General features: G+C 35.4%; 1 protein-coding gene across 3 annotated transcripts; it reads left to right on the top strand.

Moving 5' to 3' along the window:
- The first annotated feature begins 38,446 nt into the window (after window positions 1-38,446).
- LOC149549165 (protein SKU5 SIMILAR 14-like) lies at window positions 38,447-42,459 on the top strand. 3 transcript variants are annotated; one of them, XM_089792582.1, is made up of 10 exons: window positions 38,447-38,602; window positions 38,832-38,883; window positions 39,028-39,222; window positions 39,319-39,428; window positions 39,534-39,804; window positions 39,958-40,060; window positions 40,151-40,496; window positions 41,108-41,473; window positions 41,813-41,891; window positions 41,986-42,459. In XM_089792582.1, exons 3-10 carry the CDS (start codon window positions 39,079-39,081, stop codon window positions 42,199-42,201), a joined length of 1,635 nt encoding a protein of 544 aa, XP_089648708.1. In that variant the 5' UTR covers window positions 38,447-38,602; window positions 38,832-38,883; window positions 39,028-39,078; the 3' UTR covers window positions 42,202-42,459. The 3 variants fall into 3 exon arrangements, with proteins under 3 accessions (XP_089648708.1, XP_089648707.1, XP_089648709.1); XM_089792581.1 differs by lacking the exon at window positions 38,832-38,883; XM_089792583.1 differs by lacking the exons at window positions 38,832-38,883; window positions 41,813-41,891; window positions 41,986-42,459 and having other exon boundaries at window positions 41,108-41,477.
- The last annotated feature ends 29,630 nt before the right edge of the window (window positions 42,460-72,089 follow it).

Raw genomic sequence — 72,089 nt, 5'->3', positions numbered from 1 at the left:
TCTATAGCCTAAAGAGATATCATTGGAGGATTCTTTGTAGCTATTACATATGAGGTGGTTACCATAGTTATTATTTGATAAAAAGGCCATTAAGTTTTAGACTTTAAAATAGAGGTCCTAATGGTTACTCAATATCATGACAGATGTTATCAGTCGTTAAAGTACATTCCATAATATGAATAGGATGAGCAGTTTAGAATTCACAGGTTCATTACATGGTTCCATCTTCAGACAAGATCTAAACTTGAGATGCATGAGCTGAAAATGAAGGATGTTTCCTTAAAAAGACTCTTAGGAAAGAATAGAGGTCCAAAAAATGTCCATAGTGAGTACAAAATATAAATCTAATGCTTCTCAAGGTTTCAAAATAAAATGTCAGGATGAAAAATAGAAAAATGGTAGACCTCAATAGATTTGAAATATGAGAGAGAAAGGTCAAGTCTAAGTTCGAGAAAGAACTCCAATATGAACTCTCAAAATTAGAATAAGAGAAATAACAAGAATAAAATACGAATTGAAATGGAAGGGACAACCCTGAAGGAAAATAGGATCCCTAAAATAGTTTGTTATGGTGTCAAGGTGATTGTTTCACTTCCCAATTTTGTCAGAAATCAATTTCAAGAAATGATAGAGGGCCATATGCACAACATGCATTCATGTAGTTGTTGATCATATGTATGATAATTTCTAGGATACCTCTATTCAATTGGCTTCTAAAATTTTAGGTCATAGTATTTCTATCTCAATAGATACTAGAGCCATTGAATGTTTTTTCAATCCTAAGGTTTGATCTAAAGTAATCATTATAGATGGGTAGTCTAGAATACAAAAAATGGGCCAAAGCATTAGATGGAAAAATATTTATCTTATAACAAGTTGGAAGATCCTAGTTTTCTTGCGCAAGTAAGCCTCTATGTAGCCCCTTTTGGGTTCTTACAATTTTATATTAGGCATGAATTGGTTAACTAAGAATAATACAATTATAAATCCAAAAATAAATCTATTGAATTGGTTGATGATGTAAGGAAATGTGCACTAGTAAGGGGTGTGAAAAGACTAGTCGAATTGAGGTAGATTTATATCGTGTTATTTATAAAGGCCAAAAGGAAGGGGTGTATGTTATGTGTTGCATATGTTAAAGATCTAGACAATATGCCTCCTTACCTAGATGATTATTATACATTGCAAGAATTTCAACATACTTTTCTAGAAGAGTTACATGAACTTCCTCCGAAGAGAGATTGATTTCTCCATCAATTTTATGTTTGGAACTAAGAAAAAATCCAAGGCACTCTAAATAATAAGTATCACTTCTTGATGTATGAGCTTATGGTGCAACTTCAAGAACTTTTGGATAAAGGGTTCATATGCCCCAATGTATCACTATGAGGAGCACTAGTGATATTTATAAAGGATGGTACTTGTTAGAGTGAAGGTTGTCATTACACCAAAAGATCAACCTCTTAATGCCTAATACAACTGTTGGAAATAATTGATTAATTGCTTATTATCTTTGATGTTACACAAAATGTCATATCATTGCCAGTCAGTGTATGTCAAGCTCACTTGGGTATTGAAAAAAATTTCCTAAGTTCATCGAGAATTCTAGAATTTGCCTAGTTTAGAAGACAGTGTCTATCGAGTTAGCTCGGGCGACAAACTAAAGCTTGCAAAAGTTGAGTGTTAACCGAGCTCACTCGACTAATAAAAGAAATGTTGAATGGAACTAGTGTTAACTGGGCTCACTTGGTTACCAAAGGAACTTTATGAATATATATTGTTAACCGAGTTCACTTAGTTAACATAAGAAAATAGCTTTGAGTTAATATCTATCGAGAAAGGTCGGCTAACAAAGGATTTTCTTATTTTCGCATATTGAGTTCAATTGAATTATTTTTTGGTTCTAGCCAACTAAGAAGATGAATAGTAATTATTCTAACTTGTATTCAAGCTAACTTGACAATGTGTAAGATATAATTATAAGATCAAGTTGACGATTGAATGTGTGGAACATAATTGAAGATTTGATTATTCTTAGAGGAAGTAAATTAGAAGGATAAAAAAAATATCCTTGTTGAGATGCAAATATACATTCAATCAAGAAGGTTCAAGTATACAAGCTAGAATTGAGATCTGTAATCAGCAATTTAGTTGCATCGAAAATCAAGTCATATCATTATTACTCTCTAACAATTGTAACACTGACCTAAATCTCATAAGAAAATTGGCTTAACAACTATTTGTAAATTATCTAACAAGGTAGCATTTCTATTGAATTATCTAAAGACCCCTAACAATGCCACTCCTAACAGAGTGATTAAATCCTCTAATAGGGTCACACCTAATAGTGTGTTTTGTAACCTTTAATAGGGTTAGCTCCTAACATAGCTCACTTCAAAAGAGTGAAAATCAATAACTAGTTACAATTGGGGGTTTTTTCTCAAATTGGGTTTTCATGTTAAAATCTTATGTTCATGTTATTTCTCTATGTGTTTGCAACTAAGTTAAAGTAATATCAATCATGGATAATATCTTAAGATTTTCATGTTAAGCATTTACAAAGCAATTTCAGCATTTACCAAATAACACCATTTTCCTGTGTGTTTACCAGGTAACAACATTTTTTAGTTTTAATTTTTATTGACATCTAAGAGATCTTAGATTTATTTTTTTGGTAATTGATTCACCCCTCCCATTTCATTTACTCCTCTTATATTTTCAATAATTGGTATCAAATCTTTTGGTGCTTATGGAGAAGGTTTTAAGAACCAAAGCTAAAGATCAGGATGTCTTAAAGGAGAGAGATTCCCAAGTTGAACCGAGACAACTTTGCAACATGGAAAGGACTTATGAGGTTACATTTGGAAACTATCACTAATTCAAGTTGTGAATACCTTGATAGTGAATACAAGACTCCTACTGGAACATTATCAGTTGAAGATATTGTTGAAAGGAAAAATGATAACATCATGATGATTGACATTGCTTCTAATCTTAATTATGTTGAATTTGATGAAGTCAAAAGTAGTACTAGAGCTTATGATATGTGGATTAAACTAAAAGTTTTCTATGGAGGAGATGACAATATTAGAAGAGCTAAAGCCAAAAGTCTCAGAGGACAGTTTGATCAAATGAAGATGAGAGAAGATGAAAACATTGCAAAATATGTTGAGTGAATTAAAGCAAGTGTGAGGGTAATCAAAGCATCTGGAGGAGACATTGATGATAATACAGTTGTAAGCAAGGTAGTCAAAACCCTTCTTCCTATCTATACAATTAGAGTGTCTGCTATTCAAGAAATGAGATGTGATCCAACTAGCAATATAACTTTGGATGCTCTAGTTGGAAGATTGATAGCTTTTGAGTTGGATAACTATGATAACTATGTCCCTAGTTCCAAAGGTATTGATTTTGCATTTGAAGCAAAGCTTTCACTCAAGAAAAAGGGTATGAAATCAAAGGCCAATCAATCAGAAAGTGAAGAAGAAGAAAAAAGTTCAAGCAGTGATATTGAAGTTGTTAAAGCCCTACTTGCAAGGAAATATTCCAAAGGCAAAGGAAAGTACAAAGGTAAGATTTCTCTAATCTATTTTTCTTGTGAAGAAGTTGGTTACATTGATGCAAGGTGCCCAAACAAAGAAGATAAGGATGAAAAGAAAAATAATAAGTAAAAGTGCAAGAAGGAATTCAAAAACTACACGAACTACAAGGACAAAGGTAAGAAACCTTGTTTTATGGCTAAAGATTCTGATAACACTGAAGATGAAATTGTATATATTGCTATAAAAGATGAATTTGATAATGAAGGAAATAAAATGACACTTATCTCTCATATTAGTAAAAATGATACATGGTTTATAGATAGTGGCTACTCACATCATATGACTAGAGACAAAACAAAGTTTGAGTACATGGAACATTATGATGGTGGTAATGTGAGATTTGGGAACAATGAACCTTGTTGCATAAAGAAAAAAGGATGTATCTCATTAACCAATGAACTTAGATGTGACAATACTTATTGGGTTGAAGGACTAAATAATAATCTACTAAGTGTGGCACAATTGAATAACATTGGATTCAAGATAGAATTCATGAATGGGAAGGCCAAATTGCTGGATGGAAAAGGAAATCTAGTTGGATCTGGAAAACAAACAAAAGGTAATCTATCCTATCTATAGATCTCAATTAAAGTTCATATTTTATTGCTCAATTAGAAGAAAGTTGGTTATGGAACAAAATATTATTTCATGCAAACTATGATAACTTAGTCAAGATAAACAAAAACAGAAAAGTAAGAGGTATATTTAGCTTGAGGAAACCTGATATGGGTCTATCCAAAAATTGTCAAATTGGTAACATGGGAAAAACTAGTTTCAAAAGAAAAAACTATCATTCTAAAGAAGTCTTAGAGCTTGTACATACAGACTTTTGTAGAGCTATTGGAATAGAGAGTTACAATGGATATAAATGTTTCATTCTATTTGTTGATGATTATTCTAGAATGATGATTGTAATGTATCTAAAAGAAAAATCTGAAGCTTTTTAAAAAATTAAGTGATATCTAGCAAGAGTAGAAAAAGAAACTAGAAAGAAGTTGAAATGTTTGAGATCAGACAAAGGTGGTGAATTCATTTCAAATGAGTTCAGTGAATTTTGCATTCAAAAAGGAATTAAGAGACAAGTATCAGCCCCTAGTGCACCTCGGTAGAATAGTACAGCTGAAAGAAGGAATAGATCCATCATGGATTGTGCAAGAACATTGATGATAGAAAAGAAAGTTGCAATCGAATGCTAGAAGGAAGCAATTAGTACTGTAGTGCATACCTTGAACAAAGTACAGTTGAAGAAAAACTCAACTCAAACTCCTTATGAACTATGGTATGACTATAAACCTAATGTAAGTTACTTGAAAGTATCTGATAGCAAATGTTATATCTTGAAATAATCTAAGAAAGGTAAATTTGATGTCAAAGGTGATGAATGCATATTTGTAGAATACTCTTGCAAAATTAAAGCATACAAATGTTTGAATCTGTCTACTTATAAAATCATAGAAAGTGCACATGTGAGAATTGATGAGTTTGCAGAAAAGAGTGAAGAAGAAAGCAACAAAGAACCTGAGGATTACAAAAAAATTATTTACTATGAACCTAATACTTTGTCAAATCTATCTGGAAGTTAAGAGATTTCACCTCCTGAGTCCCCAAAATCTTCAAAAGTTACCAAGTTGCAATCAATGCAACCTAAGTCACGATCTAAAGGACCTGAGTAGCAATCAGAAGCTATTGAGCTATTGTTAGAACAAACCTAGTCTGATGGACCTAAGACACAGACAGTGGGACCCAAGCTTGATACATAAGATCATAAAGAAATCAGTGAAACAAACTCTAAATCCAAAGTACCTAAGTTAGCAAGATATGTCAGAAGGCATCATGCACTTGATCAGATCATTGGAGACAAGTCAGGTAGAACAATGACAAGAAACAAATTGAAAGGTATATGTTTTCTTGCTAAATTTGAACCTAGAAATGTTAGAGATGTTTTGGATAATGAAATACAGATTGAAGCAATGAATGATGAAATAAAACAAATAGAGAAGAACAAAACTTGGACTCTTGTTCCAAGACCTAAGGATAAAAATGTAATTAGCACAAAGTGGGTATATATGCAAAAACCTAACTTGTCGGGAGCACGTGTAAACAAGAAAACATTAGTAACATGTGCATTCAAGATACAAATAAGATTGATAAACTACTAATTCTACTTGAGTTTTAAAACAAACTATGCAACCAACAAATTAGATTCCTCGCACAACCTCGGAGCAACTCAACAAGGGCACCTATAAGAGGCCTTGTTGGTGTGCTTAAGTGTGAGGGATGTAGATGTGCTCTCCCAAAACACAACTATTGAATCCCTTAGTGATGAAATAGAATAATGAACATGCAACTAAACTAAATGATGAAGAATGCTTCAATAGGTGGCTATGTACGCAACCATTCTTAAGAGTACTCAATGGATAATGGAGATGGGTGTAATAAGAAAACCTAAGAGTGCAATACTACTATGAATATGAAAAACAATACAAGAAATAAAAAAAACTACCAAAGGGTTAGTAACAATGCATAACGAAATCTCTAAAAGCTCTAGAACTATACTAGCATGATAACAATGTAAATGAGGGAGATGAAGAAATGCTTGAGAAAAGGGTTCTATTTATAGGTCTAAGAGAGAGGCCTTGGGGAAGCGGCATCTATGTGGCATCCATATAGGTGCCACAATGGCCTTTAGCCATGCAAAAGTCAAAAAGAGCCTTTAATGTTTCATAGACTCAAGGAGTGCTCACACATGTGTGAGCAACCTTGGGGGAAGGAGTGGAGGACAAATGTGTAAGAGGTGTAAGAGATATAAATGAAAGTGGAAGGTTTAATGGATCAAGAGCTTCTCACACATGTGTGAGCAAACACTTAGGAGCTAAAAGGTGTTTAAAAAGGTGTCTAAGGTAAATAAGTGGGATTAAGTAGTGGATAGGCTTAGAAGGATGAGAGCAATGGGTGTAGACTAGGTTTTAGGATATGATTAGCAATAAGTTAAATAAGATATGACTTAATCATAGGGTTAAAAATTTTAATAAAGTGGAGGGGATTAAATAAATTGAATTTATTTATAAGGGGATTTATGGAGCACTATGCATTAAATAAATTTAATACATTAGGGGGGAAGTATTTAAATTAAATTGAAATACATTAGTGAAATGAACCTATATAATTAAATGAATTTAATTAAATAAGTAGAAGAATATGAAAAATATCTTCAATTAATAATTAATTAATTATAACATTATAGGAAATATTAAATTAATTAATATAGTGTTTAAGACAATTTTAAGTGTCTACATTTTGCCCCTCTTTGATGTGATGTCGAGATGACATTATATCAAAAAAAAGAAAATATAGGTTGCCCCAGAAAGGATAGGAGTCCTAAGAGTGGTGTCGAAGCAACGATAGGGGAGGAGGGTGCCTCTCGCAAAAACAGTGCAAAAAATAAATTTTGGGCAATTTTCGCGAAAATGATTTGAGAAGAAAAGAAAGTGTAGGAAAAAGGCATAGATGGACGGTTTGCATGACTTGGGGACAAATAGGGGTCGACATGGCCCAAGAAAGGGTACAGGCTTGCAAAGGGGGCCTTGGAGGGCCTATATAAGCCTCCAAGGGGCTCAAAAGAGAGTCATTTGCACCTAGAGAGCAGAGAACCAAAGCGAAAGATGAATCTGATCAACAGATTACAGCTTGGAGAGTGTCTTCAAGAGCACCAAAGACTAGTCAAGATGGGCCCACCAGTAAGTTGACGATCTAGCTTTTTCAATTTTTCATTACACTTTTAGAGATAGCATTTATGATGCATTTATGGGGGGGGAAACTCAGTCGAGGCAGAGACAATGATCTCTGCCCTGTCGTCTGCACAGACGAGAAATCAAGGATCGGGACCTTTGCGTAGACGACAAGATGCATCCTATCATCTTCGCAAATGAAAAAAAAGGGAAAAGAGGGAGCTGAGCCAAAGCAAAGATGATGATCTCTGAGTCATCATCTCCAAAGATGAGATTCGAGCAACCACTTGCAGGAATCCAACATTTGCGTAGCCGTCGGACATGTTGGATCGAAGTCTCTGTGGTTTTTCGTCCCTATTGATCCACGTCTACATGGATTAGCATTTGCATGGATCAACATCTCCATCGATCAACATTTACACCGATCGACATCCTCGCAGATCAACGTCTACTCTGATTTGCATCTTCACCAAGGGGGGCAAATTGGTAGAAAGAGGGGGGTAGGGATGACCTGGGAGGAAATAGAGTAGGATGCTCCATTCTGAGGCAAGTATAAGATAAAAAATATAATGACCATGTGCATGTCTATGCTGTAGATGGAGACGATATTATTTCGGTCATGGGAGCATCATCCAACAACCATGGTGCTAGGGGATACATTGACAGAGGCAAAGTGGGGACACATGAGTTTGTGTGATTTAGAGCATGTCCATGAATGACCTGATTTGAGAGCACATTTAGCACAACTCTCAGCATTGATGGAGTGGTGGCATACACCGACATCTAGTTTCCATCTGTTATTGGAGAGGCGACAGTTACCTTGCTTGACGTGTGGCAGATTTTGTGAGTGTCAATCCACAGGATGTACCCCAAGTATGTGCTAGCGGGTGCCACTCCCTATCTTCGAGAGTGCTTCAGGCGTCGACGGAAAAGGTTACCTCTACAAAGATCATGGTTGACATGGAGGGAGGCACTGGAGCAGAGATTGCTACGACTTACTCTTTACTTAGCCTCACTTATATGGAGGATGGTACCGGACCACATTAGGTATGGATTTTTGATCGAGTGGACACGAGTGCTGAGCACTCCGCTACAAGATGATGGCATGGTCTTCTGTTGGGGTCAGACCATCTTAGCTGAGCTATACCATGACTTGCACATGTGTGCTTATAGGACACATCGGACTATAGGTCTAGGGTTGACACTACTTATGGTGTGGTTATGGGAGCATATAGGTGTCACACACCCCATTACCAGACAAGAGACTTGATAGCTTAGTGAGCCATCTACATGTCGTTATAGGCCGTCGATCATGTACACCTCCACCAAGTCTATTGAATTCTAGAGAAGATGCCTAGGTGAGATCATCATGTTCGAGTAGACACCATATGATGATGTGGAGTGATGGGAGAGTGTTTTACCAACTGGAGGAGATGATGACAATGAAGACCGACAATACCTCTAATATACACAAACAAACTATTGGTTGATTGGGTGAACCATGCATGTCGTGATGAGATATATGCCCTCTAGGGTGTAGTGACAATTTGGGAGGATGCAAGATGCAGTTCCAGACAAATTTGTACATCCAATGGTATCTCGAGAGTACAAAAAATTATGGGGTCATAGGACCACTCTAAGGTTGGCTAGGATAGCATGGTGAGGGATGTAGCCAGTGCCTTGGGTGCACGGACAAGACCAGGGAGATGTAGGGATGACACTTGCATACACATAGTGGTGGGCAGCTCATTAGCTAGTATGACTAATGGTACCTGGAGCACCACCACTAGTAGAGCAGGCACAAGGTGAGGGGGATGGAGCAGGGGATGATGGCGAAACATTGATGGTGCCACCGCCAGTACAGGGGGCACAGTAGGGTCTGCAAGGGCATAGAGCATGTCAGAGGAGGGTATCAGCACCAATGGGGCCACCATAGGCACAGATATAGGAGTTGTACGGGTCGTAGGTACAAGGGCCACAAGGGCTGCAAGTACATCAGAGGATACAAATATGATCAAGACCGAGTGGGATAGCCTCTGGGCAAAGGTTGCCCGTCTACAGGGTGTGGCACAGGTGGAGCGGGTGAGGGCAGATAGTGCCCAGTAGACCTTGGTAGTATTCTAGGTGGAGGTACAGGCCTAGCGAGCTAGGGTAGATAGTGCCGAGGAGGCCTTGGAAACCCTGCAGGTGAGGATAGATGTTGGAGAGTTTAGCAATTTTGGGATGCATGAGGAGATAGAAGAGATGGCCGAGATAGAGACTCTACAGCGGGAGGTGGCCACGCTACGAGAAGAGCAAGAGACGCACCAAACACAGGTGGATGAGTACAGTTGGCAGCATGACATGGCTCGACAGATGGTACAGGCTGGGGTAGCCATGGCTATGATGCAGAAAGCCATGGCAGCCTGCTGAGCGGACACACAGAATGTCTGAGCGGTGGCCTACTATAGGTCCTTATATCATGATGTCGTGCCTGTTGATCAACATCAACCAGATTTTTGCAAGGCATCCAATTCATAGACCATAGGGGGCCGCAAGAGGTCAGAGCAGTCATTTGGACAACACAGGCCTCCATGAGGAGGGGATACAGGAGGGGTAGGGCCCTCGTAGCCAGCTACATGATTCTTATAGTGAGAAGTTTTGACGTAGAGGTGCAAATGCAGTGAGTTTTTGATGATGCATTTATGCACGATGATACTACATGATTCTTTCATATACGGACTACACACAGACACTGATTATTCTTTTGATAAATATATGACATGATTTGATGGGCCTAGGTGTATATGGATGATTTCTTCTTATGCATGTGATTTCTATGATGTGGTTACTGACATTGTGATGCAGGATGTGTGTGATGTTATGTTTGCTATGATTTATATATGATGACTAATGTGTGAATGATGCAAGTTCTATGGTGATATATGGGATGTATATCTTTTGTTATACTACATGTATGGATGTACTATATGCTTTGTGAGATGTATCATGATGTATATACCACTAAATATAATGATTATAATGTATGCACCTAAAGGATTAATGCAATGAACCAATGATGAAATCTAATAATGAATGAAATTCCTAATTAATCTGACAATGAATGTATCCTAAAATGCCAGTAACAAAGAAAGACACTAATGAATGCAAAGTGAAATGATTAAACTTAAAGTGTAAATATGAAAATGTAATATGAATATTGAACCTAATGAATGGACTTGTCTTAGAACTCCTCACTCGTAGGAACCAAGTAGCATAGCATAGGAGGGAGGAAATAAACAAAACCCTTGTCTCAAGCGGGGTGCAATGAAATCCTATACTACATGAATCCTAACTATATGATGCTGAGGGATTCAGTTGTGTTTATATGGGAGAGCACACCCTAGTTTTATTTTGCAAAAGGAGTGATGCACCATATGCTATAGAAGCATAGATGACAACTTTCCTTTGCATGGACTAGACTCTCAACACAATAGATACATTAAGATGATAGATGTAGTCTACATAGCTATGATGGAACAAATGACATATATGCATTTGGAGAGGTCTAGGCACACCCAAAGCCTTTTTAGGGGTCTTTGGTGGGAAGTGTGCTAACCCATTGCCCCCAATGAGTAATGCATAATCATAACTTAAAACTGGCATATATGTACTAAAGAATCAAAAATAGATCATACTGCAAATGACACATGTAGTCATTTGAAGCCATTCAAGTGATACCAAACTATGGAAGATTAAGGCACACCATAAAAGGCTACCACTAACACACAAAATGAAATCAACCAAAAGAGACCTCATGACCAAGAAATCAATCGGTCCACAGTTCCAGCCAAGAACGTTAAGTCTTAGAATGTGAAAATTGTTATACCATGCGTAGGAAGGATGCATCCTATATGTTTGTCTAATGTAGTTGCAAAAGTTTGGCAACAATAGTGAAAGGAACAATGTCTCGAATCATTAAGTCTCAAATAGTGATTGTGTTTAGGTTATATTGCAATCATTGTCGTGGGAAAAAAAAGCTTAGTGTAATGGGTTTTAGGATCAACACTCAATGGGAAAAATGCCTTGCGAACTAGAGGTATTCTAAAAAATGGAAGTAAATGGATGCCTCGCAGACAAGAGGTCTTTTTATTAGATGCGTGAAAAGCACAAGTTAGATAGGACTTCTGCATAAAGGTGGGATGAAACGGTGGAAAGGGGTGAAGTGAGATGAGCCTTATAGATAATGGCCCAAAATACTTTTTTCAAGAACTTTTTCTTCTTTTTAGTCTTTTCTTCGGGAAGATTTTATGAATGTTTTTGGAGTTTTTTGATTTTTTGATTTTTTTGTATTTTGTGGAACTATAACAACATTGTACAAGAACTGTAAGACTCAAGCATAGAACCACTTGAGGTGTTGGATATTTATAAGATCAAGGAGCGGATCTCCCTCGGAAGTGGCAATCTAATATGCCCCAAAACCATATTTGGTTGTAATGATAAATGGACCAAGCCAATTAGGTTCAAATTTTCCTTTCTTCTCACGATTATGGAGGTTCCTCATGTTATGCTACAAAACTAAGTCACCCACCTCAAATTCCCGAGGTCTGACTTTTTTGTGAAACTAAAGTTGAATGTGATTTTGATACATGTGGAGCTGGTTTAGGGCATTGAGGCATCTCTCATCAAGGAGTTGTAGATCTTGTAAGTGGGAAACTCAATATTCTTCTTTGGACATCATATTCTTGAGAGAGATTCTGAGGGAAGGGAGCTCAATTTTGATGGGTAAGACAACTTCAAAACTATAAACAAGGGAAAATGGAGTGGCTCTTGTGGGGGTACGGACGGAGGTGTGGTAGGCCCAAAGGGCAGGAGCAATTTGGAGATTTCAATCATGGCTTGCTGCATCAATGGTTTTCTTTAGGATTTTCAAAATGGTTTTATTGGTAGATTCAGCTTGGCCATTGCCTTGGGGGTAGTATTTGGTGGAAAAATGTTGGGTGATTTCGAATTTCCTACATAGTGTGGCAACTTCCTGATTTTTGAAAAGATTTCCATTATAAATCATGATGTCTTGGGGTATACCAAAACGATAGATAATGCAGTTCAAGATGAACTTTGAAACCTATTTTCCGGTGGTGTAGGTTAATGGGATAGCCTCGACCCACTTTGTGAAGTACTTAGTGGTGGCAATAATGTACTTGTGGCCATTTGCAGAATTTGGGTATACTTTTCCAACAAGATCGAATCCCCAGCGGGAAAAGGGCCATGATGTGATGGTGGGCTAAAGGTCTTGGGCAAGAGCATGTATCAAATTGCCATATTGTTGACAAGGAACACATCTTTTCACAAAATGGTAGGCATCCACTTCCATAGTAGGGCAATAGTAACACGTTCTAAGAAGCTTTTTCGTTAATGTAAGGCCATTGGAATGGGCACCACAAATTTATTGGTGGACCTTTTTTAACATTGTTCTAGCTTCGTTTGAACTGAGACATCAGAGGAGGGTTCCATCGAAGTTTTTTCGAAAAAGTGTATCACCTAGGATAGTATATCAGGCAATGCAATGGATGAAGGTTTTGCTTTGATTCGGGGAGAGGGTGATGGGAATCATTTTGCGACGAAGATAGGCAAAAATGTCAGCGTACCTTGGAGACTTAGGACTGAAAATCTCACACACGAGCTCTAAATCGAGTTGCTCATTAGTAGGAAGGAAAAGATTCTCAACAAGAAACTCACACTTAGGACTGTAATCAGGCATGGTGATCATGGAGGCAATGGTGGCCATAGCATCTGCTGCTTTGTTATTAGTCCTTGGTATTTGCTGAAAGACTATCTTTGTGACGTGTTGTTTAAGATCTTCAACTATTCAGTGATATGGCAACAACTTTTCATCCTTTGTGTGGTATTCATCTGTGACTTGTTTAATGACCAATTGAGAATCTCCAAAGACAAGAAGGCTCTTAATATTCCATCTAAAAGCTTGACACAACCTTGTGACTAATCCTTCATACTCAGCTATATTGTTTATGCAAGGGAATGCAAATTTATAAGACTTAGGAATGAGGTCTCCTTGCAGTGTAACAAACCAAATTCCTACCCTTGATCCCTTTTGTGTGAAGGAACCATCAAAAAATAGCTTCAATTATGTACTAGGGGTAACAGTCATAATTGTGTCATCTGGAAAGTTTGCTATAATGGGATGGTCTCCTTGAAGAGGAGCTTCAACAAGCTGGTCTACAATTACTTGTCCCTTAATGGCCTTGCGATCCTTATATATAATGTCAAATTCACTTAAAATCAAGACCCATTTTGCAGCTCAACCAGTGAGGGAGGCTTTTGATAGCAAATATTTGAGTGGATCTATCTTGGCAATGAGATGTGTAGTGTGATTAAGCATATAATGGTGTAGTTTCTACATGCAAAAGACTACTACCAAACAAGCTCGCTCAATAGCAGTGTAGTTCAACTCATAGCCAACTAATGTTTGACTAAGATAGTATATAGCTTGTTTATTACCATTGTCATCTAGTTGTGCAAAAAGGGCACCTAAGGCAACTGAAGTGGTTGAAATGTATAGAATCAATGGTCATCCTGCAATTGGAGGGACTAGAATTGGAGGATTAGCCAAGTATACCTTAACTTGATTTCTAACATAGGGAATCCCATTGAAACTTAGTGTTTTTGTCAAGAAAATGTTGAAGCGGATGGACCTTATCTGCCAACTGGGACACAAACCGTAGGATGGATTGCAACTTTCCTTGAAAATTGCAGAGTTGTTTTAGTGTGGTAGGTGGAGGCATTTCCATGATGGCTTTCACTTTGGCGGGATCTACCTCAATACCTCTTCTTAACACAATGTAGGCTAACAACTTGCCTGATTTGACCCCAAAAACACACTTCTTTGGATTTAGGCGCACTTTATATTTCTCCAACCTTTCAAAAATGGTGGTGAGCACATCAATGTGGGAATCACAGGTCTTAGACTTTCCTAGAATGTCATCAACATAGTCCTCCATTATGACATGTAGAAGATCATGGAAGATTTTAGTCATTGCGCATTGATAGTTGGCACCAACATTCTTCAACCCAAAAGGCATGACTTGGTAATAAAAGGTCCCCCAAGGGATGGTAAATGTCATTTTATGTTGTTCTTCTTCTGCAATTTTTATTTGATTGTAACCGGAGAAACCATCCATTAAAGACAACATCTCATGTCTAGTAGTCAAATCCACTATGATGTCTATGTTAGGAACTGGAAAATCATCCTTAGGACATGCGAGATTTAAATCTCAAAAATCTGAACAGACGTGGATGCTCCCAGATGCTTTTCCTATAAGAAAAATGTTGGAAACCCACTCAGGATAATCAATAGGGCAGATAAACTTTGCCTCTAGCATTTTCTACAGTTCTGCTTTGACTAAAAGTGCTACATTAAGATGCATCTTGCACAACGTTTGTTTCATAGGTTTAATCTTTGGATCTACTACTAAGTGGTGCGCAACCAAATCTATGTCTAAACCAAGCATGTCTTTGTATGTCCATGCAAAATTGTTTTTTCATTTTTGTAGAAACTCAATCATCACTTTTTGTTCTTCAGGACTTAAAGTGGCAACAATGTAGGTGATTTGTGAATTTTCTACCGTGCCCAAATTAACTAGAATTGTGTCCTCATTCAGCATAGATGACTTCTCTGTTGTTAAAGATCTCAATAGCAAGTCAACCTCTCCCTCTTCTGGCACCTCTAGAAGGTTTTCACCAAAAGATGTGTCCTTTATTTTATCCTTTTCTTCATCCAAAAGTGCTCCAAAAGAGTTTTTACTAGAGGATGTTTCTTCTATTTTTTTATTTTTATTTTCACTTTTGTGACTAAGAGAGTTGACTTGGTTACCAAAGTAGGCTTCCTCATTGTATTGGATCTTAGGTTCGTAATCTTGGAGATTCTTAAGGCCAAAGAGTGTCATCACTGCTTTGTCAGAGTTACAGATATCGAGAGCTGATGGTGTATCCTGAAGGTCCTAGTCTATCATGTTAGGGTTGGTGAGAGGTAGGTCGGTGGATGAAAGGTCGGCTATGGTAATGGCACAGACATGGTTATCTAGGTCATCCTCAATGTATTGGAAGGGTACTTCAAATAATTCCTCTTCTTCAATCTCATAATCAAGTTCAACCATGTAATAGTTTTCAGCAAAGGACACCTTAGGTTTAATGGAGCCCAAACCACACCCTTTAGGATAGCTATTAGCCTCAAGGGGTTGTCTGATTCCATCCTCTTTAGGTCCAAGGCTAGTACCATGATATACCATGTTTTTAATGATGGGAGGAGCCTTAACATATTTATCTTTGGGGAATTCCACAGCTTCATCTTTTCCATCAAAATATAGCCAATCTAGGATATTAGATTCCATGTGTTCATCACTAGGTGAACACCAATGTTCAAATGTTGTCTTGCTAACATGCATAGTAGCCTTATTTCTAGAAGGTGGTATTCATGAAGGTTTTACAAAGGAACTAGGGGAAAGTGGTAGTTGTCCAACACAGAAGGCATTTTCAAACTTATACTCTCCCATTCCTAGATTAGCAAAAGTAACCTTCTTCCCTATAGTATTGACCTTAGTATCTTTGACCTTCTCTTTTCCTTTATGGGAACTAGAATCATTATCGGATAACTCTAGCGCCATTGTGGAAGGTGATTCCGTTATGGTGAGAGATTTAGGTATAACCTTAGCAAACTCATTGATTGGACAAAAAAATTTTGGTGCATCTTCCAATCTCTTACAAAAAGAAAAAGGTAAAGGGTCGCCTGGAATTGTGACCTCTCTTCCTTGGTAGGGAAATTTCAAGCATTGGTGATATGTAGATGAGACCACCTTGAGTGTGTGTATCCAAGGTCGACCAAGTAAGATATTATATGGAAAATCCAAATCTAAGACATGGCATTTAGTGTTTATGACAGCCAGCCCAACCTTTAGTGGTAGCATGATAACTCCTTTTGGTTATCTTTCTCTTTCATCATATGCTTTGAATTGTTATCCTTTTATTGATATCTAGGAGGTCTTCTAGAAGCCCCAAGAAACGAATCATCTTCAATGTACAAAGGTTCAAACCAAATCCATTATCTATAAGGACTCTTTTTATTTAATGTCACTGTATAAGGACTTCAATGTGGAGCGACAAATTGTGGTGTTGGTTAGGACCTTGGAAATCTTTGTCTGTGAAGACAAGGTGTTGTTGTGCATCAAGATTTCCAATCATAGTGGTGAATTGGGATGCATTAATGTTTTCAGGAACACGAGACTCTAAAAGAGTAGTCTCCAAAATCTCTTTGTGGATGGGTGAGGCAATGAGGAGCTCTAGAATGTATTTTTGTCCAGGAGTCTTCCCTAACTGGGATAATACATCATAGCGAGAAGTGGGTCTTTGTGAAGTGGATGGCGCAGCGGTCGCATGTGGAACTGATGGATTAGTGGGGTTGGAAGTGGCATCTTACAATGTGATTCTTCCCCATCGAGTGGTTGCATCACAATCAACTACTTGTAGGAAAAGGGTATTCACATGAGTGTCTACCTCTTCAATGTGACCACACATGGAGTCAAAACCACATATATCATTTGTTTCTATTTTACCACACAAGGAGTCAAACCCTAATATATGGTTAGTAGAATTGTCATAGTGGAGTGTGTTTGATGTGGAAGCTCAGTTTACATTGTTCATATTGTTGTTTCTATTGTTGTTATTGGCATTTTTGTGGTTAGGAAATGGCTTTTGAAATATCTTCAATTTAACATTTTTAGAGGGTGGTCCCCCTTCTACCTCAATTTCTCCATCGTCAACAAGATTTTGAATGAAGACCTTGAGTTTTATACACTTTTTTGTGTCATGTCCTTTGATGTGATGGTATTTGCAATATTCATTTTCCCTATACCATTTTGATTTGGGTTGATTTTCATCAAAGGTTTGTGTGTTGGGAAACACCATCAAATTGCGATCCACTAGTTTTTGGAATATGGCATCCAAGGGTTCATGAAAGTTAGTGAACTTCCTATTTCGATCATAGTCACAGTTGTAATTGATGTTGGTATTGTTGTTGTTGCGAGGAAAAATTGTGTTTGATTATGAGATTGCTAATTGTTTTGATTTTGATTGTCATGGTTTGAATTGTTGTTTTTTCTGTTATGATAGTTGTTGTTGTTCCCACCTTGGAGGTTTTGTACGCTTTTAACATCAGTGACACAATCATGGGTAACACCTTTGTTTTTGAACCAAAATTTGGGTTTTTTGTTGTTGTTCATTTCATTGTTCAAGGATGAAGAGCTATAATGTTTAATGGAGCCCTTGTCTAGGAGTCCATTTTCAATGTTCTTGCCTTTCTTGTCTAAGGTGGCAAAGTCTTCAAGACTAGCCATCTTCATGTGGAAAGACATCTCTAGTATCAAGTTTTTGATAAATATATCCACAACGTGGGAATCCTCAATTTTGTATGGCATGTGATTAGCAAGATGCCTCCACATTGTAGAAAGCTAGCAAATGTTTCATCGTTTTGCTATTTTGTGTTGCACAAATCACTTAATGAGCCATGATGTTCAATGTTGTAAGAGTATTGTGCTACAAACTTCTGCGTTAAATCATTGAAGTAATGGAACCCTTGGGTAAGTTCATTAGCCACTCTAGTACGAGGCCTCCAAGACTTCGTGTGAAGAGCCTCTCAAGATGGTCCTCACTATAGGCTACTTCTTGACACAAAATAGAGAATTCCTTGAGATGTGTGATAGGACATGTTTCTCTCGTATATTTGTCAAATTTAGGAATCTCAAACTTTGGTGGAAACAGGATCATGTTAATGGATCTGTCAAATGGAAAGGGGCAAATTTCCTCAAAAGAGAAATTCTTCACCCCTTTGTTGCCCATGGTATGAACCAAATTTTGAAGTTCATGCAACTGCTAGGCTAAATATTGGTTTGGTTGCATTTGTGATTGTTGGGAATTGATAAACCCACCTCCCAAGTTGTAAGGAGTCCCAAACGTATTGTGAGGTGGTGGAAGTGCTCCACTTTGGCCAATGTATTGATATGTAGTCATTGGAATTGGCACAGATGTTTTCACCATACTTGTTGGCATTTGCAAAAAAGAGGAATATATTGGTTGTGTTGGAATTGCCATTTTTTGTGTAGGCACTTGCCCAATGTTTAAGCATCCTATAGTTGGCCCTGTCAAGGTTGATTGCGAAATACTAGCATTAGTAGTGTTGGGCATAGCACTAATGATTTGTTAGATATGTGCCACACTTAATTGGAATGTTGGTTGTGTTGAAACACTTGATGTAGGTATGGAGCTAGTTCTCACCACAAGTTCCTTCTCTTTACCAGAGGTTTGGGCTATGTTTGAAGTTAGTAATACGGGAGCACAACCCTTGGTAATCTGTCTAAACAAAGTTCTCTCATCAAAACTCGTAGGGACATTAACACCATCTTTAACCAAGTTTAGGAATATTTTAGTCTTGTTTGCCCTAATAGACTTTTCCATCATTTCCAAATTGTATGGATCTACAAGAAATGTTTGGACATCACTAGGGATATTGTTGTTGTCTATAGGATCTTTATCTTTGTATACTTCTTCGTCATCATGTGAATTACTTCTCAAAGTTGTGTTGCGAAAAGTATCCTTTGGTTCTTATGTGGATGTTAAGCCAGGCATGCCAAAGTTCGTACTAGGGGGAAATGTGCTCCCCAATGAGGCTAATCGTGGAGGAAAAGGATTCTCCATCTCTTGTTGCCTTAATGATTCCAACAAATGAGACATGGGATTAAATGTAAATATGTCGAATTGTGTATGTACCATACAATAGTGACCAAACCAATGGGTGAAAGATTATGGAAGAAAGAGAAGAATGTGTAGGAGAGCAACTAAACCTTATATGATAAAAGGGCCAACAACCTAAATGTAAACAAAAGACCTTGTTGATTTAGTTAACCAAGTGTGATATAGGATAAAAGTATCTTTCTCCTACCAAAGATGGTCAAGTGATCTTTAGGCAAGATAGGACACCCAATTGATTACCCGATATTTGGAGATGGACTTGTGATCCCAAATGAGTGAGTGTAACTAATATAAATGTTTGGTTATGGATAATGTTGTAATCTCAAAAGTTTTGTAACTAAGATGCCTTTATACCCAAAAGATTAAGGTTCAAATGATCAAGATCTCTAGAGGAAATTTTGCAAATGGAAGACTAGAAATTTGGAAATGGGGTTGATGTGGAAAATGAAAGTGTTATGGTCACTATGCGGCTAACTCAATCTTCTCTCACTGGGAACAAAAATCTTGGGTTTACTGTAGGCAAAGAAGACCAATTTCGAAGTTTAACATTGTATTTGATTCTATCATAACAGTCTTGTTCAGCTTCTTCTTTCTTGATGTATTTGATAGCGTATCAGAATTTTTTATCATCATGTGCTAGGTTTTTCTGTTCCTTGTAGGCAAATGGTTTGGACAATTTCACTTTCTTAGGTTTGACTTTGTCAGTCATGGCAGGAACAAAATAAACCCAATTTCAAAAAATAAGCTTGTGACCAAAAGACCCAATGACTTTCAAATGGTAGACCAAATATAAGAACTCCTAAAAAATAACCACAGGTCAAGAGGACCTTCTTAAAACTATTTCACTCACTGAAAGTTTAGCTCACCATTTCATTTGTTTTTTAACTTGTTTGATGTTTGGCATTTGTTTTAGATGTTTAAACAATCAAGCACGCTAAACACATCAACAATCCTAATAAGGCTGCCACTAGGATGTACAAAGATTATCTAGACGATGTCCTCGATATACGCAAGGTACATGAGGCCCAAATCTGTAGATGAAAAAAAATAGTGCCACACAGTCGGGGGGAGACGGTAACCCAAATCTCTGCCTTCACTTCCCAAAGGTATAAAGTTCTTTGGAGCTTAGCTAAGAGTGACAAAATTTTACTTCCAAGAGAGATGTCTTTCAATTCACCTCTCGATTCTTATACTCTGCCAAAAAATTGGAGTTGAAGTCATCCCAAGGGGTGATGAATTCCCCAAGCAAGCCTTCTAAAAATATAAACAAGACCACTTCTTTCTTGTGCACTCAAGATTACCCAAAGGTTCGAGAGGAGAGAATACGTAAGTGGCCTTGAGGTTAAAAGACACTTGTTCTTTCCTAATGGAGCTTTAGGTTTTGTAATCTACTCTTGAAGACACTTGTGTTTAAGCATGCATTCTTCTTTCGAATTTGACAATGTCGTCAATATAATAAAAAGTGAGGATTCCTCAAAAAAAGTAAATCGATCGTGAACATATGCAAATTGTTGAAAATAAAATCAATTCCATTAAGTCATTCAAGATTGAGTGAATTCATTTTAAGCACCAAGTCCAAATGTTTCATAGCAAGCTTCATTGACCTTAGGCATTCAAGAGTGTATTTGTTATCTAAACATTCATTCCAATGAAAGCATGTCAATTTCTTTAAGACATTCAAGATTTTGTTTGACTAGTCTAAACATGCATTCCAATGAAAAATTTGTTCATTCCTTAATAACATTCAAGAGTGTGCTTGAGCATCATCCATTCGAATGAAGTGTGTGTAAATTTCCTTAAGGCACTCAAGAGTGTGTGTAAATTTTTTATTTAATGCATTCAAGAGTGTGTTTGGCCTTTACGTATTAGTTTGCAACATACATTCCAAAGACAAATGATTATCTCATAGAAGTTCATTCACCATCTAATCCTATAAGTGATCAAAATTACTATAAAAAATTTCAAGTGATTAAAATCACTATAAACCTTTAAGTAATTAAAATTACTACAAATTTTTAAGTGATCAAAATCACTAAAAGGAAGTTTTCCGAAGCTTGTTTCCTACAATAAAAACTGGTTTAAAATCTCTCTCAGTCATCCAATCAATGAGTTAAGTGTTCAAAATTGATTTAATCTATCAAAACGTGGAGACGAAAAACACCAAACGCAAATGACAGAACTACACAAACGTTGAAACTCGTAGACGACAAAATTGGGCAGACGACAAGAATCGTAGATGACAGAACACTAGGATATATGGTTAACTATTTAGTGGTAAGTTGTCGGTTGTAGATGATAGGACAAAGTTGCAAACACCAAAAGTCATAGACATTAGGATACGCAGACGACAAAAAAATGACACAAGTTCTTTCGACCCACAACACAGACGACCATATAAGGAACGGAGATGACAGAACTCAATGGAAACTGAAGATGATATTATAGTTTAAACAGCCAGTATTAATGGCCGCCCGCAACGCAGACGACAGTACTGTGAATCTATGCAAACGACAAAATAAACTTCGAAGACATTAAAACTCAGGTTTAATGCGGTAATAGATTGATTTTAAAATAGTAGTGGCGAAGACACCAATCTGCATAAACAATAGAGCATCTTCACAGATGACATTGCATCCTAGCGGAGATAATAGTGCACGGGTCTCAATAGCGAGTTAACAATTTTTTGAAGATAGAATAGGGACCTTGGTTCCCCCAGGCATGCCAAAATGTATATGCAAAAACTTAACCTGTCGAAAGCACGAGTAAACAAGAAAACATTAGTAGCATGTGCATTCAAGATACAAATAAGATTGATAAACTACTAAGTCTAGTTGAGTTTTAAAACAAACTATGCAACCAAAAAATTAGAGTCCTCACACAACCTCAAAGTAGCTCAACAAGGATGCCCATAAGATGCCTTGTTGGTGTGCTTAAGTGTGAGGAATGTAGATATGCTCTCCCAAAACACAACTATTGAATCCCTTAATGATGAAATGGAATGATGAACATGCAACTAAACTAAATGATGAAGAATGCTTCAAGAGATGGCTATGGAAGCAACCATTCTTAAGAGCACTCAATGAAAAATCGAGATGGATGTAATAAGAAAACCTAAGAGTGCAATACTACTAGGAATATGAAAAAAAATGCAAGAAATAAACAACTACCAAAGGGTTAGTAACAATGCATAAAGAAATCTCTAAAAGCTCTAGTACTATACTAGCATGATAACAATGCAAATGAGGGAGATGAAGAAATGTTTGAGAAAAGGGCTCTATTTATAGGTTTGCGAGAGACCTTAGGGAGGTGGCATCTATGTGGCATACACATAGGTGCCACAAGGGAAACACATGGGCTAAAAGACAAGCCACGCAAAAGTCAAAAAGAGTCTTTAATATTTGAGAGGCTCAAGGTGTGCTCACACATGTGTGAGCAATCTTGAGGGAAGGAGTGAGGGTCAAATGTGTAAGAGGTGTAAGAGATATAAATGAAGTGGGAGGTTTATTGGATCAAGAGTTTCTCACACGTGTGAGCAAACACTTAGGAGCTAAAAGATGTTTTAAAAGGTGTTTAAGGTAAATAAGTGAGATTAAGTAGTGGGTAGGCTTAGAAGGATGAAAGTGATGGGTGTAGACTAGGTTTTAGGATAGGATTGGGATTAAATTAAATAAGATTTGACTTAATCATAGGATTAAAGAATTTAATAAAGTAGAGGGGATTAAATAAATTAAATTTATTTAAAAGGGGATTTATGGAGCATTATGCATTAAATAAACTTAATATATTAGGGGGAAAGTATTTAAATTAAATTTAAATACATTAGTGAAATGAACCTATTTAATTAAATAAATTTAATTAAATAAGTAGAAGAATATGACAAATATAATCAATTAATAATTAATTAATTATAATGTCATAGGAAATATTAAATAAATTAATATAGTGTTTAGGACAATTTTAAGTGTCTACAGTTGGTATTCTGAAATACGTTGAATGAAGATGGAGAAGTTTTCGGAAACAAAGCAAGGTTAGTATGTAAAGGTTATTCTCAAGAAGAAGGTATTGATTATGGTAAAACTTTTGCTCCTATTGCAAGATTAGAAGGTGTTAGAACTTTACTAGTATATGCAGCTCATAGAGGATTTAAAGTTTATCAAATGGATGTGAAATCTGCATTCTTGAATGGAATTCTTGAAGAGAAGGTCTACATAAAACAACTTGAAGGTTTTGTAGATCCCAACAAAAGAGATATGGTTTGGAAATTACACAAAGCATTATATTGTCTCAAGCAAGCTCCTAGAGCTTGGTATGAAAGACTTTATAACTACTTGATAAAGATTGGTTTTCAAAGAACAAATGATAATATTAGCCTGTATATCAAAGAAGGACCAAACCAGAAGATTGTATTGGCAGAAATATTCATGGATGACACTTTATTTATAGGAAATGATGACTTGTGCAAGGTATTTTCAGAAGAAATGAGTAAATAATTTGAGATGTCTATGTTTGAAGAGATAAAATTCTTTGTTGGATTACAGATCCAGCAGAAGAAAGATGGTATCTACATTACTCAATCTAAATGTATCAAGGAGATACTAAAGAAATTTGGAATGGAAGACTCAAGAATAGTTGGAAATCATATGTCTATTGAACATAAGCTTTCCAAAAATGATGATTCCAAAGAGGTAGATCAGACCACACAAATCAGTGATTGGAAAATTGCAGTATGTTGTACGTACAAGGCCTAATATTGTATCAGCAGTTGGTATGGTGGCAAGATTCTCAGCAAATCCCAAAGAAAATCAAATGATGGAAATCAAAAGAATCATGAGATATCTAAAAGGTACTAAAGACAATGGATTATGGTATAGAAAAAGAGGCAATTTGGATTTGAAAGCATTCACAGATGCTGATTGGACGGGAAGTATTGATGACAAAAAGAGCACTAGTGAAGGAGCATTCTTTCTTGGTAAAAGACTAATGTCTTGGACAAGCAAGAAACAAAATTGTATTTCTCAGTCCATAGCAGAGGCAAAATATGTGGCAACAACAATTAATTGTTCTAATATTGTTTGGTTCAAACAACTGTTGGCAGGTATGAAGATAGAGATCAAGGATCTAGTGGTTATATATAGTGATAACACCAATGCAATTAATATATCAAAGAATCTAGTGATACATACCAAAACAAAACACATTGCTATAAAATATCATTTTTTGAGAGAATTGTTACAGGATAAAGAGGTAACGTTCGAATATGTGAATACTAAAGAACGAATTGCAGACATATTCGCTAAGTCATTACCTAAGGATGCATTTATGTATCTAAGAGGTAAGTTAGGGGTCATTTTGCTATTAAAAGCTCACTAAATGAAGTTTAGTGATGTATCAACTAGAGCATTTTAAAGATCAATCAGTTGATGCAGTATTGATAAGGGCATATTGCAAATAAATAAGTATATGAGGTATATCAATATTCGTTGAATATTGTCTTTGGCATGAGATGTCAAAGAGGGAGAAGTTAACTGTCATATCTCATAGAAATTTTATCACTTCAAGAGATGACAAAGAGGGACATATCAAAAAAAAAAAACTCGGTCTGATATCAAACGCAGAGGTTTGCTATCACAATAAGATACAAAAGAGGTTAATTTTTGCTGACAGAGGAAAAAACTGGAGGCAAAGGGAGTTCGCACTAATAAAGGGAGTTCTCATGGATGAGAATCAAAATAAAACTAAGGATATGTTCCTTACTTTATTCTTGCTCTAAAAATTTCATTGCATTATGACATGTTGTATTGCCATCAATGTCAAAGAGGGAGATTGTTGGAAACAATTGATTAATTGTGTATTGTCTTGGATGTTACACAAAATGTCATATTATTGCCAATCAGTGTATGCCAAGATCACTCGAGCATTGAAGATAGTTTCATGAGTGTGCCAAGCATTCCAGAGTTTGCCTACTTCAGAAGATAGTACTTGGGTGACAAAGTAAAGCTTGCAGAAGTTGAGTGTTAACTGAGCTTACTCGATTAATAAAGAAAATGTTGGATGGAACCAGTGTTAACCGAGCTCACTCAGTTATCAAAGGAACTTTATGAATATGCAGTGTTAACAGAGTTCACTTGGTTAACATAGGAAAATTTCTTTGAGTTAGTATCAACCGAGTAGGGTTGGCTAGCGAAGGATTTTTCTTGTTTTGACATATTGAGTTCAATTAAATTGTTTGTTGGTTCTAGCCAACTAAGAAGATGAATAGTAATTATTCTAACTTGTATTCAAGCCGACTTGATAATATGTAAGATATAAATATAAGATCAAGTTGAGGATTGATTGTGTGAAACATAATTGAAGATTTGATGATGCTTAGAGGAAGCAAATTAGAAGGATAAGTAGGATATCCTTGTTGAGATGCAACAATACATTCGATCAAGAAGGATCAAGTATACAAGCCAAATTTAAGATCTGTAATTAGCAATTCAATTGCATCAGAAATTAGGTCATATCATTGTTACTCTCTAACCATTGTAGTAGTGATCTAAATCTCTTAACAGAGTTAGCCTAATAGCTATTTGTAAATCCTCTAATAAGGTGGCATTTCTATTGAATAGTCTAAAGACATCTAAAAAGGCCACTCCTAACAGGGTGATTAAATCCTCTAATAGGGTCACACCTAACAGTGTGTTTTGTAACCTTTAACAAGGTTCGCTCCTAACACCGCTCACTTCAAAAAAGTGAAAATTAGTAACTAGTTGCAATTGGTGGTTTTTCCCAAATTGGGTTTCCACATTAAAATCTTGTGTTAATGTTATTTCTCTTATGTGTTTGCAACTAAGTTAAAGTAATATCAATCACAAATAATATCCTATGATTTTCATGTTAAGCATTTGCCGAGCTATTTTAGTGTTTACCAAGTAACAACATTTTCTTGTGTGTTTACCAAGTAACAACATTTTTTAGTTTTTATTCTTATTGACATCTACAGGATTTGAGATTTATTTTTGTAGTAATTGATTCACCCCTCCCCTCTTAGTTACTCCTCTTATATTTCCAACAACCATTATACTTATAGGAGACATAGGAGACTGTTAAACCATGTCACATATCTCAAAGGAAGACACTTGTGATTAGTCCATCAATCCCTCTCTCAATGTCGCTCGAGAGTATTTGAACCTACGACCAATCTCCAATACAACTTATTAAAATGGTGGTTGTCATTACACCAAAAGATTGACCTGTTAATACACAATGCAACGACTAGGATTATATAAGACATAGGAGGCCATTAAACTATATCAGAAATCCTGAAGAGAGACATTGATGATTTGTCCAAAAGGCACCTTGCAACTATATATTGATTATAGGATGGTCAATAAGGTAACCATAAAAATTAAGCACCCTCTCACAAGAATAGATGATACAATCAATAAGATGAAGCAAGAAAATATGTTTTTTATGAATGATTTGAGATCTGGACATCATTACTTTTTGATCAAGGAAAAAGACATATCTAAAATTAATTTCAGGACACAATATAGGTATTATGAATCCATTGTCCTACAGTTTAGGTTAACAAATGCTCATGCAACTTATATGAATTTCATGAAACATGTTTTAAGGTATTATCTAGATAAATTTGTGGAATTTTTTATTGATGACATTTTGATTTGATCTAGGAACATGAAGGAGGACAAAGAGAACTTATCTGTGGTATCACAACATCTAATAGATATAAAACTTTATGTTAAGTTATCAAAGTGTTATTTCTATCTGAAGGAGATTCATTGTCTCAATCACCTCATATCTACAAATGCAATTTCAGTCAATACTACTAATATTAAAGCTATTCTTGAATGGCTAGCTCCACAAAATGTGAGTGAAGTTAGAAGCTTCATGGAATAGTTGGTTATTATAGTAAAATTATTAAAGTATCCCCCGTAATTGCATCTCCTCTTATATCCCTCTAGAGAAATGGGAAAAGATAGGAGTGAATAGATTAAGAGACTCTTTTAATTATTGAAATAACTAATAACCCCAACCAATTATAACTTCAACAAATACCTAATTCTTTAATAATTCAATCGTTTGAAATTTTGTCAAACTCTTTGCAAGCAAGCTCTGATACCAATATAATATCCCTTGTAATTCTAATTCTAATTTTATGATTTCTTAACTTGAGAATTTTGTCAAACAATTTGCACACAAGAGATATATTGCAGATCTAAATTATGATTTCTTTCTAAATGCCAAACTTTAAGAAATATGCTTGCAAAGAAATCTAAAACATCTAACAATGAAAATGCAAACATACAACACTGGTTACAAATTAGGAAATATGTATCTACGGCAATAAGACATTAGGGCAATGCCTTTTATGATGTTCAATGATATTCTAATCCCTTCTGATAACTTTTTGATATAAGATTCTAATATAAATCATATTACAAAACTTCCACAATTGATTTCTAAATCCCTACAAATGCCCTAAGATATTCAGATCTAACCTCAATGCAATACAAAATGTAAATGGATAGGAACTTGGAAATCACTCAAGAAATATGGATTTTATTGTAGCGAGTCACTGTAGTAGTGGTGGCACTACAAAAAACCACCATATCCATATCCAGCTTATTCCTTCAATCATACTCCACAATATGGCCCTAACCCACAAATTTGGCACAATGAAAAGAGTAATTTTTCTTCTCCAATAGTTGCAACCCCTTGAAGGATCTTTCACCAATATGCTTGAATAGAACACCTATAAGATGTCCTCCCAATATGAAATTCACTGGGCATTTCACCGGCTCAAATGGAGGCACACAAAAGAACTTTGTTCTTGAGTGGAAAATGTTGAAACCCTTGGCTCCACAAAACTCATCAAATGGAAATGACAATAATCAGATGATAAGAAAAGAACCTCTCATGTTAATTTATTTTTTCCTTGTGGGAGGTCACTTACTTTGCTCCCCAATGTGTGATAAAAGATATTCTTATATCTGTACTTTATTATAATATTATAATATGAAATTATGCCCCATCATAAAGTGCTTATCCCATAATAAAACCCTCTAACCACCATATTAGCCTACAACGGTCACATAATAGGCTAATCATAATTGCTAAGAGATGTCAACTAAAAGGGGACATCACAAAATAGAAACTCACATCTACTCCTATATTAATCACACCTAATTCAAATGGGCAGTTCATCGTGATTAGATATGCTTAAGGTAAATGTATTGCAAGTGTATTGATGCAAGATGGAAGAGTTGTGGCTTATTAGTCACAAAAGATGAAACAACATGAGGTAAACTATGCACCACATGATAAAAGTTGGGTATGATTGTCCATGCATTACATATATGGAGGCATCACTTGTTAGGCAGGATATTTGAGATAAAAATACAACAAATGGATTTGAGATACATCTTCAAAAAACCCAACCTCAATTTTAGGTAGAGATGATGGTTAGAGTTTCCAAATGAGTAAGACTTTAGCATTGAAAAAATTAAATGAAAGAGAACAAAGTAACAATAAATCTTACCAAAAAGAGGCACGTTTTTTCTATGTATACCTCTAGGACACGCTTGAGAGAGAACATGTTTCAAAACCCTCCAAGATATGGCCATTATGATATGGTCAACCAACTTGCATATTGATCTATCTAAATACCACTTTGATGGGTATAGTTTTGATGATGATATTATGAGATACTAAAATAGGATCTAGATACTTGACCGAGTAGAGTTGAGGAAGTTAGTTTTGGAGGAGAGGCATTGCACTCATATCTAGTCTTCCACAGAAAGATAAAATAATTTTCAATTTGAGTTCATTGTAGTTTTGGCCAAGGTTGAAGCATGATGTGTAACCTTACATAGCCCAATGTTTAGAATGCCAATGAGTTAATGTTAAGAATGTCCACCTAGATGGACTACTATATCCTCATGATATTCCAAAATACAAATGAAAAGTCATCAACATAGATTTCATTTAGAATTTACCCATGACTGAGTAGAGGCATGATTTCATTTTGATTGTTGTTGACAAACTAAGAAAAGTGGCTCATTTTATTCCAAGGAGCTTAAGAGATGGATCCTTCACTTTGGCCAACAAGTTTGTGTAGGAGATCTTCAGATTGTATGATGTGCTAGAGACTATTATATTTGACAGAGATTCTTACATGGAATCAAGATTTGGGAAACCCTTGAATGCTTCCTTGGGTACACGACTCAGCTTTAGCACAACCTATCACTAATGGATGGAAAAACAAAGAGAGAGAACTAGGTGCTAGAGGATTTTCTCTAGATGTACTAGATAGATTAAGAGTACAAGTGGCAGGAGTACCTTCTCTTGGTAGAATTTTCATAAAACAACTCTTACCATGATTCTTTAAATATGAACCATTTGAGGCACTTTATGGGCACAAGTATCACACCCCTATCAATTGGGAAAAAATTGAGGACTAAATTGTGTTTGGTCCTTATATGTTAGGAGAGATGGAGGAACAAATGACTTTGATTCGTAGTTAGTTGAAGGAAGCAGTTAATCAAGAGAAGAGTTACAAAGACAAGAGCTGCACTTTTAGACAATTTCAAGTAGGGCACAAGGTGTCCTTGCATGTGAGATCTCACAAGAGTTCAATCATGTCTTCAAAACTTGTGTTGACATATATGGGGCCCTCTGATGTGTTGTAGGTTATCAACCCAATTGCATGTTGACTTTCTTTACCACCCACTCCAATCCAAATTCATAATGTATTTCATGTTTCTTTCTCGAAACCTTATCATCTAGATGTGTCTCACATCTTAAATTAGCACGCTTTATAGGTTTAGGATCTAGGGGTAGTGTTATAATAGCAAACATGTCTTATTAATTAGGGCATTATCCAAGCACACAACATGGATGTTTTACAATACAAGGTCCAGTGATACCAATTATTTGTTGATAATTCCAATTGGGAGGATTTGGAGGACATGAATCAAATTTTTCCTCATTTATTTACATAGACTTTTCATTTACTTCACTGCTATGTATATAATATTGTGTGATGTGATCATTTTTTTATGTGATTTCATGTGATATTAGGTCGATGTCTCTTCATAGTGGGTATTGGTGTCACTACTCAACCTATGAGACTCTTATTTTTCAGGATTTTCATGTGGCAGTTGACTCTTGTTGACCTTGTCGAATGAGTTTAGACTTGTGTCCCTATGATTTCTAGTCACTATTCTTCCCAGACTTAGATATCTTAGTTCATATTTTTATCGATGATACTTTAGACTTTTGATGAATTTATGTAGATCTCATGATTATGATGGTGGTTACTTTTGATGATGTTGAAATTGATGCTTTATCTTACATGTTGCATGCATACAAATTGAATTATAATGTAAAAATGAAATGAATTACTATGTTATTGAAATGAAATATGATATAATTTCATGGATGGTAATTTTGATAGACCCTGACCTTTTGGTATGGCTTGAGTGTGTTTGAGTGGTTGTAAGGATAAGGCGAGACTATTGTCGTTTAGGTAGGGGAGGTTAGCTCATTGACAATGGTGGGTATGGATGTTTTGGTGCATTATATACACACATTAGATGCATTACATGTTTAAGCATGGGTTATATTCCTAACCTAGCTCAATGTGGTCATATAAATTTTATTAGCATAAAGTATTTTGTTTTAACTTTAACTCCAATAATAAAATTTGATACATAATAATATGAGCTAATATGTTGCCATTACTTTGATTTCAAAGGAGTAACCATGAAAAGAAATATGTTTCAATCCTTTGTTTTGAATTGGATCTACCATTTAATATGTTATATTATTACTAAAAAGGAGAAATTATAATGAAGTTATAATGTTGCAGAAATGGTCTTATTATAGAAGAGGAAAGGTATTGAAATAAAGGAATCTAGTTTGATACTTACAACATCATTGTTTCCCTTTTGGAATGTATTACGTGATTTAATAACCTTTTCATCATAAAGAAGAAGATGCCACTAAGGAAAAATAGTTTAAAATGAGGTATTGGTCAATAAAGAGGCATTACATGTTCTTTATATTAGCATGGATGCTGATGATACTACATTGGGGGAGTATACTAAGCATTGGAGAGTATTTACACAACAGTATGTCTATGAAGACTAGCAGAGTAGCAAAGAGAGATCGTAGTTGTGCGAACAAGGTTTTGCTTGTCTAGTGATGCACGGTCAGTGGCCATGTTTAGTACATTTTCCTAATAATGTGGTTCAATGCACAACACGTAAGTTGAATATGTACGAAAGTTGTACCTGATTTAGTGAGAGCAATTCAGAGACAAGGTGCTTAGAAAGCAATTTCTGATGTTTGTATTATATCTTTCATCTGAGATGTAATAAGAAAATGTGTGGTCAGCTAGTGACGTTAGCAGATGCGCAAGCCCTAGTATCACACGTGTGAATTTTTGTATAGACTATGAGTTGACTATGCGATTGTAATTCTAATTAATTAATTATCTTATTATAATTAATTGGAAAAGCCTCAAGGTCGACTCAAGGAATTATTTTGAAGATATGGTATAAAGGAAAGATGTTTTCCTTGTTTGTAATATGGTGTGATCATTGTATGAAGTGCAAAGTGCAAAACGGAGCAAAGTGTTTATTGAATGCGAGTACGTGATCCAAGAGATTATTAGATGAGAGTTTTGTGGTATGGTTACAAGATCAGAAGGAGCAAAGTTCATGTTGACAGGACAATGGAAGGAAGTACTATTCATTTCTATTATTCTGCAAGGAATAATACATAGATCATTTTGACAGTAGGTTCATTGGTCTTAACCTTGAAGCTATTTGGGCAATGGGTCTAGCTATCTTCCACAACTCCTAACAAGGTTGGAATCTCCTAACATGGATTCAAAGTCTCCTAACAGGGACTAATATGTATTGAATGTTGTTATAGACTCCTAACAGGGTCCATCCTCTAACAAGAAACATTTATATTAGTACATCATCTTGTGGGTACCATCCCCACCGAGATTTTTCCTCTGATCAAGGGTTTCCCTAGTTAACATATCTGGTGTTATTGTGTATGAGTATCTTGTTGTGGTTTTTGATTATATTGCTCATATGGTTAAAAGTTTAGTAAGGTTGTTAATTGTGATATTAGTTGGATAATTGATTCACAACCAGCACACACCCCCCCCCCCTCAATTATATTGGTGGACTATATATTCTAACACTTTCTATGCATATACGATAAGGAAATAAAGAAGTTGGGGAAAGAAAAAGATTGAGGTCGATTTCATCTAGAACTTAGAGAAAGCAATTTTACCAAATTCCATTCGCCTTTAAACATTTCTAAATATCATTAAAGAAGTTGCAAACTTTCTTATGAATCTCAAAAACACAAACTCTTAGAGAAAGAATTTGTGTATTTTTTTCAATGATTTCCTTTACTATGCATATCCTCTGACTCTGTCAAGTATGGTAAATGACTATTATGTGTTTAATATTCTTCTCGCGTGCTTTCCAATATTATAGAAATATTTGTGGAAACCAAGATTAGTTGGGTTTTGAAATTACTCTTAAGTCAAATTGTAGGTTGCACAATATACTAATGGCCTTGCACTTTATTGTACTCATTGATATATGTTGTACTTGATGTCCAACATGTAGGTCAACATCCTCTATTCTCTATTATATAATGATTTTTAAAAAATGTATTATCATGATGTATTGTTGCTCAATGTGTAGGTCAACTTCTTGATGCGGTTGATCATACTCACTATATTTTATGTGATACTATTATGTGTGTGATAGTTTGTTCGACACCTTGCTTAATAAATGGTTTATTCTTCTTAATTTGATGTGTAGGTCAAATTCATGTACATTTTCCTATGTATGGATCAAAAAAATGGTTGCATAGACTATATGTTAAATTGACCTTGACGTTATAATTGACTATTCACATTTGATGCATTTTTCTTATGTGGCATATTGGAGATACCTTTAATCCTTACATAATACGAAATTACATTTCTATGTTTTAATGACCTCCACTCACCAATTTCAAGAATCTTGTTCCTAATTATCATCACTTACAAAATTAAAGCTACAAAAACATCCTTTTGTTTGAGAAAAAACATAGAATATAGAATGTACTTATATTATGTTTCTCAATGTTTTCTATAACTAATTTTAAGAGGCATAAAATGGTCATTAATTTATGGACGAAAAGGCAAACTCCAATGTGCTTCAAAGAAAGCTATATGGATTGAATTAAAATTGTATTTAGTGATCCATCTATGATAATTCAAAATATATATACTACTAAATAATATATTTCAAAATATTTTAATTAAATAGACTCAAAATCTTTATATTAGTATATAAAATATCTATTTTTTAAATATTACCATCATATCTATTTAAGATATACATCTATGTAAAAGACACAAAATGTCTTATAGCCATCTATTTTGTTCCACTTGTATATGGTAAATTTATTAAGAAAGAAACCTTTTGAAGGATATCTCTATTAGGATTAACAACAAATAGAAATAACAATTACATGTAAATATAACCAATATCATAAAATAATAAATCATATAGAAAATAACACAAGACACCATGATTTAATGTGGTTCACCCAATCCCTAGGCTACATCCACCAACATCAAGTCCAATATTATTATTATCCAGTGATTACATTACGCAATCCCTTACAACTCAATACTGCCACAAGAAGCTACACTCTTTTCATACATTATGAAATCCCTAACCCTAAGCCATTTTATACAAGCTTTTGTCACTTACAAAATTAGGGCTAGAGTAAGTCATCCAATAGAAAAATAATAGTCGACACCTTTTACAATAGTAGTCATTTTTGGCTTCACCAATGCTACCCATTGAAAATGGTGTTACCCCTCAACCCCACCCAATACTACAATAGGGAGCACACCAAGGACCCAAAATTGAACCTATCTTGGGGGCACTTCCCCAAAACCTCCATAGAAATAATCTAGGGGGAAACCGTGCCAAATAAATCTCTATGTCTAATTAGGCTCCACATCACAACAATCTCCAAATCTTTTACATAGATTATATACAAACTGATTGTAAATATAGACACTATAAGAAAGATATATTTGAATCTTTTGTATAGATTTATCTAAGATCTTAATGGTAGTAGCATTTCTAATTGTAATATGTAAGCATCATTTTTATTTTAGTAATAAAAGTACAATAATTATAATAAAGATAAATAAACAATAAAGTTAGTTGAAAAAATTAAATTAAAAATTATATAAATTATATAATATTATAAAATACATTTATCATAATTATCAAATTAATATCTTTTAATTAATTTCTTTTATTACCAAGTTTAAGAAATTTAAAATAGTTTTTATGAGTTAGAAAACTTTAACATGCTGCTTGCAAATATCCATCAATGAAATCTGATATCTTCTTACAAATCTGAAACGAATAATTTAAAAATGTATAAAGATCAATTCAAATAAAATATAAATTTAGAGATTTAACTATAATGATTAAGATATTTGCTTATAAATAACATCTCCCAACATATTCTAAATACATACACTATTTCAAAATTTAATTTGAAAAGTCATAACTAATGAACATGCTTTGCATTTAAAAGAACAGCTAAGTTTAAGCCACCAAAAAAGACAAAGAACACGGAATGCTCTAAATTTCTTTGAAGAGCAAGAAAAAACGAAGAACGTGTATAATCATTATATTCTTAAAGAAGTATCTGGAATTCTCTTTTTATTATGAAATAAATAAAAATTGTAATAAAATGTGGATCTATCAAAATTACTAAATTTCCTTCCTTCTTTGTTATGTAGTAAACTGCAAGTGGACCCCACACCATGTTCTGCCCCAAAAAAATGCTTTCAAATGTCTAATTTGACTTGAAAAGACAACCCCCATAAAATCAATTAAAAACACCAAACGAGAAAACAAAAACCCTCCTTTGATTCCCACCATTTGCCCTTTTAATTTTAAAAGATAGGGACACCTCAAGACGTGGTTTGCACGACAATAATACCAACTGGACTCCAAAAACCTTTGTTGCTTTTAGAACATTGGTCATTTTCTTGGAAATCATCATCCTAGAACACACGTAATTCTCAATCCCCCTCAAAAAAAATTGATGGGTAATTTGAAAAGTTTTTGTTTGGTTGGATTGAAGTAAGATCTTATCTAGGGACCCTCATTCTAACATTAATGTATGTACAATACTAACGAAATAGTTTGAAAATGTAAGCCAAATAGTGTGATAAAAATTTGAACCCTAAAATCATTAATTTGAACTACAATATTATGGTTCTTATTAGATTACAAATCTATACTAGTGTGTTCATATAGGAGGTGGTCTTCCTCCATGTGTAATCTCATTCCTAGTCTGGATGTACAACACTTATGAGAATAGTTCAAATTCATAAACTTTTGTCCATCATATATAAACCACATGAATGCATTGACCCAAGTTTTTTTCGGAGGTACTCCATGAAATATTTGAAGTTTTTCAATACGAGAGCACGAGTCTTACGACTGAACCTCTTCGGCTAAGAGCCAAGGACTAAGGGATATCCATTCTGCCAAATTTCCCTAGTGCACGATCCTGACCTCATCCCTTTTCAATGTTAGAGATAAAGAGTTAGATCCACTCAATCACAAAATTATTGATCTATGATATAAGATTGTTAGTGTGGCCAAGTGAATAAGGTCATAAATGGGAGTTGTACGAATTTGTGACTTTGATAATCCAAAATAAAGTGACCTATTCTGTATCTAAATGCACAACATTAATAAGAAAAAAAAAAATATGTGAGATCTATCATCCAACTGAGACATAGAGTTTATGAATACACTAACTCCATGAGAGTTTGATGCACAAGATCACAAACTTATTGATCTATAGTATCGAATATTTAGTTTGGTCCAAGTGAAACAAAGCCACAAATGAGGACCCTCCATACCTAGTATAAATGTACAACATGGCAAAAATAGTTCAAACCCTAGAGTTCAATAGTCCAATAAAAACATAAAGCAGCCTCATTCATAACATGCAAGTACAACATTAACAAGAATACTCTGAACCCATGAGCTAAATCATTCAACATAACATGAACTTTTTGAATATAGTGACCCAATGAGAGTTTAATACACTAGATAACAAACTTATAATCTATGGTACAAGAATTTCATTTGGTTTGAGTATGGTATGGTCACAAATAGGCCCCTCATTCCTTGTATGAATGTAAGACTAGCTACAATTGTAATTGTTCAAACTTGCAAGTTCAATAATAGATACATAAAGCATGTGAATACATCAAACCAAAGAGAATTGAATGAACTAAAATTTTAATACGGATGCTAATAACACAAACTCAAATGTCCACAAATACGCAAGCCTAGTAATGGTTTGGTGGAACACCAAGTCACTAAGTCGAATTGTGGTGTTGTGGCTCTTGCCACTAAGATTCGAACCTGTACTTATGTGTTCTTGTTGTGTGTTTATGTTTGTGATGAGCTCCCCCATCTGTGACCTCATTCCTATCATCAATATAAAACATTAATGAGAATCATCTAAATCTATAAGCGCAATTGACCAATAGACACGAAACATGCAAATGCACCAACCCAACAAGAGTTTGATGCACTGATGTGCTAACCCAACAAGTTTGATGACCTAATGCATAAACCAATGAGAGTTTGATGAGCAAGATGTCAAACTAATTAATTTATAATATAAGAGTTCTTATTTTAATTGCAATGAAATACGATTAGAAATAGAAGCCATCATTCCTAGTCTAAAGATAAACTCACAAGTTCAATAGTCTAATAGAAATGTGACGCAGAAAATACACCTAGGGGAAAAGACCCAGTAGCTGTCATGGCTAACTTCACACACCTAGAACTACTAAACCAATAGGCAGATTTTGCCTCTCTCTTTTTTGTGTACTTTGGTAGTTGAGTGAAGAGCTTAAAGCTAAGGTTTCAGCTTTTGGGTATTCACAGATCTCTTTGTAGGAATTGGGGAGAGCAAAGTGGTCAAAAAGAGCCATTTCAAAATGGTTGCCCAATACCTACTATGTTCATGCAGGAATAGTTGGCCACTTAATAAAAAAGTCAATACTTGCAGCTAAATGTCCGAGTAGTCTTTATGTTATGTCCCAATAGTGTGCACAAATTCGTCATCACAAACCTAAAACACTAAAAATTGATTGACGAGTATTAGTAAATATATTATCATTTTTTAAGACTTTTAAAAACGGTAATTAAGAGGATCTATAACAAAACTATCATGATTATTAAACCGTGTTACTACTAGATCTCCTCCCCTACCCAATAAGAATTTGACAACTGAAATTCTAAAATGAATGCTAAGAACATCAATCCCAAAGTCCATCATTCAACGTCCATCCCTTCCTGTTCAGACTGTGCCTTGTTTCAGATCTCGTGAGCCACGTGTCCCACTTGCATGGCCCAAATTTATCCTCTACGGTGGATTCTAGTCCCTACCGTGCAGCGCACTTGGTCAGTTAACATTTGTTTAAACTCCATAAGCCCGCCAGGTTAAGAGTTGTAAGAGTAAAGTAATCATTGTGAAAACAGGGGATGGAATGAGGAACGCGGAGAGATGTGGAAATTTGAAGTGTGTTGGCGACAGCTGTGGGGTTGTGATAAGTACGCGGGGTTCACAGAACACAAAACATACTCACGAGACAAAAGCTCATCAATTTCTCTTTCCTATCAATCACACGTCATCTTGCCATAATTCACTGAATCGATTTTGAGTTTTTGGTCAAATACATTTTTTCGCTTGTTTTGTATTTAATTAGAGTTGTGGGCTTTCTGACAAGAGGAATCCACGTGAGTGGAGGACTTTTTTGGGATGTACCCATTTCCTTTACACCACAATTCCCAAGCCATGTGAGGAATAGATTCATTCCATTGGATTCGGAATGCATCAACACCGTCCTTATGAAATTGGAAATTTGTATTCACATGTTAACATAGGCAGGACGTATGGTAAGTTACGCTTGAATTGGAATTTAGACCTTGTTTTTCTACGTCGTAGAGCTTGGAATTTGAATCCGTCGTGAAATAATTGATTCTGATGGGGTGTGAAAGGAAGGTAAATGGTAGAACATGGCCCCCTTCTGAAATTGGATGAGTTTTGCCGCGTTACAGATTGGCATGGGCCAGATCAGTTCACAAATTGTGAGAAAAAATTAGTGCCAAAGGAAAGGTCCACTGGGTGTCAGGCCTTTATATATAGAAGGCCAAATTGGACATCCTCATGGGCTGCGCGACTCTTTCTACTTACGGGTGAATGCAGTAGTCTGATATTTTGGCGCAGGGAGCAAAGACAAAAAAGTCCTTCCTTCTTGCAGTACTTGTGGTTGGCACAATCATATAATCCAGACAGAGCAAAGAGTGAAGGCCTGCCATAGATGTAAGTTTACAGCTAACTCTTAGCTCCGTGTGTTTTAGAGGGCATTGGGTGTTTACATCTTGTAGCTATGGTGCACCAGTAACAGAGGAAAGTGGAGGACTGTTCTCTTTACGGCTGGTCCCATCTAGAATCTTCCCTAGCTTGTTCTACAAGGATAGAATAACTTTATTCATCTGGGATCATGCATTTGCTGTTTCCTTGATCATTGATGAGAACAATGTCTGTGTAGTTTATAGAAATTGGGGTGCGAAGGACCTTGATAACAAGCCTTTTTTAGTTGGGTATTGCAAACTAGACTCTACTTGTTCAGATCCTTGCGGTTAATGTATTAGTAGTTTTGATTTTGTCATAACTTTCGTACATTGTTGTATCTGCATTGCTTGATTGCATTGTCTTCTCATAAAGTAAAGGCTTTGTACATGCAGATTACACAGAACTCGTCACAAGGGAGATCAAGGTTTGGAGAAAAGAGTGCAATGGGTTCTTTGTGGCGTTCCATTGCACATGTGTATTTCGTTATTGCACTCATCAGTTCCTCTGCTCTGGCTGAAGATCCATATAAGTTTTTTACCTGGAATATCACATATGGTACTATATGGCCCCTGGGTGTTCCTCAGCAGGTGAGTGTTTTTTTTTCCCCTGGTTCTTCCATTTCACATCTACTTAAATGCGTTCAATCTATCTGAGTACATCACTCATCTCTAATGTTGTTGCAGGGAATTCTGATCAATGGTCAGTTTCCTGGACCTGATATTGACAGTACGACAAATGACAACATTATTCTCAATGTATTTAATAACTTGGACCAGAAATTCCTGTTGTCATGGTAGGTTCTGAATCTCCACTCTTTCCACTATATGGATTTTTTTAATCTCGGCGAGATTTTAGGTCATTTGTAGTACATTGAGCCAACGTACATTTTGTGGTACAGGAATGGGATACAGCAGAGAAGAAACTCCTGGCAAGATGGAGTTTTTGGAACCAATTGTCCCATCCCACCTGGGAAAAACTTCACATACAAGTTCCAGGTGAAGGATCAGATAGGAAGCTATTTCTACTTCCCATCAATGTATTTCCATAAGGCTGCAGGCGGCTTCGGAGGCCTTAAAGTTGTTAGCAGGCCCCTCATCCCTGTGCCTTTCCCTGCCCCTGATGGTGATGTCACGGTGCTGATTGGCGACTGGTACAAGAGAAATCATACTGTAAGTGAAAAGGAAAACTTTTTGTTCATTGTAGAAACTAGTGGAAGAGGCCTAATTCTTTCGAGGAAATCTGTTAGATCCAGTTCATTTTGTTTTGGAAGCATTTTCTGGCATTACCATGTTTTGTGACCATTCAATGATACTTGTGAGCAGATCCTTCGGAGAACGCTGGACTTTGGGAAAGCTCTGGGTCCTCCTGATGGTGTTCTCATCAATGGCCGAGGACCCAATGGTTATGCATTGACAGTGGAGCAAGGTAAGATCTTCTTGCAAGTGGCGTACGCCTTCAATATATGGTAGATCTGGTTGCTTTGCAAGCATTCGACTGACATTTGTTGGTTTGCAGGGAAAACCTATCGTCTTCGCATTTCAAATGTAGGATTATCATCCTCTCTGAACTTCAGGATCGAGGGGCACAAGATGAAGCTTGTTGAAGTGGAGGGCTCTCACACTGTCCAAAATACCTATGAATCTCTTGATATCCATGTTGGTCAGAGTTACTCTGTTCTGGTGACAGCGGATCAGCCACCTCAGGACTACTACCTTGTCGCATCTACTCGTTTCACCAGTCCTATTCTCACTGGTTATGGAGTCTTCCGCTACAGCAACTCTCAGAAGGCTCTGTCTGGATCTATTCCAGGAGGTCCTACCATTCAGGTTGACTGGTCTCTAAACCAGGCAAGAACTATCAGGTCTGGTCCTGCTTCTTACTCGAGGTTTACCATTTTTATTTTTTCTCCAGTTTATAAATGCATAATGTTTGTTCGAAGTAGATTCCAATTTACCCTAAGTTATTTTGCAAACCAAATGATCTTCTGCAATTTCTATTGTAGATATATGATAGTGTTTCTTGCATGTCAATAAAATATTGTAGATGTGAACAGCTAATTTGCTCTTCTAAAGAAAAATAATAGATCTGACTGTAGTCTTACTTACAAGCCACCGACAAGGGGATAGAGGCATAACATAAAAAAATGGGAGTACTTAGGGAATAACTGTCTTACGATGGGAAAAGCACCCTAATACTTTTTGGCAATCCAGCGAGGCATAACGGTAGCAATATGTTTCAGATTAAAACTTAGGGATTTATAATGTTTCTGGTATTGATTGTGTAGAATTTTTTAATCAACATTTTAGATCACATTGTGTAAAAAGCTCAAGAAGAGTATGATCAGAAATGTTAATTAAATTCTACACAATCAATACTATAAATTATTGACTATTCTTATCGATTGTGGAAAACTGATATTCTTATTTTTATATTGTTTTAATTCCTAAAAAATTATATGGAATTGTTGTGCAGATGGAACCTGACAGCCAGTGCAGCTCGTCCTAATCCCCAGGGTTCATACCATTATGGGAACATCACCATCGCTCGAACCCTGAAGCTTGCAAGTTCTGCCGCCATTATCAGTGGGAAACAGCGTTATGCAGTGAATGGCGTTTCTTATAAGCGTTCCGACACACCATTGAAGCTTGCAGATTACTATGATATTAGTGGAGTGTTCAGCGTGGGTGGTATTCCTGACAGTCCTGATGGCAGATCTCCATATCTCCAGACTGCAGTGATCAATGGAGAATACAGGACTTTCATTGAGATAGTGTTCCAGAACTATGAAGACACCATGCAGTCATGGCATTTGGATGGATATTCCTTCTTTGTAGCAGGGTAAGTTACAATTTTCAATTACATCTATAACCCACAGCAAAACCCTAGCCCTAATACTCTCCCTGCCTGCCAGAGAACTTGCTCTTTTTTACTTAGGTCGTCTCTAAAACCATTCTTCTTCTCTTCTTGCTCAAATTCAAGTCACACTAACTGTTAATTCAAATCTATGCTATTTACTCCATTTCAATTCACATATCCCGACTTATTTAAAACCCCTCTTTTAAATTGCAGACACGGCGTGTCTTCCACCATTTTAAAGCCCTAAACGTTCATCTCTCCCTCAATCTTCCAAAATTTCACCGCACTAACACAAACAACACATTTATTTTGATGAAACAGAATGGACGGAGGAGAATGGACACAATCCAGCAGAAAGGGCTACAATCTGTTCGACGCAGTTTCTCGCTGCACAACACAGGTACAGATCCACACACTTCAAAGCTCCAAAGTATAAACATCTCATTCCATTTTACAACCAAAGATTCTAACATTTACCTAATTGAATTCTCCAGGTCTATCCAAAGTCATGGACTGCTATTCTTCTAAGCTTAGACAACGCGGGAATGTGGAATCTAAGGTCAGAAACATGGGAAAGGCAGTACCTGGGTCAGCAAACGTACCTGAGAGTTAAATCTCCGGTGAAATCACTGAGAGATGAATACGACATTCCTCATAACGCCCTTCTCTGTGGAGCAGCCAGGGGCAAACCCCGTACTCCCCAGTCATAAATCCATCATCATTCCATTACAATTCTTTTCGGTCGGCATGGACGCTTCTCTGGTACAGTCACTCTGTCGTGACTGATTAGTGATACATTCCCATTACTGTCTCTCCATTGTAGCCGCTATTTCAAATTTTCGGCCCTCGTGAATAAGCGTAAGAGTTTCCTGCTGCAATGGAAGCCTTCAATTCTCGCATGAATTTAATTATTCGAATATTTATATTTTCCGGCACCGCCGAATTCAAATTCATCTTCTTTTTGTATACATATGTTCTTTCTTAATTGCCTTTCATTACTGCTTCTCCTTGTCTGAATTTATGATGTCACGTTAAGCATTCAAGGCTAACTTCAGTCTCTTTTAAATGAAATATATCTAATAACTAATAATAATAAAGCCTGGCCAATTGTATCCTAAAAGGCCAGATCAATGTTGATAAGAGTTATATGAAATTTTATATTAAACGTTGACAATTTGTTATTACATCATATAATACTTGACACGTTATGTTTTAGAGATTACTTGATTTTTAAAATTACTTTTGCAATATATAGAAATTATGGAAAAATTATACTAGACATTGACAAATTAGCACATTATATAATATATTGTAAGTTATTTTTTAAGATTAGATTGCTTATAATTCATTCATATATTTATATTTGAAGAAAAAGGACTTTACTTCAAATCTTATTTATACTACCTTGTAAGTTAGATTCATGCTTATAGGTAAGATTGTGTGAGAAGCACTCTCATCTTGATGATGGATCAAAGTATGATCTAAAATGTTGATGCGAAAATTCTCACACAATCTTACCCAGAAGCAGGAATCTAATTATCATGGATTGTGGAAAAGCAGGAATCTAATTATCATGGATTGTGGAAATTTGTTATCTTTAATCTACCTTGTAAGCTATAAGTTAGTTGCAAATTATATAACTTGTCTAATTTACCAAGGGCATTTATTACTCATTTCTAAAGTTTAACTATTTAAAATAACTCAAATTTGTTTGAATCACAATTACATTAAAAAAAAATTAAATAATATTAAATAATAGAAGTCAAGCACTATAAAGCGCTTATTTAAATTATTAATTTTAAATTTTAGTTTAGTTTTTTACGAAATATATTAATATTTATAAATTTTAAATTTTTGACCATCTAAAATATCTCTTTACTATATACTTATTATAATATTCCTTTTGATATTAGAATAAATCAAATTAATTTAATTTGCAAATTGCCTTAAATCATACATCATTAGTCCGCAACCTTGTTTTTATTATATTTTTTGTGTATATATTTAAAAATAAAAGAAGTTTTAAATTTAAAATTTAATGTAAGTAAATGATTAATTAAGATAATTAGTTAATGTTAAATTTGATTCAAGTTTTAGAACTTGTATAGGAAAAAGAATGGTAGATATTAAAAACACTTCAAGATTATGCAATGCAGATATGATTATAATATGTGTAATATAATTTTGAATTAAATTGTATGTAATTTTTTGCTTCAAAGTTGAAGATTAAGCTATTGAACTATCATGAAGATGAAATATTACGAAAGTAGATATATATGAATAGCAAGAGAGATAGAAGATTAGATAGATAGAAGGAGAGGGTTCTAAAACCTTTAAAAGAATGGAAGTAAGAATTGACTAGAGGACATAAATAACTAAAAAATGAATAAAAATCAAAGAAAAATAATAAAATGTAAATTATTTGTAAAATTAAAATATAATTAAAAAATTTCTAGAACTCTAAAAATTAAAAGGAAAAGATGATAAAGTACAAAATACAAAAAAACAAACAACAATTGAAAAGATACCAAAGAATAATAGAAAAATAGAAAATGAACAAATGTGATGTTTTAATAGTTCAATATGTTGAAATAATGTACACATTGTATTCACATAGACACAAATTTAATTATTTTTATTTTAAAAAATTACCAACAAAAAGACAAAAATAAATGTATTGATAAGAAGTTCCATCCAATACAATTAGTTTCTTTGTACTATCTTAATCAATAGATTACAATGCATCACATGATTAGACAACCTCTTTCATCTCTCCACTACTTATGGAATACCAACAATAACTATTTGATGAACATACCATGATGTCAAGCATGTCACATTATACTACACATGACTTATCTCATTATTGATTGTTAAAGCATAATATTATTAGAGCATTTGAATAAACCTAAATAATACAAAATGATGATGATGATGATGCTATGTATTTAGGAAGGTCATTTAGAGAGATTCAAAGCCACATCCCCTCAGCCCCAAGAGACAATTGTGTACAACCCCCTTGCCCCTTCAAAAGTGAGGTCTTTGCAGGTTATCTTCTAAGAGGGATCAATCCTCTTCTAGCAATATGGTTTGAGTCATGATGAAAAGGAGGCGCTTTGTGATAAACGTATAGAAGATCTCATTAACACTTTTACTAAGGGTGTTGTTAAGGAGGGTATGGATGACCAAAAGGAAATGTCTAATCAACAAATTTTGCACCTATGAGGTGAAGGCTATGGATAATCTTAGGAATGATTTAATCTAGATGGTTGAATAACATAACGTTAGAGGTATTGAACAATCAAAGACGACTTTATCCTCCCCTAACTTGAACAAAACTTTTTTTCAAAAAGAGGAAGGAAATCCTTGATTGAGCTAAGGTCTCAAGATGTTGAGGCATAAGGGAAAACTAAATTAACTAATCTTTTTGATGTAGGGAAGGGAAGTTCCTTCCCAAGGATAAATGAAGCTCCTAACTTGGAATGTTAAGTGCCTCAACGCCCCTAACAAGCAACACTAACTAAAGTGTTGTCTTAACCATTATAAGCCAGATATTGCCATGATTCGAGAAGTTAAACTAACTCGAGAAGAATTGTCGAATTTCAAAAGAAAACTAGGGTTTAGAGAAATTATTGGTAGTCAAGCTAGGGGCTTTTAGAGGATAAGCTATTATTTGGAATCCCAAAAATGTTAAAATAATACCCTTATGTATGGAAAGGAACTGGATGGGAGTTCATGTACTTGATCTGAATCATTCCTTGGAATTCGTCCTTATCAATTTTTGTGGGCCTGCACCTAACTCTAATAAAAGATATCTTTGGATGGATATTGACTACCATCTTCAAAATTGGCATTTTTTTTGCATTATAGGAGGAGATTTCAATGATATTTCCTCAATGTCAGAAGAAGAGGTGGTCTTTCCAAATTATCTCAGGTATATTTGGAATTTAATAATTAGATCGCTCGTTCTACTTTTCTACAAGCGGTGTCCAATGATAATTCATTTACCTAGAATAATAGAAGGCAAGTCTTTAGTCAATTCCTAAAAAGCTTGACGGGTTCTTTACCTCGAGGGGCATCCCTAATCTGGTGTCCCATCTGGATGCTAAAACTCTCCCCTTCTCAGGATCTGAAAATACCCTATCCTTCTTATGATGAAGCTAGATGAGGGATCTGCTAGGGACCCTTTTGGATTCAAGTATATATGGCTCAAGGAAGAATATTACTTCCTTTATTCGAACATTAGTGGGCTACTATTGATGTATCAGGATCCAAGATGTATCCAGTAGTTCAAAAACTTTAAATGATTAAAAAACATCTGATCTGGATTGGAATAAAAATCAGTTCGGAAACATTTTTATCTTAAGTTGGAGATAATGCAAAAAGGGATGGATGAGAAACTTTATCTCTTGGGAAAAAAATATAAAACTGAAATTTGAAAATATTGTAGCAAAAGAGGAAATCTTTTGGCACCAAAAGTCAAGGGAAACTTGGCTTAAGGAAGGGGACAAAAGTGTCAATCTTTTTCACACTAGCACAAAACTGAAAAGATCAATCAATAAGGCACCTAAACTGAAAACTAGTGAAGGAAGCCTAGAGGATACCCAAGCTGATATTACCTTATAGGTAGCCTCCTTCTTTGAAAATACTCTTAATGAAAAACTGTCACTTTTAAACCATATCAAGTTCATCAAAAAATCCCCAGATTGATTTCTAAAGAACATAATAAAATGTTGTAAGTAAATTCTCTAAGGAAGAGAACAATATTGCTTTATTCCAAATGAATCCTGATAAATCTCCTAGGTTGGATGGCTTTCCAACATGCTTCTTTCAAAAGCCCTAGTTTTTTTTTGGAGATGAGGTTTTTGAAGCCTTGGAGGGACTAAGGAATTCTAGGTGTCTCCTTAAAAAGGTTAATCACACCTTACTACCTCTGATCCCCAAGCATTATTTCATTGATAGCTTCAAGGATTATTGACCAATTTCTCTTTGTAATACTATTTATAAGTTACTAACTAAAACTCTTGCCAACTAATTATGAAAACTTTTAGCACTTTTATAATTGAGGAACAAACATGCTATGTACAAGGGATATCTATATATGATGAAATGATCATTTCACAAGAAGCAATACACTCTCTTCGAGAAAGAAGGTATCAAGGAATGTTAATTAAATTGGATATAAGTAAAGCTTATGATAAGGTTTATTGGAGGTTCCTTTATAAATTCTTACAAGCCTTCGATTTTGCCAAATCTTGGATTGATTTGATATTTGAATGCATCTCTACACCAAAATTTTCAATCGTGATTAATGGTTCACGAGAGGGTTTCTTCTCTCCCTCTAGAGGCTTGAGGCAAGGGGACCCAATGTCTCCCTTTCCTTTCATGTTAATGTCAAAGGCCCTTGGTAGAGCATTTGGGGCTCACTATTCTAATAAACCATTGAAGGGTATTTAATTATCTAAGGATGGTGATCTATCCACTCACCAACAATTTTTAGATGCTATTATATTGTATTGTGAGGCCATCATCAATGAAGCAAAGACTATACATAACATCCTTTCTAGCTATATGTCATCCTTAGGGAAGGAAATTAATCTAGCCAAGTCTGAAATATTATTTTTCAATATAGAGGCAAAAATACAGGAAAAGTTAAGTAAGATCCTAAAAATCAAAACATATATGCTTCCATGTAAATATTTAGGAATCCAAATGGAGGTAGGAAAGAAACAATCTTGGTGTTGAGACAGTCTCCTTGATAGAGTCAAATGAAAGATTCAATCTTGGAAAGGCAAATGGCTTTCTTTAGTTGGTAGAATTACCCCATTGAAAACAATTCTTACTAGTAAACTCCTATCTACCAACTTTCAGTTTTGAATCTTTCGATACAAAAAAAGGGACAACTTTAACCAAATATTTAATGAGTTCTTCTGGCAAGGTACCGAGAATAAATGTGAAATTTATATGATGGCATGGGATAAAATTTGTAGATCTAAAGAACATGGTGGCTTCAGAATTAAAAATCTTAAAGACCAAGATTTGGCTCTTGGTCCAAACTTGTCTAGAGGATGATCAAACAAACCCAATTAAAATGGGTTAGACTTGTGTTTAATAATACCTCAAATCAGAGGACACAGTACATTTTCTCAAAACAAAATATCTCCCAAGACGATTCATAATGTGGAATTTCATGTTAAGCTGCAAATTTATAATCCTAGAGAAGGTCACTTAGAAAATTGGAAAAGGGGATAAGGTGAGGTTTTGGTCTAACTCATGGGAAGGTTACCAAATTATCAATAAATTTGCTAACCTTCAATCAGCTAGATATACTTTGGAAAGTATTCTGGGGCCTTACTTGAATAATTATTTAGTTCTAGATGATTCTATCTCAGAAAGTTGGAGATAAAAGTCCTTTAAGGAATTTAACATTCCTTCAAAGGATATGGATCTTGTAATTAGTATCTTGAAGAATATGAGTTGCACCCTATCAACAAGATGATAGATTGATTTGGGATGCATCTAAGAGTGGGGGCTATAACCTTAAGGATGGTTATAACTATCTTGTAAGTTTGATAAATCACCCTAGGATGGAACTTCCATAGTTTCTATGTTGGAATTCCCTATGCTTACCTAAAGTAAGAGTATTTTCCTAGTCAGCTTTATAAAACAAATTTATAATAGTAGATGGATTTAGACACATAGGTTATGAAGGGCCTACTCGATGCCCTCTATAAGAAGATGTAGAGGGAGATTCAATTCATATATTACTTAATTGTGAGTATGCAAATGCATGCTAGAATTGGTTCTTTCATAAAATGAACCTCATATTGGCTCTCCCTAATTTCATCAGGGATCTTTTTCTTTCATGGTCAAGGATGTACTCGAATAACATTTTCAAAGGTCTTTGGATCACTTCTCACTCCATTATGATATGGGATATTTGGACGGAAAGAAACAAAATAATTTTTAAAGACAAGAGCATGGACATTGATCAAATCACTCTAAAGATAAAGACTATTATTATTGAAATTATACTCAGTAAGCTAAATAAAAATAATGGAACCCCTCAACCTATGACTCAGTGGGATGACATTATGATAGATAGATGGCTAGGTTTGAATCTCCATCATTTTTTGGAATGGGCAGAGTCATCAACAAAAATAAAAGGGTAAAATATTGTTGGAAAGCCCCAGCTGCAGGCTGGGTAAAATTGAATTTTGACGTTGCTTCCTAGGGCAACCCTAGAATAGCAGGGATTGGATGTTGTATCAAAGAACACCAAGGTGGAACCTTAGTAAAATGATCTAAATCAATATGCATAGTATCCAATAATGAAGTTGAGCTAAGAGCCCTTATAGAAGGGTTATGCTTATGTTCAAAAATAAAATCATGCCAAGTGAAAGTAGAAGGGGACTCTTCTATAAGTATTAATGTAATGAGAAAACAATATATGCATATTTGGAAACTAGGCTCTCTATCGACTAGGGCCCTATAGCTATCTAAATATTTTAAAGAAATAACCTTTAATCATAGATATAGGGAAGGGAACAACCTTGTCGATATGTTGGCAAATGAAGTGGTGGATAGAATAAATATGACTATCTTTTCCTCTAGCTATTATCCTCCTTAAATTAAATTATTTTATATTTAATTTAGAGCAAAGGTGATTATTATTGCCCTTGGTTTGGTTTTTTTACTTTCAGTTGTTCTCACACTATGTGATCATTTATTACCCTATCATTATTCTTTTCCCACACTTGGGATCTAAAATATTTTTTTAGCATGTCCTTTTCCATATCTTTGTATTTAATGCATCTACTTTTGGCAATTTCCTTCAACGTCTGTGGTTTCTTATTTATATTTATAGTTGGGTCTATTTTTTCTTCAATGTTGTCATTGACACCCCCATCAAGCTTACTTTCCCAAACAAGCTCATAGCTTCCCATTATGAGGATGATTTTGAGATTGGTGATATTGAAATGAAAAGATCAAGTGGATCATAATTGTGTAAAATTAAAAGGTCAAATTAATTAAGATGTGATGAGGATAATAGGATGAAAATAAGTGATTAATTCAATAATTTTTATTATTTAATTATTGAGGAATGACACAATATGAATGAGGGATAAATATCAATTATGTAATATAGAAGACATGTTAACAAAAGGGAGACCTAGGTGTTGAATATTTTTAGTGTCTACATTCTACAATTTTTCTTATTTTATGATATCATCTTCTTAATAAGTACTTACTAACTTATTTCAAACATTATGAGTAATTTCTAAAGATACAAATTTTGGTAACTTAGTCGTATAAAGAGCACCCAAAGTAGCACACCTTTCTTTCTCATTTTACTCAAAGGAATAAATCACATCAATATTATTTAACCTATTCATTGGTTTCATATTATATTTCTCAATAATATTCTAATTTTCATAACTAAGAGAAATCAAACATCCTTGCATCTTCAACTTCTAGTAATTATTGCCAAATCCATCATACTTAAGAAGTGTCAATTTATCTGTCATTAGGATCTCCTTAAGTGGTTAAGCTCTCCTCCAAGGAACCAAAGCTCTGATGCAAAATTTTTGAATGCATATGACAACTGAGAGGGAAGGGGGATGAATCAATTTTTAAACAAACCTTTGAATCCTTTCCTTGAATCAACTCCACATTAAATATATTAGTTCTTTAACCATAGAAAGATGTAAAAATGTATAAAAAGTAAAAACCACCATACATAATGAAACACTTGATTTATGTGGAAAATGTTGCTAAGGTAAAAAACAATAAAGAAGATTAATTCTCAAATATATAAATACCTATTATTGGGTTACAATGTCAATAAAGGTGATTTTTGCAAAGAAAGTCTCACTAATAGAGGTATCACTTCTCAAAATAAGGATCACTTCTCAAAATAAGGATCACTATCAGAGGGCTCACTACCCAAATGAAGAAGATTAAAAAAGAATAGATCCAACACTTATGTACTTTGGCAACTCAATTGAATGATATGTAGATACCTTGTGCTCACTAATTTTTGTTTCTAATACATGAGAGAATGTAACTATATTGCATACTACACTATTTCATAAATGAAAGAAGATAGATCACATTTTATCCATCCTTATTCCATATGCACACATTGGCACAAGCATAAGCACATCCCATGTACATATACTTCAAAAAATTATCCTTAACTTATACGCTTCTTATACTTACAAAATCTATCTAAGGCAAGCTAAATGCTAATCAACCAAAAAAAATTGAATTAGGTTGATGCTCAACATTCTTGCAATGGAAAGGAATGATGCATGGACAAAAACATGCCTTTTTTGGGACCAAAATAATCATCATACATGTTACATTTTATTGCACATTGATTGAAACAATTAATTAAGTGTAAACACTCAAAGGTTGACCAAACCTAGAGTAAGAACACCATCAAATTTTGAAACCCTTTCTTGGAAACTCCAATTATCAATAAAATTAAATTAAATGAAGCTAAGAACATTAAAAAATCAATTCCAAAAATAAAGCTTGAGAAACTATCATATAGAAAAAATGTGGAGCATGCATGTCTAACATAAGAAACACTGTCAATCACTATCATGCTTGAAGACAGTAGCCAATTTCATTGAACTACAATATAGAGAACAAAAATTTGAATCCATCATCTATAGAAATTTCTCAACAACATGCCACAACCACATTAGTAGATTTACAATATAACTAGGAGAGAGCATCTATCTACTCAATCATTGCTTGGACAAGAATTCTATTATATATTAGAGAAAATGCTAGTTGATACATTACCTTGTGTGGGTTGTTCAATACCCCACATATTGGGGCGCATGCACACCCGAAGTCAACAACATAGTTGGATCTCATTTATATCTTTGGAATGTGCATTGATTTTTAGAGGTACAATACCCCAGATGCATGACTATAAAGTACACACTTGCCTATAGAATGGTCGGGCATCATTACCAACAATAAAATAAAGTGCCTCCACCACAGAAGAGTAGGGGCCTACCCTTGACCCTCTGACCCAAGAAAGTGTGGGCTCAATCCCAAACCTTATACTCTATAGTTCTTACCTAACTAAATAGGATCCCCTACCATCTACAAAAAATATTAGGTCATCCATAGGCAAGAACCAAGATATGAAAAACACAACTCTTAGCATTGTTGCATATAAAAAATAGTCACTAATGACAATAAAAGCATGAGGACATCAATAAAAATCTTACCAACACAACTAAAAAATAACTCATTCTTTCTCAAACCTACAACATGAGTCATATCAAGGGCATATACACCAAGATGGTGTGCAAAAAAGTGGACACCATGAAAAAAAGTTAAAAGTGCACATAACACAGTTGTGTTATGTGTACTTTTGATCAAATTTGAAAATTAGTCTTGGCTCGTTATCGAGCCAAGAAAAAAAACTTTTAACTTCAAAATAACATGACCTCATTATGCTTAACAAAATATAATCGCATTATTAAGAACTAGAAGCATTACTTCTAGTTCTCCATAACCCCGTCGAGTTATGAAGAACTAGAAGCAATGAGAGTGAGATATATAGAGAGAGGGAGGTGATGGAGATGCAAGGGAGGAATGAGAGATAAATGGGGAGAGGGAGGAGTTCACATTTCTCTATGGATAGTTCGACAACACTTGTCACTTCTCTATCAAAAATTTTCATTTTTGAGTGCATGTGCACTGAAGACCTTCTATCACTACTTGAGCTACTAGTAGACAGTGGATATTCATCATCATCATCATTTGACATGGGCTCACATGCATATCTTACTTCTTTCCTTTGTTTCTTTCTACTTTGTAACTCTTCAGGTCATTATCTATAACTTTCATCATGGGGTGATGAAGATCTTCCCACTCTTTTCCATTAACTAGGTGGGATTTTTCTCTTAATCCTGAGTAATTGGTTAATAGTTTCATTCTTAACAGAATACATAACCATATTCTCCATAGCTATTTTTCTTCTTGATCACTACAATATTTTCTTCTCAACTGAACATTTTGTAATCAGTCGGTATACAATCATAGTTTTCTCTTGGCCAATCCTTTAGGCATATGATTGAGCCTATGGATCCACAAAAGAGTTGAAATCTAGATTTGGTATAATAATTGTATTAGATCCCCCATTTTAAGTTTTCATTACCCGATAAATTTTCAAGTCTAAATGACAACATTTGGTTGTTTTTCTTGGCACCAAGAACTTCTGAAACAATAAGCATTTTAATGCAATCATCCTCCATCATCCGCGTAAGATGAAGTTCTGAACTACTTACTACTTGTTCTTTAGCCAATGATTCTAAAGGGAATAACATTCTTACTAGTTTAATCTTCAAAGAACTGGGTGAGCCTTCCTTCATGTTTTCAAATACTTTCCTAAAAATTTGCAATCTATTATCCCATCTATCCACAAAATCTGGTGAAAACCGCCATGCTGACATGATTGACCAACTAATGTCCTAAAATTATGAGGTGATGTAGCTAGCCCAATTGATTGCTTATTACTATGTGGTGCCCTCTCTTTCCCAACTCATGCCCTAGACCTTTTCCTTCCTGATATATGATGTCTTCTTGGTTGATATTACCCAAGGGGCTCTTCAATTGGTAAAAATCCTAAAATGAAACTCTCAACTTCTTAAAAAAATTAGAGGTTCTTCTGTTGGAGCATATCATTGATTGTATCAGTATCAAGTCCTATGATGCACCCAACCTTTAACATCTCACATAAACCTACAAAAAGATTTGGATGTTCTGATAATAAGCCTCTTGAAACTACCTTAGCAAAATTAGTTGCCAAGCACATCTTTTCCTTTTGGTTGCATGGGTCATATTTATGTATCAAAATCCTCTTGATGTCTTTTTCCTAACGTACATGAGAATGTATAGCCACTATAATGTTCTATGTCTTATCATCTTCAATTTTTTTTTAGAGTGTACATAACTGTAAAGGGTTTATCGACTTCATAAGCTATAGATTCCAAAAGACCTCTAACAAATGATGTCTTCTATCTGTCAATAATTTAAATAATGGATAGGCACGATATCCAAGGATAATCATATATAGGCCTTTTCTGAATAGACCTTCTCCTACTAGAAGAATGTGAAAATAGATTATAGTTGAAATAGACACATCCTTTTTCTCTACTACTTGTGATAGTTTTTGAGCTCCAAGAGTCTCATACATTGATAGGATTTGATGATTCCTAAGATTGTTGAGACTAGAAAGACCTAGTTAACATTCACCTTGGTTTCAATTAACACATGATATGCATGTGAGCCTAGATGTCAGATGATGATGATGAATACTCACCATCTACTAGTAGCTCAAGTAGTGACAAAAGGTCTTCAGTGCACATGTACTTAGAAACAATATTTTAAGGGATCCTATGATGAATCCTAAGATTGTTGAGAATGGGAAGACCTAGTTGACATTCACCTTGGCTTCACTTAATACATGATACCAGATACCTATGGCAATATATGCAATATGGATTCCAAGGATCACCCAGCTTCATGAAACAAGAAAGAAAACATCCAACCATACAAGTAGCATACAAAGATGTCTAGTGATCATATTGTATTGAACATGGCTTCTAATGTTGCTACAACAACTAAAGACCATGATGCAAAATTTATTTCATTAAACACTCTTCTTGAATACACATTTAAGCTTTGGGACACACATAGAACATAAACGTGTAGGAATTTTAGCTTAGATGCATATAAGTTCATTTCAAATCTTTTTCTTGACAAGATGACACCTTCAACTACTATACTGTCATGGAAAAATTATGATGAAAATGACACCTCAAAATAATAGTGTTTCATGGAAAATGTGTGATGAAGATAGTACGTATGGTAAGTGCACCAAGTTGTGCTGCCAAAAAGATGACACCCATTTTATTTTTTCTAACTTTGAATAGCACGTATGCACTATAGTGCACACGCGCTATGGCTTGGGTATCCCAAACCATAGCACATACATGCTATAGTGCATATGTGTTATAGCATGTACGCACTTTTTAAAACCCCAAAATATTATAAATGGGTTGCAAACCTACAGCCAATTCATTTTTTCATCATTTTGCAACTTCGTCTCCTCACAGTGCATACAAAAATTCAACAAATTGAATATTTTCGCCACCCACCTCGTCAATATGCCTCCTCATCATCGCAATTTGAGATCATGATCACACCGTATGTTGTCTAGCCTTCTTTTTGCATTGTTTTATATGTTTTTGTATTGCTTTAAATTTGTTTATTTATTTAGATTGCAATTGGTTTCTTATCAGGAAATGTGAACAATGAACCAACAAATCCCCAACAAGATCAAAACCAAAACCCTCAACAAGATCCAATCCAAAACCGTCAACAATATGAGAATCAAAACCCTCCACAACAAGAACAAGAAATTATGTAACCTGCACGGATTGGAAGACCTTCTTCTGGCATACAAGACAACATAATAAATGAAATAGAAAGAGGCAAAAATGAATTAGAAGCACTGATTGGTAGGTTGAAAGCTTGTGGACAAACCAATCCAATGAGAGCTCAATTGGCATCCTCCCTTGAGTCCATTATGACCCATGTAGCTTCTATTAGTGGTCAGTTGGATATTTGGCAGGTTAAGAGGGATGAACAAAAAAGGATATTATGCAAACAAATTATCATATCAAGATGTTAAAAAAAAGATATACCAAAAGGTAGCATTTGTGCATTGTTTAGAAAGCCTGGTGAACAAAATACTGTTAGAGAGACAACTAAATGGTTCCCCATCCATTGGTGCATACATGATGGTATTAGAAATAATTTTTGGGATAGATGGTCGATGGTTTTTGATGCCCCTCCCTGCAATAATCACGAGGTCCCAATGTATTTCTTAAGGAAATTGTATTGTGAGTTTGTCCTTGGGGAGAGCCCCAATTATTTTACTATATTAGAATCTTAGGGTAGAGGTGGGGGGTCATCATTTGAGAGGCCAGGGGCATGTCATGACCCTAATGTAGTTAGGGCACTTGTGGTCAAGCCAAAGGGTGAGCATGTGACTATTCCTTCAGTTGTGATGGAACATGTAGAGGCTAGCACTCTAGGGACTATTAATGCTTTGACACAAACCCTCATACATTGCATGAGTCCATTAGTTGAGGAGGAGCCTTCTATGCATCACGATCACATGTGCACATCATGTAGATCCTTATGCACATTTGGCAGTCATGTTGGAGATAGTGTGGATGATAGGCTAGTCACTTATCAGTTCCTAAATGAGACATTTGACATTGACACACAGGTAAATTAATATTATAATAAACCAATTTGATCACATTTCATATGTATAGTGAATGACTAATTAATTAGCATGTATTGACATTATTCAAAATTCAAGGTCAGAGTGTCGGCGGCCATAGTAGCAATCCCTCGGCCCCATTTTTCATCCCGTCGACGAGTCTAGAGGTATGTATCAATTTAATCATTTAAATTAATACATATATTTATTAAGTAATCATATGAAGGATTGACAAAAAAAATTATGCATGTGCATCAATTCTCTATAGGACCATCGACATTCACTAGGGACTCCGAGCCTAGACATGATATGAGCTTCATAGAGGTTCATTTGTTTCATGTTAATTTAATTCATTTGATTATATTTGTTTCATGTTTCATGTTTCATGTTTCATGTTAGATGTAACATGTATTGTATGAAATGCAACTCTTGACATCTAAGAATCCTCCTTATCTTTGACAGTCCATCGATCGTGGAGTGGCTACAGCTATGGTTAGTTCACAGCCATTGACTGAGGTATGAAATAATTTTCTTGGTTTTAGTTTTTTATAATAGTTAGTACCAAAATTTCTAATGTAATTTATAAGTGATTATATTTATTGAATTGTTCTAGGGTCTTGTTACACCCGATCGTCCACAAACCTTTGAGGTGGACTTGCAGAGTGACTATTTGATGGCAGTAAGAAAATAATTAATTTTGTGTTTACATATTTTTGATTTCAATGTATAATAATTCAGCTCGAGTTAGACAAGAGCCCCAACAAGAGGACGAGCAAGCATGTGAGGAAGACCCCCATCATCCCCATCATCTCCCTCCACACAATGACTGAAGACCTCTAGAGATTTGTTTCCTTCCCCTCATGGGAAGGAGAAGATATAGTTGATAGACACACATGTATAGGCATCATCAGACATATATGTTGGATTTTATGTCAGTGGATATATTTGATATACATTTGATGTATATATGACATTTTATATTTTATGTATGACATTTATTTGATGCATGACATTATTAGACTTATGACATTATTGGTTAATATATGATATGTTTTTTCATGTACAAAATTATTGGTTATCATAATATATTATGTGTTTGTTAATGTATGATATTATTGGTTATCATTTTATATTATATGTTTGTTCATGTATGACATTATTGGTTATCATAATATATTATATGTTCCTTCATGTATGACATTATTGGTTAAAATAATATATTATATGTTCGTTCATGTATGACATTATTGGTTATCATAATATATTATATGTTCGTTCATGTATGATATTATTGGTTATCATAATATATTATGAGGTTGCATGTGTACCTATACCCACAACCCTGGTACTCGTACCCATGTACCCAAGTATCGAGTACACATATTCCAAGTACTAGGTACTTGATGGAGAGCATCATAGCTAAGGACCTTGATTGAGATTTTGAATTTTTTTTTTAGTTTTTTGTTTGTGTATCAGCTCGTTGTTTATCAAGCTTGATTCAATACCTAATCAGTTTGAAACTTTGATAGAATATTGATTAACAATAAACTTTATCACTGTTCAAGCATAAGTTTATCATTTCCAATATGTCATCATCACATGAATTATGACTTTGTTCATGTTTAAAGTTTTCCTTCTCTGTTATTTGTTTATCAAGCTTAATTCAATACCTAATCAGTTTGAAACTTTGATACAATATTGATCAACAATAAACTTTATCAATGTTAAAGCCAAAAATTTATCATTTGCACTATGTCATTATCATGTGATTTATGATCTTCTTGTTCATGTTTAAAGCCTACTTTCTATGTTATGCATCTAAACATTTATCATAAATTATTATTACAAACATATAACAAATCTAAAACTGAAAACAATACATTACATTTACAAACTTTATCACTATTCTTGATTTGAAAAATCATTGTCATGACTCATAAATTTAGGTTTTCTATAAATATAAAAGTATAATTAAAAATAAAGTTTGACATACCCAAGTACCCATGTCCCCTATTATAAAAAATAGTTGTACCCATACCCATATCCATACCTGTACCCTAAATACCCCAAGTACCCCCATCCCCTTGCAACCTTGTATATTATATGTGGATCTTGGTGTTTTCTCTACACCTATGTGGTCTATAGGATCTCTTGCTACTTAGAACATCCCCTGACCTTGCCCAACCTCCTCACTAGGTTAACTGATCCAAACTTGCATCATCACTCCCTTACTCTTTTAGGAACAATATCCCTCCAAAGGTTTTATAGGTCTACTAGGGTACCATAGCACACCCCAGTCCAACCAAGGTTTTCATGATGTCCTAAGGTGTTATTGGAACACTTTTACTATTCTTGAATGGATAACAAGAATGGGTTTGTACCCGATTTCAAGATTTCTTCACAAAAGGGCTACAAGGAGAGCCCCTAATTAGGCCTCCACCCAGATTTCTAGGGCCAATAGCTCCTTTTTCTTAGAGTTTCAAAACCTTTGGCCTTAAAAAAAATTGATACATAGGGCCCATGCTCAAGATTTTTTAGGATCTCAGGGTGTGTACAGGTCGTACAACAAAAATAGCAAAATTGAGGGTTTGGTAAGGTTTTCTTGGCTGCTTGTTGTCCCCACTTTTAAGACACCTTCCACAGTTCATCAAGACTCCTCCTCCACAAGTTAGAACATCCTCATATCCCTCTTTAATCCATTAGATGTGCAATTCTTTATTCTTCAAGCTTTGCTCTCAAGAGCTCTTTCTTTGTTGATAGTCCCTAGCCAAGCATTACCTAGCTCACCTAGGGCTTCGTCAAAGAGTTCTTTACACTCACTTTCAGGGCCCTTTCTTGCATAATATAAATCCAAAATACCATGTAATTTCCATAGTGGAGACAAAATTTATAGCCCTTTCATGATATACAACTCCAAAACTGGCAGCAGACAGGTATCTTTGAAAAAATTTACAAAACCTTTCAAAACTTGGTCACAAACTATAACTAATGCATGGAAAATGGAAAAAAAAAAAAAAAAAAAAAGGACAACTACAACATGCAACAAAATGATAATATCCACGTGATTTTCCTCCAAACAAGATTAAAAACTAGTAAAATATGTGCTAAAATAGTCATAGTCTGTTGCATACATTCCAACAGTACGGATTCGTACAAGAAATGAGTTGTCAATCCTTGATTAGGGTTCCTCCAAGCATAAATAGGTTGCTCCTCAGGTCAGGGATAGGTTTTAGGGCTTTTTCAAAGCTTCTTTACAAAGTACATGAAAATATTATACCTATGTTGGAACCCAATATTGGTTTTCATGACGAGAAAGAAGATATTCTTAGTCAGTTAAATATTCTTGCTTGGTAGTCTAGGAGAACTCAAGAAGATTAGCATAGAGCTAGTAGATTTCTCAGGGAGGAAGAAGATATAGATGATGTTCTTAGAAAACTACAACAACAAAGACAAAGATAAAATTGAATAACCTCTAGAAACCAAGAACCCCAAATATATTAGTCTGTGAACCGTTGTTGGGAAAATTGGAGTTTGTATTCTCTAGACAATACAGTAGATCTCAAAAAATGAAAGGTATCCATAATTCTATATTTCAATAATTACAAGACCTTAACTTCTCACTAAACCTTACAGGGTCTAGGACAAAAGCAACAAGTAGACCTTCATCTCCTTTGAAGGAAACCCTATCAACTCCCACCCTACTATTTGGAAAACTTAAACTTTATATGGGACAAATCTTCCCCCTTAAGTCACTATCTCAAATCTAATTGTTGCAATGGCTCAACCATGGGGAGCTTTCAATTCTTAAGTGCTAATCTAAACAACCTACCCAAAGGAGCTAAGGAAATCTTGCCCAAGTTCAATGGTAATTCCTATCAAGAGATGGTTGAAAATGTGGGAAATCCTTAAATGTTTGTCAACTCTGTAAATTTTCATCTTGAATATAAATTTGATGTAAAAAATAGGGCAATATCCTAGTAACTTCTAAATATCCTTCATGCACTATTCCAACAAGAAGCCAATAGATCCTTAAGACTCAAGGCAATACATTGTGCCCAAAGTAGCTGAACAAAGGTAAACATCATTTTCGTCAAACCTTTGGTTCAAAATCTCAAAGTTCAATGACTACAAAATCTCATTTGCTAAAAAAATCCATACTTTTGTAAGTCATCCAAAAGTTAAAAAATCCCCCCTATGAGTACCTTAGATCGAACCCTAACAAATTGGATAAGTTGATTGAATATGTCATAGGTCATCAATTTGTGCCTAAAGTTGTTGATAAATAATTAACTAATGTTTTATCTTTAGAAATTGATCAAAATTATGCAATTCATTCCTCCATTATTTAATTTGAGGCTAAAGTTGGTTCATATAACAAATATGTCTCATTAAATATGAAGCTCAAACCATTCTATATTCCTATGTTCATACACAACCATAAGATCAATAATTGTATAATTGACTCTAGGGCTTCTGACAACACAACGCCTTATATGTTCTCAAATCCTTAGATCCACCCTCCTCCCCCCTAACTAAAATCTTTGGTAAATGGTATTTTATGGATTATAAGAAGGCCCCCCTAGTAAAATAAATAAAAAATGCTCAATTTGCATTAGCCACTCATCCAGGCAAGACACTAAAGATAACTATTTTGGTTCCTAATATCCTAGTTAGCAATGACATGTAAAGAAAGAGTTTTTGTAGGGACTTAGGAGGAAAAGTTAAATTTGATTGGTCCCAAGATACCATACTAGTCAGTAAGGAAATTGTGACACTCTAGCCAAATGGAAAGTCTATGTACATTCCTTTCATCAAAATATCCCCAAGCCCAAATTCTATGCACTAGGTGTTAAATTTCTAACTACATTATTTTAGGAGGGGAAGACGTTGTTGAATCTAAACTTAATAATAAGGATTCCCTATGGGATATTGAGTTCAATGGTATCTATTCAGCCAATAGTATAGGAGTTGGTGTAGTGTTGATATCACCACAAGGTGATAAATTCCCTTATTCTTTTAAACTAGAATAAAACAACACAAATACAACAATGGAGTATGAAGCCTTGTTGGTAGAAATTGTCGAGCCTTGTTGTTAGGGGAATATTAAATGTGAAAAACCCAAGGTTGAAGAAGTATCAAAATAAGGCATGGGATGAAGTAGAAAGATTTGAGGATTACCTTATTACCATAAAAAAATAACATGTTCAAAATGATGTGTATGATCACCCCTTTACCTTCTATCATGAGTCTCCATCATTAGATGAGATGACATATCCAATTGCTATAGTCAAATATTGTTGCCCTATGGCATTTAGTGACCCTTAGGGATGTTTCAGTTTTGCATGCCTGAGAATGTTTGAGCGTTCAATAGGATGGGACAAGCTTGGCGCTAGTGTTTACCTATCCACCTAGAGCTAACAGAATAGACAGTTAGATCCCACGATGAAAGGTGAGAGAGATTTGGCAGTTGGCAACTTTGTATTCGTCAACTCTACAAGTTTAAGCATCACTCGAGATGGTGTTGCAAAATCAAAACGGAGTAAGATCTCCAATAAGTGAGAGAGGTTATTGTAGGAATTTGCAATACGGTCCTATAGGACCTAGAATCACATCCATATCTCGCACAAGCTATGAGATATTCCCCATCAAAGATCGTTGACCTATGGAATTTAGTGACCCTTAGGGACGTTTCAGTTTGGCATGCTCGAGAATGTTTGAGCACTCAACAAGACGGAATGAGCTTGGGGAGAGGGTTTACCTAGTCACTCAGAGCTAGCAGAATAGATAGTTTGATCCCATGATGAATGGTGATGGAGACTTGGCAGTTGGCAACTTTGTATTGGCCAACACTACGAGTTTCAGCATCACCCGAGATGGCATCACAAAATCAAAATGGAGTAAGATCTCCAAAAAGTGAGAGAGATTATTGTAGGTCTCTACAACACGGTCAAATAGGACCTAGAATTTCATCCATACCTTGTACGAGCTCTGAGATATGCCCCATCAAAGATCGTTGCCTTATGACATTTAGTGACCCTTAAGGACGTTTCGTTTTGGCATGCTTGAGAATATTCAAGTGCTCAACAGGACAAGAAAAACTTGGGGCTAGGGTTTACCCAGCCACTCGGAGCTAACATAATAGACAATTCGATCCCATGATGAACAGTGAGGGAGATTTGGCAGTTGGCAACTTTGTACTAGCCAACACTACGAGTTTCAGGATCACTCAAGATGGTGTCGCAAAATCAAAATGGAGTAATATCTCCAAAAAAAAGAGGTTATTGTAGGTCTTCACAACATGGTCCTATAGGACCTAGAATCGCATCCATACCTCACACGAGCTCCGAGATATGCCCCATCAAAGATCACTACCCTATGGCATTTAGTGACCCTTAAGGAGGTTTCGATTCGGCATGTTTGAGAATGTTTGAGCACTCAACAGGATGGGATAAGCTTGGGGTTAAGGTTTACTTGGCCACTCAAAGCTAACGAAACAAACAATTCGATCCCACGATAAAAAATGAGGGAGATTTGGCAATTGGCAACTTTGTATAGGCCAACACTACAAGTTTTAGCATCATCGGAGATGGCATCACAAAATCAAAATGGAGTAAGATCTCCAAAAAGCAAGAAAGGTTATTGTAGTTCTCCATAACATGTTCCTATAGGACCTAGAATTGCATCCATATCTCGCACGAGCTCTGAGATATGCCTTGTCAAAGATCGTTTCCCTATGGCATTTAGTGACCCTTAGGGACATTTTGGTTCAGCGTGCCTGAGAATGTTTGAGAACTCAACAGGACAAGACAAGCTTGGGGCTAGGGTTTACCCAACCACCCAGAGCTAACAAAATAGATGGTTCGATCCCACGACAAACGGTGAGGGAGATTTGGCAGTTGGCAACTTTGTACTGGCCAACACTATGAGTTTCAGCATCACCCAAGATGGCGTTGCAAAATCAAAATGGAGTAAGATCTCTAAAAAGTGAGAGCAGTTATTGTAGGTCTCCACAACATAGTCCTATAGGACCTAGAATTTCATCTATACCTCGCACGAGCTCTAAGATATGCCCTGTAAAAGATCACTACCCTATGGCATTTAGTGACCCTTAGGGACATTTCAGTCCGGCATGCTTGAGAATGTTCAAGCGCTCCACAGGATGGGACGAGCTTGGGGCTAGGGTTTACCCAACCACTCAGAGCTAACGTAACAAATAGTTTGATCACATGACAAATAGTGAGGGAGATTTGGCAATTGGCAACTTTGTACTGGCCAACACTACGAATTTCAGCATCACCCGAGATGGCATCTCAAAATCAAAACAAAGTAAGATCTCTAAAAAGTGAGAGAGTTTATTGTAGGTCTCTGCAACATAGTCCTATAGGACATGGAATCACACCCATATCTCACACAAGCTCTGAGATATGCCCTGCCAAAGATCATTTCCCTATGGCATTTAGTGACCCTTAGGGATGTTTTGGTTTGGCATGCCCGAGAACATTCGAGCACTCAAAAAGATGGGATGAGCTTGGGGCTAAGGTTTACCCAGCCACTCAGAGCTAACAGAATAGACAGTTCAATCACATGATGAATGGTGAAGGAGATTTGGCAGTTGGCAACTTTGTACTGGCCAACACTGAGTTTCAGCATCACCCGAGATGGCATCGCAAAATCAAAATAGAGTAAGATCTCCAAAAAGTGAGAGAGGTTATTGTAGGCCTTTGCAACATGGATGTATAGGACCTAGAATCACATCCATACCTCATACGAGATCTAAGATATGCCCTGTCAAAGATCGCTAACCTATGGCATTTAGTGACCCTTAGGGACATTTCGATTCAGTGTGCTCAAGAATGTTTGAGTGCTCAATGGGATGAGATGAGCTTGGGTCTAGGTTTTACCCAGCCACCTAGAGCTAATGGAATAGAAATTTCAATCCCATGACCCTTTTCCCACTAAGTTGCAAATTTGAGCAACTTTTACAACTTTCAATAATGCAACTTTGCACAAAAAGTGCAATTTTTACATTTTTCACTTGATTCCACTTCTATGACTTGGAAAAGGTTTGGCAATACTAAAATAACTTATTTCCTAATGCTCAGCCCTTCACCAATTCCCAAACTCCTACCATTCACAAATCAACACGCTACAAGAGGTCAAATCCTTCATGGTACTTGACCTAGGGCTTGATTGAAATAATCATAAAACACATCCTCTAGTCTTGAAACCATAGAATCTTAAAAAGGACCCTACTAACTACCATTTTCCTAGTGGTCATGAAATTTCAACCAAGGAAATTGCAGTTAGAGGCCCATTTTTGCTGTGTGCACCAAAATGTTGTCCTAAGAACCTAGTTTCACTAAAAATGCAATAACTTGAGTTAGAAAACATGTAGAATGATGAGACCAGAAGAAAAAGAAAGCTTATTCAAAGATCTATCTCAAAAGTTTGTACATTTTGTCTAAAAGTGCGTACATTTTTTGCAACATGCAAACAATAGTAAAAATGACTCAAAAACTAAATTTCTTTCTTTGCAACTTCTTCCAATCTGTATATTAATGCCCTCCAGACCTTAAAAATGAGATATATATATATATATATATATCCTATTTATATTTTAATGTTTAGAACCAATATATTAATAGTTATAACCCTTTTTCCACTAAGTTGCAAATTTGAGCAACTTTTACAACTTTCAACAATGCAACTTTGCACAAAAAGTGCATTTTTTTAATTTTTCACTTGATTCCACTTCCACGACTTGGAAAAGGTTCCAACATACCTAAAAACAACTAAAAACAACTTAGTTCTATGATTTCTTGACCAAAAACATTAAAAATAATGAATGTTCCTAATTAGCAACTTTTGCTGGGGCGGGGGCCCTAGCTCAGTTGGCTAAATCTTCCCTATTGCAGGGGGTTGGTCACGGGTTCTACTCTCCCCTGTCCTCGTGGTACCGGTGGGCGTGTCATGCCAGTGCTACCGGTCACGTTAAAAATTTTACCCGGCACATTAAAAGAGAAAAAAAAAAATTAGCAACTTTTGCTTATAAATTGCATAAAGTGCCTTAAGCATACAAAATAGTGTCTTTCTTTGACAACCATGGACTTCTCATCCAAGGGTTGTTTTGATTAAGTAAAAGTAGGTTTTAAAGGACCTGAAACCTATACAATAGTAGAGTTTTGGAAACATGCAAGAGAAAAGAATTACAAAGAAAAGAAACCAAGACCAAGCATGAAATAGACCTCAGAAAACAAAGAGAGGTCACAGAGGATAGTGCTGGAAAAAATAGCTAATGTCCAGAAAAGGAATAGCAACTGACTAGCTAAGGAGTATTGATCAAATTCATAGCCTGGTCCACCAGAGAATGCATGGTTTCAGTAGCAGCTTTGACCTTCTCTTTCCTATTGGTTTCCTCAATCTTCTTCGAATGAGCCTGGGTATGGATACTTGGTCCATGAGAATCAACCCCCAAGGAAGAATCTTGGTCTTTACCTACCTCATTCTTCTTCAGGAAGGTAGAAACATTTTTCACCATCTACTTAAGCTATTTGTCCATGTTGCCTAGTCTAGATTCAAGTTTTGACACCTTCCCCTGGACACTACTAATATCCTTGTCCATAAACCTCTGTTTAGCTTCCAACACAGGAATCTTATGCATCAAATTTTTAACTTCTTCAACATTTCCTATGACCTCTGAGAGCTTATCAATATGTTGTCCTAGGGTTATTTCCCCTTTGGTCATTTTGAAAAATTATTCCATTTCCTTGTTTAGCAGAAACATTTTATGCTTTAAGATGCCAATGTCCTTTCGAATAGAGCTCGGGTTGCCAAACATACCTTTAGAAAACCCTAACCCACTATCACCCCCTTCAAATTTAGATCCCTACTCATCAATATCAGCATCAGAATCATCTTTAACTTTCTTAGCATTTTTATTGACCTGAAACTACACAGGCTTCCTTTTCCTCTCCAGGCATTGAGCTAAAGGCTCATCATCAGAATGCATAGACACTCTCTCATCTAGACAACCCTTACCTTTACCTTTACTACCTCCCCTATTTTTGATGTGCTTGCAAACAATTTCTTCAACAAAATCGCTTTCCCTCTCCCAATCAGAATCCTCCTTCTCAATATTCTTCTTCTTTTTCTTATTGCTACCACCAGAACCAATTTTAGGGCTAGCCAGACCTCCTTTAGCCTCATCTTGTGTATCAAAGTCATAGCCTTTTTCTTGAATACTCCCTTCAGTATCTTGATCTTCCACTTTAAAATTCCTTGGTTTTTGGATTTTTTTAGATTTGAGCACATTCATGATCAAAACCATAAGCCCTTCATGGCATACATGTTCCCTGGTTGGGTCACGCTGAATGGCTTGAGTATAAATGGCAAGAGATTGCAACAGGTAGGAAGGAAAATTCACCCTAATATTATGTCAAAAATGATTTGCAAGCACAAAGTGATAACCATACAATTTGGTATATCTACCATCCAAAGTTAAATATTCCATAATGACAAAGAAAATAAACCACCGGATGAGACACAGAAGCTGGGTTAAAGTAAGAAGTACCTATCTTAACTAGACGGTTTCTTTCCTGTTTAGTCTCAACAAAATCATCAATTGCCTTGTCTGATATCTTCCTTTCCCTATAGAAATTCATCCCGTCCAAATCCAACCCAGTAGCCTCCACAATGGTCTCAACCATAACCTCCACCCTGTAATTCCTGACCAAAATCGAGTCATCCTTCCAAGATTTTACAAACTAGTGCATGATAGCAAGATTATTTGCTTTAAGTCTCTCCATGTAGCTGGTAAAATTGCCACACCTGAGAATATTCCAAACCTCTGGTTTATTCTTCCATTCTGCACAACTAGGCAGTTTGACCCATTTTTGCTTTCCCCCCATAATCTCTGCAATAAACAACCTAATTTGCTCTGACAGAGAAACCCCATACTCTCTGCAAGAATAAGCTCTAGTTTCCTCACACTAAAGACACTGATAGAAAGAAGTAACCCATAATTTGTGTGAGTTGCTCGCATTTCCAAAAATAATTTCCCACTTCACTAGAAAGAGGTAAAAATCATAACTCCCTGACAACATCATTATTAAAAGATGTTTGTTGGGATTTCCATTTGTCATGCTTGACAAACTTGTGGATATCAATAGGTAAAGTGGCATATGAATCCCATATGATTTTTTGATCATTATAACACGCCACATTGGAAGCCCAATCGGCTAAGCCATTTGCTTCCCTATAATTATGGGAAATAATACAATTTTGAAAAGAATTAATAATATCCCTAGCCTTAGATATAATGTTACTAATTTTCCATGGTGGGTATATCTTCTTTAAGCAATTTATAATGTTGAGGGAATCACCTTCAATCCAAATATTTACCAAATTCAAGTCTTTGGCATACATAAGACCATAAAGAGCAATAGAGGCTTCTACAACATGATTGGTTTGACACCCCAAATGTATAGCCATACCACCAACAAAATCACGATTAGAATTCCTTATCACCACTCCACAACCAATAGTGTCTGAGTTCCCTTTCAAGGCCCCATCAAAGTTCAACTTAAACCAATTAGTCAGAGGACAATCCCATCTAACACTTTCCCTTGGGTTAGGATCCTTTGTATCCAAAATTAGGCTCCTTATTTTCTAATTATTCATCACCCCCACATCCCAATCATTAGAAGGTTGTTGTCCCTTACCATAAATTTTGATATTTTCATGCAGAAGGACCTTGATTTTATGGAAAACCTGAATAGAGTTGGATTCCACTCCTTTGAAGATCTTATCGTTATGTTCTTTCCAGACCCCCAGCAAAGATAAGGATGTATAAAATCCCACAATTTAATAATCAGAGGGTTCTTAGAAGGATCTTTCCAAGAAAAAAAGAATAACTGGATAGTAGCATGAGGGACCCAGTCCATATTCATTAAGTCCCAAATCTTATCCCAAACCTCAGTAGTAAAGGGGCAATGGAGCATTAAATAATCCACCAATTCCTCATCATTCTTACAAAAAACACACCAATTAACAATGAAGAATCCTCTCTTCTTGAGAATATCAAGGGATAAAATTTTATTTTGCAAAAGGATCCAAAAAAAGATATTAATTTTAGGGGTCATAACTTTTACCCAAGCCATTACCATGGTTGTCTATCACTCCATTAAATTATACGAAATCTCGTGATGTATTTGAAGAGGCCCTTTGATACCTTTGTATGTCTCTATGACCTTTGTAAAAACCACTAGATTGGGATAGTATCTAAGATCATGAGGGAACATTGCATCTACTAATCCTATTTATTATTATGATGGTGTATATTAGCATGTATAACTTTAAACTATTTTGTATTTTAGACTTGATGATCCATTTGCCTTGGTGCCCTACACTAGTTTCCTTCAAGAAAAATGATGTAGCCATCCCCTTTCTGTTCTAACTATGACTTGGGGATGGATTACTAACATGTATCGTATGTAATTATGCATACTAATGTAGGGAATAGTGAGAGGATGTAGATGATTGGTGCAAAGTCTACAACCTTAATCCACCAAAATCTTCTTAAGTGCCTAGTAGCACCCAACCCACTACAAGATGCCAAACAAGGTTTCCAGCCTTTACCCAATGCTAACCTTTTTCTCTTCAAGTGGAATCCACTTCTCCAAGGTCTTACCCTCTCCCTAGGGCTCTTAGCAAACTTGGGCTAAAATAAGGCTTTAGGGACACTAGCCCTCAACTAGGCCAAATAGGAAAAATTAGGAAAAATGCTTTTAGGGGTTCAAAAAAAGACATTTTTTTTCATAATTAGTCCTATCCCGCTGGAATTCATCTAGTTTTAGGGTCCCCACACCACCAATAGACCTATTTCCCAAATCTAGGCCTAGAAATCCTAGTAGGTCTGTTGTTAAATTTCCAAGGTTAACTCCCAAACTCCCCAAAAAATGTGGCAAAAAAAACACCTTTTTGGATACCCTTTTCTAGACTCTTGAAGATTCCAAAGACTTATGGCTGATCCTACTCCAGCATACCCAAACACAAACTAGGTTCACAGTCCTAATAGGCCTAATTAGCCTGGCTTTCCAAGGCAAGTGTCAAGAGATGGGGTCATAAAATCAGCACAACCACTTGGGACTCTTCCTCACCATGCTAACAATCCATTCCACCCTTCACCTAGGTCATTATAGAAATTTTGAGAGTTTTACACCAATTTCTCTTCAAAACCGAGCTGAACACATGATGATGTTCAGCCTAGGGCCTACAAGCAAAAATAGTAAACCAACTTTTCTGCCCCTAAAAATTTTTCATACATAAGAATACACCCCTAAATTTCTTCCCACCAAATGGCATCAAGGTCCCACCATTGGATTGCAAGTTAGAGGGTCATAAGTGCAATCTAGTCAATTTATAGGCTTACCCAGGCAGCCCTCAATAAAATGGCCATATCTTACACAAATGAATAGATCAAAACCTCAAAAAAAATAAAATGAAAGATACTTCAAATACCTATCCAACCATATCAAATTTTCACATGTGCCAATCCATACATGTCCTTACAACAACAAAACACAAGAAAAATGGCAGAAAATCAGGTTTTTATTGCTTCAGAAGACATCAAATCCATACAACCATCACCCATTAAGGCCTGTACAGTCATATCATACATATATGATTCCATTTCAATGGTTATAACCACATTTAAAATGGTGGTTGTAACGTACACTTGGTTTTTAAACAAAATTGCAAAGTTGTCAACATTTTTGCAATTTTGCTTTGACAACTTTTCATTTTTTTGCAATTTTTGACATCTTAACTCCTAGACACCTAAAACTTAACCCAAAGACACTAAGGACCTTTATAACCTTCTATGAAACATTAAAATCCTGTTTTCCTTGAAAAATCACCTATATTGCTCATTTTTTACCCCTTGGTTCAATTTGGCATTCTAGCTTATAAGGCACCTAGAGTACAACTGACCTTACATCTTGGGTCTTATTACATCATTTTTCAATTTTTTTTACTAATTCATAACTATGATGACACCTATCTATTTTCCTTGGTGTCCTGCACCAATGATCATCCAACTGGACAAGTTTGGAGTGCTTGGGTGCATGAAAATGCATTAAATTTGATGCCATAGGTATAGCAGTGGGATATATGCCTAAAAGAGGCCATGTTTTTACGTAAAAAAATAAAATTAATCATCATAAACATGGTTTAGGATCAACTAATAGGTCCTAGAAGTGATTTCTTTGTCAGATTTGAAGAGGCCCTAGTTTTTGGTCGTGTTTGATGAGGGTTTTATAAAAAGCACATATAGAGAGTTGATGTGTTCAATCCAATTGAAGAATCCTCACTTTAGGATCATATTTAGAAACTTTAACAAGTTTTATGGTTGGGGGATAATTATTTCATATAGTTCCTTTGTAAATGGAGGGGTTTTTATGCCTAAAAAGTGGCCCATAGTGTAACAACAGAGACTTGGTCCAAAATAGCTATACTTCATCTTTTCATATATTATAGAGAAGCCAAATGGGTATCCTAATATTCAATTTTTTTTTTTTATGTTATGGAAAAATGTAGAGAAAAATGTAAGAGGACAACATTTGAGGGCTAATTAGGGCTTGTAAGCCTAGTAGGCCGGGATGATTGGTTTACCTTAGAGATAGGCACTTGGTATTTGGTAAACTAATTATTTGGGATGTATTAGCATATTACAAACCATTATATTACTAATAAGTCTTTGGATAAGTCATTTACTTGATTTGGGAAACTTAAGCCTTAAGGTTGCATTCGAAATAGGTACCTTTAGGTAGATATTTTTTGATGTGTCTTCAAATTGTGCTAGATCTATGAAAATATATTAAATATACACATGATGGTAGTATAGGGATTACACCTTTGAGACTTCACATATATTTGTATCTTTCAAGGTTTCTTTGTCCCTTGTGAGATTGTTTGAAGACTACTTCTCACATCACAATTTTTCTTGAATAAGTGTTTTTTGAAAAAGTTCTTTTTGTTATTGAACTAAAACATTGTCATATTGTCAAATATTACTTAATTAATCAAAATAGCGAGTCAAGCTACATCTTTTAGGTCAAACTCTAGGGCATCTTGCACTTCTAATTTCTCTTGTCGAATGCAGTTCTGAGTTTGATTGCCTAATTCATCATTATATAACCTGCCAATCTTCCAAACAATCACTTGTATTCTATTGATTTATTGCCACAATTCACTATTAATATGCTTTCTGAGAATTCTAGTGCCTATCTTCTAGTGATTTATCATGTTGTTGTCATTTTGTCACTTGGTTCATAGATAATCATCGAATGACAGTTGTTCCAAGCCTCTAAAACTTCAAAATTGTTCTTGGTTGGTTAGGGCAACCTATACTTGGTGTTTCTAATTTTTGGTCTATACTAGTAAGTTAGTGGGGTGTTCACTTATCCATTTTTCTTAGCATAAATTTTATTGCTCTTTTTATCTTATTTTTGCTTGCTTCACAAGTTTTGTACATAGGGCATTTACCCATGACTTAAACACCTTTGGACAAGTTATCTTTTCTCTTTTTACAACATCACTTTGGAAAAGTGGAAATATTACTAACCTAGTTTGAAAATAAAGTCTATTCTAGTTATGCTATTGAATTATTGTATCTTTTTTCATGACAGTTACAACTAGATATAAGATTCACCAAGGAAAGTGACCTAAAGCTATCTTTGACATATCACATAGAAGAGAGTTAGAATTTTTGAGTTTTAATCCATTTTCTACTACCTTTAGTGAGTATACACTCTCTTTACCTAGATTTGAAAATAGTGTCTCATTAACATTATCTAGGGAGAAGCATGAAAAAAAGATCGATAAACTCTTATCTAGGATTGTAGATAGATGGTTATAGCATACAGAATGAGGAAAACAAGCCTATATGGAAGAAGCATGACAATTTTCTCAAAGATTTACCAATTAAATTTGTATACATTGTTCGCTTTCACACCAAAGGTCAAAACATACTAAACATGGTTCACAAGATAATGATCCAGATCCTGAAATCACTAAGGAAGAGATCTTACAATTTCAACATGATAAATATTAACAAAAGCTCGTGAAATTGAACATGGATCAAGAAAAATATAAATGTTTCACACACTTATTGTCTCAAGCAGTAAAATTTTCACACAACTTCAATTTTGACAACTTGATTCAAAAGGAGGAACCTTCACCTTTAGAAGTTTGTTATGAAATAAATGGAAGAAA

The sequence above is a fragment of the Cupressus sempervirens genome, chromosome 7, assembly GCF_028749045.1.
Source record: "Cupressus sempervirens isolate cs-2001-9-10 chromosome 7, ASM2874904v1, whole genome shotgun sequence".
Lineage (NCBI taxonomy): Eukaryota > Viridiplantae > Streptophyta > Pinopsida > Cupressales > Cupressaceae > Cupressus > Cupressus sempervirens.
This window is presented reverse-complemented; position numbering and strand designations above follow the sequence as displayed.

Excerpts from the sequence above, each read along its gene's own strand:
- LOC149549165 (XM_089792581.1), top strand. The coding sequence starts at position 39,079 with ATGGGTTCTTTGTGGCGTTCCATTGCACATGTGTATTTCGTTATTGCA. Across the intron at positions 39,223-39,318 it reads CCCTGGGTGTTCCTCAGCAG|GGAATTCTGATCAATGGTCA; the intron begins GTGAGTGTTTTT and ends ATGTTGTTGCAG. Across the intron at positions 40,497-41,107 it reads AACCAGGCAAGAACTATCAG|ATGGAACCTGACAGCCAGTG; the intron begins GTCTGGTCCTGC and ends ATTGTTGTGCAG.